At 36.2% G+C, this 72,089-nt stretch overlaps 4 protein-coding genes and 1 pseudogene across 4 annotated transcripts in view; 2 read left to right on the forward strand and 3 right to left on the reverse strand.

The window, feature by feature from the left end:
• Positions 1–9,685: 9,685 nt before the first annotated feature.
• On the reverse strand, positions 9,686–10,636 carry LOC133054241 (olfactory receptor 52A1-like). Its single transcript, XM_061139044.1, has one exon. It carries the CDS (start codon positions 10,634–10,636, stop codon positions 9,686–9,688), a length of 951 nt encoding a protein of 316 aa, XP_060995027.1.
• Positions 10,637–27,869: 17,233 nt separating this feature from the next.
• Positions 27,870–28,863, forward strand: LOC133057614 (olfactory receptor 52M1-like; annotated as a pseudogene).
• Positions 28,864–38,594: 9,731 nt separating this feature from the next.
• On the forward strand, positions 38,595–39,581 carry LOC133057670 (olfactory receptor 52K2-like). Its single transcript, XM_061144497.1, has one exon. The coding sequence runs from the start codon at positions 38,595–38,597 to the stop codon at positions 39,579–39,581; it is 987 nt and encodes a 328-aa protein (XP_061000480.1).
• Positions 39,582–50,957: 11,376 nt separating this feature from the next.
• LOC133057720 (olfactory receptor 52E4-like) lies at positions 50,958–51,917 on the reverse strand. Its single transcript, XM_061144631.1, has one exon. The coding sequence runs from the start codon at positions 51,915–51,917 to the stop codon at positions 50,958–50,960; it is 960 nt and encodes a 319-aa protein (XP_061000614.1).
• Positions 51,918–71,991: 20,074 nt separating this feature from the next.
• LOC133054247 (olfactory receptor 52E4-like) overlaps positions 71,992–72,089 on the reverse strand; it is a 939-nt gene continuing 841 nt past the window's right edge. Inside the window, exon 1 of the mRNA XM_061139056.1 lies at positions 71,992–72,089. This exon is cut by the window's right edge and continues 841 nt beyond it. Coding sequence (XP_060995039.1) covers positions 71,992–72,089 — 98 coding nt within the window.

Consider the following 72,089-nt stretch of genomic DNA (forward strand, 5'->3'; position numbering starts at 1 on the left):
CATTTACCTCAAGAGGAATCTTATCTAGTTCCTTCTGTTCCTCAACTATAAACAGAAATAATGTGTGTGAGTGCTAAACGCTTTAGTCGTGTCCAACTCTTTGTAACCTATGGACTGTAGCCGCCAGGCTCCTCTGTCCATGGGATTCTCAAGGCAAGAATACTGGAGTGGGTTGCCATGCCTTCCTCCAGAGGATCTTCCTGATCTAGGGATTGAACATGTATCACTTAGGTCTCCTGCTTTGGCAGGTGGGTTCTTTACCATTAGTGCCTTGGGAAGCCCAAATAGAAATAATGATATCACTTAATTCATTGAATTAGTGGGAAGGCTAAATGAATTTATATATAAAAAATTCAGCACCAAAGGGGGAGAAAATAAACACTCAATCTCCAGGAGCTCATGCTATCAGAACCTATAGAGAACTTCTGTGTGACAGAGACACATTACTGCTTCTTGAGAAAGTATAAAATTAAAATACACAAACAAGGAAACATTATAAAGAAAGAATTGACTAAAATTCTGTGAGATAATACATTTTCTGGAGCTGAATAACCTTCCTCAAGTCAGTCCATAAGATTGGACATTTATGTAAGCAGGTAAAATGATCATGGTTACAGTAGAAAAATTACTTCCCAATGGTGTATAGAACTTGGTGGAGTCAATAAATTTCACCTATTTAAATTGGTGTTTCCACTTTATTGGAGAAATAATCATATCCTCTTTTAAATTATTCCAAGTAGATGGAAAACACATGATTAGGAAAACCAGTTTTCTAAAAAAGTTTAGATTAAAAATGCTTCTAGGACAGCAAAGGCATGCATTCTATGCAATTTTCTCTATGATAATCAAAGCAGACAATGTTCATTCCTGATCTCTAAATGAGAGAGAAAGAAAAAGGAATAGGAAGATACCTTCAATGAAAGTAGTATAAAGTCTAAGAAACAAGAGTCAAAAATTTGAGACTTTAATGCACCCAGATAAAGAGAAGACTGTATATCAGGGGGTAGGATATTAGCTGTAGTTACAATGACAAGACCAGACATCAAAGCTTTTAAAGGCCACAGGATGCCTCTATCTTTCACCATCTCTTCACATCGTATAAGCTTCCCTGCTTAAATTGCAAATATACATGCATGCACACCCACACACAGACAACTTTCCAAACCATAAACTGTATCTTCTTATTTTAATAAAACAAGCAGTGTTAGAGTGATTGTAGGTAAACATTGGTTGAGGAGTATGAAACCTTATTTTGATGTTGTCCTGACACTAAGTAACTGGGATGTGTCAGTTCTGAGTTTTCTTCGCATGTAGTTAAGAGGCTGATACTGGATTACTGTTTCATCTCTTATGTCTCTAAATGACATGAATCTCTTTCATCTCTCCTATCAATGATTAAAAAACAAACAAAAAAACTTGGATCAGAGTGGGGGAAAGGTGGCATGCCAAAAGAAAGTGTGTTACTGAGAGATACAGTATTAAGATCACCTGATTCTCTCTTTTCCACTTCCTTTTAAAATTTGCTAAAATTGAAAACAGTAAACCATGCATAGGTTCCAATTCATGGAGAAGAAACTCACCAAGAAAAACAGATAGCTGGCTAGTGTGTAAATCAGTGGAACAGCTCTTTTCTGACAGGATTTGAGCTTGGAAATGTATTAATAGCTATCCACTCATCCAATGAGAATTGTGGCTAATGAAGAATCACCTGAGAATTTCTGTGTGCTCATCTGAGTGCTCAGAGTTTCTGGAGAGTAGCTAAACTCCAAAAACAGCTGCAGTAATGGTAGTGGAGTTCAATCTAGGCGATGTTCTAGGGGCTACAAGGGTAATGTCAATGCAACAGCACATACAATACGTTAATATCCATGTACCTATACCACAGCATCTTTGGCTACAACTGTTGCACAACTATACCCAATATTAGAATGTGATCAGAATTCTTTGTTGTCATCTAATAAGAACTATTGGGAATACAGATTCACAAAACTTCCAAAATGAGAGACCCTAATGTGGCGATTTAAAAGTTCCAGGTTGCAAGATATGCATCACATTTTACTATTTTATGACTGTAATATGACTGTGTTATAAGACTTGATAAAACCTTGATTTTAATAATGGTATCAGGACATGTGTTACTTATTCTAAAAGTGATAAAAATGATATTGTTCTATGATTTGATGTATTGAATTCTTTTTTAATACTCCTTGGGAACTTGCTTGTGATACTTGATATTAAAGTCTGTCGAGGACTTAGATGAATTATTTGGGCAAAGCAACAGACTGATTGTTCAGGTTATAGAGAGGATATCAGTGATCTTCTAAATGATACAAATGCTTTTCATCAAATACATGATCTGTTATTATTATTTATAAGATTATGACCAAAGGTCACAAGATGTAAGGAGGGATTTTCCTTAGGTTAACCTTATAAATCTAATCTTATAGAGAATTCTATAGATGGAACCACAGCTGCATTGAAAGAAAGGAAAAAAGGGAAGAGAGAGAGAGAGAAAAAAAAAAAAAGGAAGGTAGGGAGGAAGGAAGGAGAAAAGACAAAAGGGGAAAAACACATTCCTGACTGGTAAATTACACAGGGAGTAGACTTTTTCTAAAGAAATTTTATTTATGTGGTAAACAGGGACCTAGGGCTTTTCTTGTTTAGTATCTGTAGTAACTGACCTCCTCCTTCCTTTCCCTGAAAGCTATTCTCATGTGATCTGCAAAAATATATTGGATATTGTGGATTATAGAGTGTCAAAACTACAGTGAATCTGTATTTACCATACTATTCTTCTTACTGTAGAGCATTTACTTTAGAAAACTTTTAACTGTTAAATTATTTTTCTTTTTTGAGATGTAAGTCATTTAAGAGTCTCTGAGAGTTTGACAGCATAGAAATGTCTTTCTCAAGGACCTGGTAGCCATCCCCTTTGAAATGTATTCCTCAAGGAAGGCAGTGCATCTCACACCCAGTCTCTATGGGGAGTAGGAGCCTAACCTTGGTGCAAAACAGCCTCTAGTCATGGAGAGAGCAGAAGATTTACTCTTTGTGATCGATACCCAATTTATAAATGCAGTTCCCTTGCAATGCCCCCAACCCCAAATTTTCAAATTCTCTCACCTTGGATTTCAAGGGTGTTGAGTATTCACTCTTGGTCTGTACTTCCTCTCCCTATTGCTGGCAATAGTATCAGGACAAAATGAACTTCTGTTTGTCTATTCCATCTTCTGGGATTTTTTAAAACAGATATTCAAGAGAATGTTAGGGGGCCGTCTATGCAGGTAAGGACCACTTTGAGCACTACACTCACTGACCATGTGACCCTGCTTGGATACTATCTAGTTGCACATGCCCACCGCTTTATTACTGGCCATGCAGCCTGTGCTGCAGTTAAGAATTGTCTTAATTCAGCTCTAAATTCACTTTTCCTTGTTTGTGAACATGTGCCATGGCTTCCCCCAACCCACTCCTTTTCTTTTTCCTTTTTACCATCTGGTACAATGATAAACTTTGTCAGTTGAGGGCACTAGTGAGGCACTGTGGGAAAAGAGAGTTTTGTTTCCGGATTCAGAATCAGACATGACTGAGTGACTCACACACACACAAATTCAGATATCCTGGCAGATGGAGATTTAGTTCTTAACTCTAATCCTTTGAGTTTCCCTGGTGGCTCAGACGGTAAAGAATTTGCCTGCAATGCAGGAGACCCCGGTTTGATCCCTGGGAAGGGAAGATCCCCTGGAAAAGGGAACAATAACCCACTCTAGTATTCTTGCCTGGAGAATTCCATGGACACAGGAGCCTGGCAGGCTACAGTCCATAAGATTGCAAAGAGTTAGAAATGACTGAGCGACTAACAACATCCCATGAACTCATTTCAAAGACATAGTTTGGTTGCCATCTCTAGTCTCCAACAGGCTCCTGCAGCTCTTGCCAACTGTAACAGGGCCCGGGTTCTAAGCAGCACCTAGCAGCCGGCAGCTTCCTCAGAAACCCATGAGCAGCTTTTCCTGGCACCCTCTAGAAGATGGATATCTGGCAGGCTCCACTGGATCAGCATCACAGGAACATTTCTGTCTTTCAGTGCTCCAAGTCTGTGCCTTCTCTAATGACGTCTGAATTTCAGATCAGAAAGGGGAGGCTCCCCTCTTGGGTACTCTATTTCAGTCCTTCCTAGGAGTAGTGGCAGTCTTACATCTGTTTCTACATCCTTTAGAATTCTCCTCCTTTCTTACTAGCCTGTCTCATTAGTTCAATCCCCAGTTAAAGTGAATGATTATTTAAATTAAACTTTCCCTGTCAAACACTGTGTGGTTTTTCGCTTTCGATCAGGCTCAGAAAGATACATAGACAAAGTTGCACTGTGAGGAGATAGAATTTGGTATGAGTGTGCATCTTTAATGGCTATTTGGAATATTTACAAAATGGTGTTAAATTATATTAGTAGTTGAATTCAAGTTACTACCACTTGATATTTGCAATGAATTAAATCCTTCAAATTTGCAAATTTGTCCTGTTTAAGTATCACCTCACTCTGTATTTATTCAAGTGACTGTGGTTAGAACAGCATGATATTCTCTTTCCAAATTGATTTCTAGAGTATTTAAGTTTTTATAATGAAATGGTCAGTATACATTTTTGCTTATTGTCTGTATTGTTAACTCATATTTATTATGTTATTGCATTCCTTGATCAAAAATTGAAAAATACCAAAAAACATGAACCACTTTTAGAATTAGGCTGCTTTTCCAGATTTAAATACACATTTGCCTGGAAACTCACGGATAATTTTCATCATCAGTTCAGTTCAGTCACTTAGTTGTGTCTGATCCTGGCCTGCAGCATGCCAGGCTTCCCTGTCCATTACCAGCTCCTGGAGCCTGCTCAAACTCATATCCATTGAGTCGGTAATGCCATCCAACCATCTCATCCTCTGTCGTCCCCTTATCCTCCTGCCTTCAATTTTTCCCAGCATCAGGGTCTTTTCCAATGAGTCAGTTCTTTGCATTAGGTGGCCAAAGTATTGGAGTTTCAGCTTCAGCATCAGTCCTTCCATTGAATATTCAGGACTGATTTCCTTTAGGATGGACTGGTTGGATCTCCTTGTAGTCCAAGGTACTCTCAAGAATCTTCTCCAACACCGCAGTTCAAAAGCATCAATTCTTCTGCACTCAGCTTTCTTTATAGTCCAACTCTCACATCCATACATGATTTCTGGAAAAACCATAGCTTTGACTAGATGGACCTTTGTCGGCAAACTAATGTCTCTGCTTTTTAATATACTGTCTAGGTTGGTCATAGCTCTTCTTCCAAGGAGCAGGCATCTTTTAATTTCATGGCTGTAGTCACCATCTGCAGTGCTTTTGGAGCCCAAAAAGATGAAGTCTGTCACTGTTTCCACTGTTTCCCCATCTATTTGCCATGAAGTGGTGGGACCGGATACCATGATCTTAGTTTTCTGAAAGTTGAGTTTTAAGCAGACTTTTAAGCAAAAAATTTGATTTTTGTCATATGTAGCACAAAGTATTGCAACATTGAAAAGATTTATAAAACCCAGTAATAGCTTCCTTAAGCTGATTTGGGATAGATAGTTATACTGAAGGATTTGGTTATCATTAAAATGGATATAAGGCTATACATTTGGTATTTCTTCATTAATTGTTTGCTATGTAACTGAATAATCTTTGATAAACATCAGTTAAAGACAAAGACTAAGAATTATGTCATGGGAAATGATGGAGTAAGGAACTCAAAGAATCAAGGTACTCTACTATGAACTTTCAAAAACTGACAGAATAAACATTTTTAGAATGTCAGGATCTAATCCAAATATGACAACCACCAGGGACCTGCTTAATGAAGAGGGGGGGGGGGGAAGCAGCTGAATTTTGGAAGAAAGTTTTATGGCATTTTTGGTCATTCACCTACCATCTTCTGTTTCACAGTTCAGCAGTAGCTGTGGGAATGGGGCCCGAATTTCTGGTGCACCTTGCAAGTGCCAGGAGATAATATGAATGCTTCTAAAAACACTGTAAGTGTGCATTTTGACATATATGTTGGTTCACTAAAAAACCAGCACAGAGCATCACTTTTGTTCCCAACCACTTAGACTAGAGCAGCTTTGTGGGAGGAAGGGGGGCTTGTCAAAAAGATTTAAAGACAAACCCTGCCTTATGTCCACCTAGAGTAAAGGACAGGAGTTAAGACAAACAGCAGACAGTTCTAACACCCCACAAGGATATGAAGAAAAATGTTTCTTGGGGTTATATAGGCAGGCTCACAAGGACCACTGTATCATGGAATGTGTTAAGTAACACAGGTTCAGGACTGGATACTCATTCTGTGTGGCAGGACTTAGACTATCAAAGCTGAATAAAGACATAACAAGAATAAAATTTCAGATCAATATCCTTAATGAATTTAGATGCAAAATTTTCAGCAAAATACTAGCTAACTGAATCCAGTAGCATTATAAAAGATACACCATGACCAAGTGGGATATATTTCAGGAATGCAAGTGTGGCTCAACAACAACAAAAGTATGAAACACCACATTAATGGAACAAAAGAAGCAAGCAAACAAAGAAAAACCACACAAAAAACAAAAACACATGGCCATCTTAGCTTGTGCAGAAAAACATTTAACAAAGTCTAACATCCTCTCGTGATAAAAGTGCTCAGCAAGCTAGAAGTAGAGGGAAAATTGTATGGCTAATTTTATGCACAATGGTAAAACACTGAAAATGTTTCCCCTAAGATAAGGATACGTGAAAAGGTACTCACCATCACTAATCATTAGTGAAATGCAAATCAAAACCATAATTATCATTATCTCACATCTGTTAGAAGAGCTATTATCAAAAAGTCTAAAGATTACAAGTGTTGGTGAGGATGTGGAGAAAAGGGAACCCTTGTTTACTGTTGGTGAGACTGTAAGTTGGTATTGCCATTATTAAATACAGTATGGTGGCATTTAAAAAAAATTAAAAATAGAGCTACCATATAATTCAGCAGTCCTTCTTCTGGGTACATATCCCAAGGAAATAATATCTATATCTCATGGAGCTATCTGCACTCCCATGTTTATTGCGTCATTATTCATAGTAACCAGGATCTGGAAGTAACCTAAGTGTCTATTGAAAGATAAGTGTGTATATAAAAATATGATACATAACTATGTATTGTGCCTTAAAAAAAGAAGGAAATCCTGCCATTTATTGCAACATAAATGAAGCTGGAGTACTTTACTCTAAGTGAAATAAGCCAGATACAGAAAGACAAATATTATATGATCTCATTTATATATTGAATGTTTAAAAAAAAATCAAACCCATAGACTCATAGTAACAGAGAGAAGAATGATGGTTACCAGAGGCTGTACCATAGGGGGAAAAGGGAGCTTTTGATCAAAGGATATAAATTTTCAATTGTAAGATGAGTACATTCGAGAAACCTAATGCACGTGGTTTGAGAAACCACAACATGGTAAACGATAGTTAATATTAATGTGTTGTACACTTGATTCCTAGTAAGGTAGATCTTCAGTGTTCTCCCCTCACAAAAAGTAACTGTATGAGAAGATGGATATGATACTTTTCTTGTGGTAATATTTTCAGTGTGTGTATGTATGTGTATGATTTTTAAATTGCATGTGTTGTGTATTTAACATCTATTCTATATATACACTTTTTTTCAAAAATAATTAAGGAAAATTCTAAGCATTCAGTTGTTTTACAGATGTAAAATTTCATATCTTTACAAATACTCAGGTTTTGTATGTTTTGCTTTACAATTTTTGTAATTTATATCTTTCAAGAATTGGGCTTATTCTGTTTACATAGTCAAATTCATTGGTATTCATTTATTCTCAATATTTCATTATTAATATTTTAATGTATATAGCATGTAGAAATAAGACTTTGTTCTTTCCTTGTGTTAGTGATTTATATTCTCTCTCTGGCTTTTTTTCCTGTAATTTGCTTCATGTTTTATTAATGCATTTTCTATCATAATCATTTCCATCTTTCAACTTATTTATGTTTAATTTGTTCTTGTTTTTCTCACTTTTCAATAACTATATAATGCACATTCGTTTCAGAATATACAAAATAGACCTTAAACTGGGCCATAATTCAAGTCTTAACACATTTCACATGTTTAATATTGTAAAGAGCATATTCTCTGAATACAACATATTTAATTAAGACTTAATTAAGAATATTATTCAAGGTTTCAAATATTTGGAAATCATGCAGCTCATATCTTCACATGCTAACAAGATTATGCTCAAAATTCTTCAAGCTAGATTTCAGCAGTGAACCAAGAACTTCTGGATGTACAAACTGGACTTAGAAAAGGCAGAGGAACCAGATATCAAATTGCCAGCATCCATCGTTTCATACAAAAATCAAGGCAATTCAAAAAAAAAAGAGAGAAAAATCTACTTCTGCTTCACTGACTACATTAAAGATTTTGTGTGGTTGATAACAAACTGGGGAAAATTCTTAAAGAGATGGGAATATCAGATCACCTTACCTGTCTCCCGAGAAACTTGTATACAGAACAAGAGGCAACAGAACCTTGTATGGAACAACAGGCTGGTTCAAAATGGGGAAAGGAGTATGTCAAGGCTGTATATTGTCACTGTATATTAGATATTGTACATCATGAGAAATGGCAGGCTGGATGACTCACAAAACAAAATCAAGATTGCCAGGAGAACTATCAGTAACCTCAGACATGCAGATGATACCACTTAAATGGCAGGAAGGGAAGAGGAACTAAAGAGACTCTTGAAGGTGAAAAAGGAGAGTGAAAAAACTGGTTTAAAACTCAACATGCCAAAAACTAAAATCATGGTATCCAGTCCCGTCACTTCATGGCAAATAGATGGGGAAAAAGTGGAAATAGTGGCAGACTGTATTTTCTTGGACTCCAAAATCACTGTGCATGGTCACAAAATTGAAAGATGCTTGCTCCTTGGAAGAAAAGCTATGACTAACCTAGACAGCTATTAAAAAGTAGAGATATCACTTTGCTGACAAAGGTCCAAGTAGTCCAAGCTATTGTTTTTCTAGTATTCATGTACAAATGTGAGAGTTGGCCCATAAAGAAGACTGAGAACTAAAGAATTGATGCCTTCCAGCTGTGGTGCTGGAGAAGACTCTTGAGAGTCCCATGAACAGCAGAGAGGTCAAACCAGTCAATCTTAAAGGAAATCAGCTCTGAATATTCATTGGAGGACTGGTGCCAAAGCTGAAGCTCCAGTACTTTGGCCACCTGGTGCGAAGAGCTGACTCATTGGAAAAGACCCTGATGCTGGGAAAGATTAAAGGCAGGAGAAGGGGATGACAGAGGATGAAATGGCTGGATGGTATTCCAGTACCAAAAGTTTGAAAGCTCAAATCAAAAATGATCTCTTATGAAGATCTAAAATAACTACAAATTAAAAACAAGGAAAGGGACAGGAAAGATTATATTAGAAGTGAAATATACTAGAGATAGATAATATCAGTGTTAACCTGAACACTTTTCATGTCAACTTAGCTGCCGTCTTGGAAATAAATGCTTTGACAATAGAGCATGATGATGTAAAACCCCAACAGTTAGCAAGCAGAGTCTGAACTCCTTCCCTTTATAGGAAATAAAAATATTCTCTGCATGTTCAGAGACATTTGATAGATCACTGCTGGGATACATGATTCAGAAGAAAAATCTGTGCCACACGCTTACGAATTACCTTATTTTTTACCCCATAGACAATAGGGTTCAGTGCAGGTGGTACAAGAAGGTAGATGGTAGACAGAAGAATATGAGTAGAAGGGACAATGCGTCCAAAACGATGGCTGAAGAAGGAGAAAAAGGCAAGAATATAAAACTCAAGGAAAACAAAAATGTGAGCTGTGCAAGTGTTGAATGCTTTGAGCCGTGCCTCCTTTTGATGTAGACGAAAAACAGCCTGGAAAATAAGGATATAGGAAATGAGGATGAAAATCATATCAAATCCCAGAATTGTAAAACCTACAAAAAGACCACATGTTTTATTGACATGGATGTCTTCTGCAGCCAGCTTGACTACAGCCATGTGCTCACAGTAAGAGTGAGCAATTATAGTGGAGTGGAAAAGGTGCAATCTTTTGATTAGAATGGGTAAGAGACCCACCAACACTGTAGCTCGAATTGCCACTATCACCATCATGCGACCCAGAATTGAAGGTGTGAGGATGGATGTGTGCCTCAGAGGATCACAGATAGCAATATAGCGGTCAAACGCCATGGCCAACAGAATGCCAGACTCCATGCACTGCAAGGCATGAATGAAAAACAGCTGGGCTAAGCAGGTGTCAAAAGCCATGGAGTAAGACCTGAACCAGAAGATAGCCAACATCTTGGGAGCAATGGCTGCACAGAGTCCTATGTCAGTGGCTGCCAACACTGCCAGGAAGATGTACATGGGCTGGTGTAGGCTACGTTCCATAGGGATGAGGATCAGTAAAATGATGTTTCCCAAAAGAGCCACCAGGCACACAGCAAAAAAAGGAAACCCAATCCAAAACTGCATATATTGTAGTCCGGGAATTCCAATCAAGATTACAGTTCTGGGGTTCAAATATGACATGTTAATGGATGCCATAGAGGTTGGTATTGTCTTCTCACCACTGATTATGATACGTGCAGAAGAAAACTTAGATAGGAAGTCAAAATTGTTCAGGCTTCACTTTCATTCAACCTTTATCATTCAACCATACTGAGCATTTGTTCAGTGCTTTGGGTAGCAGTTTGGACAGAACTTTTTGAGGTTCTATAATACACGCCAAATGACAGAAGCAAGCAGTCATACAACAGCTTTATCAGAACTGGAAAATGCAATTTTCAGTATTCTTGATACAGCTCTTAGGTCTTGTGGAAATGAAAATTATGAAATGGAGAGCACCAATCTTTGGCATCTTCCTTGAGTTCTCATCTAGTTTGCCTGAAATGTCAGCATTCAGAGTTCCTTCTTTATCTTCTTCCAAATGCCACCCTATTTTCATAGCAGTTGGTTATTCTTCTGGGTGGCTTGGAGTCCCAGAAGAAATCTTGTTTCTGTTGTCCTGTGAGTGTTAGTACTTAATCCTATGGGAACCTTCAGTATTAGCCACACTGCTTCTGGTCCCAGTGAGTGAGTTGTTTATTCCTAGAGTTGGTTCTCAAATGGAATTTGTCAGAATAGATTTCACCTTTCTTAAATTATCTCATTCAATAAATATCAAACAAACTACTGTTTTTTGGGACACTATATGTGACCTGGTATGCAAATTTGAAGAGAGTGGTCTTCTCTCAGACACAGACAGGTAAAGTTGGTTCTCTAAGTAAATTAAGGCTCCTTTATGTTTAGGATTGATCTGTTGAGCAGAATAGGGAAGAATAGAAGTATGGAATAGACAGCCTGTTTTTTGTTGTTGTTATTATGTTACATAATATTATTTTTTATTATACGTTATATATACATGCAGGATCTGGCTAGTTTAGACACACTCTGAAGTTAGATTAGCAAAATAATGGTTCAGGATCAGTGGATCCCTAGATTTCTTGAGCTCTAAAATCACATATCCTACTTTACATATTAGACTTCCTGGAGTGCTGCAGCCCATGGGGTTGCAAAGAGTTGGACAGGACTGAGTTACTGAAAAACAACAATATATTAATGACTATAAGGGACAAAAATAGTAGGAGATCCTTGATTATGATTCTTTATAGAGCTGGCTGCTGCTAAATGTAACAACATTTATCTTATGAGACCATTGTTTAGAACTTGTATCTCATGACTGATACTTGAAGGAGAGGAAAGGGGATTTGATTTACCTACTGCTTCCCACTTACAGTTTGTAGAAGGATCACCTCCAATTACACTTTCTGATTAATGATGTTGATAGTTATTACCTTGGGAATGGGGTTTGAAGGATGGCATAATTTGAACCTCTATAAGGTTGTGCTTGAATGAATTTATTCAGTCCACCAGGGATTGATCATGTCAGATCAGTTGGAACAAGACACATATGAGGGGCAGTGGTTCTGGAGGATGCTAAAGAAGCACAAAATATAGTTTTATTTTCTAGGTTTTAAGAAAATTCTGAACTTTTAATATATTTGTGGGTTATTTTAGTCTCCAAACTTAAGTTCTCTGAGTGTCTTAAATTGAGACACTTGACTGCCAAGTATTGGCAGTTTTGTCTTTAAATTTGTATATGAAAAGATACAGAGAAATTAAGCAAGCATTTACCTTTACAGGTAAATGTACCTTTACAGGTACCTTTGAGCTTCCCTGGTGGCTCAGACAGTAGCCTGCCTGCAATGCAGGAGACCAAGGTTCGATCCTTGGGTGGGGAAGATCCCCTGGAGAAGGTGAAAGTATTCTCATTCATAAATTCTCAAGTGTTATTTTATATGGAAAAACTAGTTATTCAGTCTATTCAATAAACTTTCCTCATGCAACAAATATTGAAGAACTTTCTTATTATAAGTTAGGCATTAACTATAGTTGCTAGAAAGATAAACATGAACAAAAGAAACTTCAACAACATTATACCAGAATTTTGTAAAGTTGAGCTTTTAAATTTATGTGATTGCTGAGGTAAGATCTTTGGCCCAAAGAAATATTAAAAGTTATGGTACAAATATAATCTTACATACATTTATTTATATTATTTTAAATGTACTGAACACACAAAAAAATGCTTATACCATTTTTAAGTTGTATATGGACATATAGCATATGGACACACATTTCCTGTGTTGTATATGGACATATAGCATATGGACACACATTTCCTGTGTGTGCTTATGTACTCATAAATTACATCGGTGTGACATAATCCTATGGGAACCTTCAGAATTAGCCACACTGCTTCTGGTCCCAGTGAGTCAGTTGTTTATTCCTAGAGTTGGTTTTCAAATGGAATTTGTCAGAATAGATTTCACCTTTCTTAAACTATCTCATTCAATAAACATCAAAGAAGAAGACTGTGATCACATATCTCCTCATGTGATTATTTTCCACTACATAGAAGGACAGTTTCATTTGTCAACATTATGAAACTTTGGCTCTGTCATTATGAGTCCAGGAAGTGCTGTAAGATTGCTGAGTTTAGATATCCTCTTCAAAACTTTGATCTTCTTGTATATGTGGACATCAATACACTCATATAACACTGTGACTTCTTTAGAAGAATGCATGTTAAGAATCTTTAACAACTCTTGAAGTCTTGAGAAAATTAAAATGCATAACATCGCCACTGGTCCAATTATGAGTTTGCTACAGTTGGTCAGGGAGGTAAACCTAGTTCTGACCCCACAGCCAAGGTTTTAAATAATTCAGACTTGTTGCATGATAAGATTCATATAATGTCTGTAAAGATTTGCCTTGGTACTTTTATGCTTTATGAGATACCTGGGACAAAAAATATTATTTATATTATTATTTCCATTTTTTTGAAGTTGATTAGAAGAGTTAGCTGAGTCAGTCTTTTTTATGTTAGATTTTTTATTATTTTATTAATCTGTGCTCTGTATTGGCTTATTTCGTATTTCCCCCCCAAAAAATGATTTTCTTGAAGAATTATTTTTACCTGTACTCTCCATATATTTTGCTCTAATTTTGTTTTCTGTGTTATCAGAAGTTTTTATAGAATCTACATAGCTGAGAGCTGAGTTTATAGGGCAGTGCTATGGTACATTTTCAATACTTTTCTACTGAATAAGACTCTGTCACTTATTACTGTAGTCAGTGACTGACTACAGAGTAAGTAATATACTAGAATATACTTTGTCATCCAAGACCTCATTCTTGGTCAGTAGTCTGTAGAGCAGAGTCATGAGGGATGCATAGAATTCCCTTATGAAAATCAATTCAAGCCTTCTCCTTTACCTGTGAACAAAAATTCTCGTTAAGGCTCACTTAGATTCCTTGGTCAATATATAACCTGTCTCCAGTAGGAATGGGAACAAAAGAATCACTCCCATGCCTACCCCCAGCAAATAAGTTTGAAACTTCTGGCCCACAATCTCTTAAGGGAAAACTCTGAAAATAAACCCATGTCTCCACTGGCCATGGGTTTTAGGACTATAATCTCAAAGTCTTCTTGGAAAGGGTTGGAATCCTGCTCCAGAAAGGAGGAAGTAGAAGAGAAGCAGACACAAGAGAAACACTCCTGCTTCTGTATGCACTTCCAGGATTCTTAGAGGTTTTAAAGTATTTTTCTGTTTCATAACATTTTTAAAACATCAACATTAACACACTTCTTGGATTTCCTACTTCTTGCTATTTCACACTTCAATAGCATGTTTCTGTAAATGGTATTTCTTTATTGTGGGTGCTCCATGCCAACTAAATAAATTTGTTAAATTTGTCTTTTCATAAATTTGTGTTTTCAGGTTTTTCATTTATTATTGTAAAATAGACATAGCATAAAATTTACTATGTTAACCATTTTTGAATGTACACTTCAGTGGCACTAAGTGTATAACAATTATTATTCAATCATCATCATCATCTGTCTCCAGAGTTTTGTTTTTTTTTCCCCATCATCCTAAGCTAAAATTCTATATCTATGGTCCTCACCCTTCATCCCCTGGCTGCCACCATTGTATTTATTGTCCCTATGAATTTGACTAATCTAAGTTCTTCATAATATGTAGAATCATAAAATATTTGTCCATTGGTGGTTGGCTTATTTCACTTAACATATTTTAATATGTGTCAGAATTCCTTCCTTTTTAAGGTTAAATAATATTCCATTGTATGTATATATCGCATTTTATTTATCCATTCATTTATGGACTGGATCCTGGGTTACTCCCACATTTTGACTTCTGTTATAAATATACGTGCACATATATCTGTTCTTTACCTTACTTTCAATTCCTTTGGGTCCAAACCCAGAAGTTGAGTTGTTTGATCATATGGCAATTATGTATTTAATTTTCAGTGTATTGCCATACTGTTTCTATAATAATTAGACAGTTTTATTTTCCCATTAGTAATCCACCAGCCTTCCAAATTCTCTAGTTCTTACATTGTTCTTTTTCTGCCCTTTTCAATTTTTTTCCTTTTCTTCTTCCTTCCTTCTTTCCTTTTATAGCCAGTTTAGCAGGTGTGAAGAGATATCTGATTATAATATTTATTTCTATTTCCCAAATGATTAAAGATCTTAAACATTTTTGTGTGGTTATTAGTAACTTGTATGTCCTACTTTAAGACCTTTACTATATCCAGCCTTCCAATCAATGAACATGGGTTATCTTCTGATTTATTGATGTCTCCTTTAATTTCTCTCAGCCAAGATTTACAGAGTTCAGTGTATAGATTTTTCACTTCCTTGGTTAAATTTATCGCTAAGTGCTTTATTCTTTTTGCTCTTATCTCCAAACTGTTTTCACCATGTACTTTACTGCACTAATTTGGATATTTTTTTCACTGTAAATCACCTTGTTTCCTTAGTTTCCTTTTCAGAACATTGTTAATGTATAGAAATGTATCTGATTTTTTATCCTGTATCTTTACTGAATTGTTTTTTTTCTCTTTTGTGAGATTTTCAGAGTTTTCAACATAATAAGATCGGGTCATCTGACGAAAGTGATATTTTCACTTCCTTTCAGATTTCAGTTCCTTTTTATTTCTTTTTCAAGTCTAACTTATGTAAAAAGGACTTCCAGTACCATGTTGAAAGGAAAAAGGTTGTCTTTTGTGGCCATGCCATGTGGCTTGTGAGATCTTAATTTCCTCACCAGGGATTGAACCCTTGTCCTTGGCAGGCAGTTAAAGTGCAGAGTCTTAAATGCTGGACTACCAGGGAATTCCTCTTTTTTTCTTTTTCTTTTCCTCTGTCTTTATCCTGATTTTAGAGGACAAGCTTTCATTTTTTTCACCTTTGAGCATGATATTATCTGAGTTTTCCCCAGGTATGGCCTTTATTACTTCCCTACCTGCAGCTTCCTATTTCTAGTTTGTTGAGTGTTTTATCATAAAAAAGTGTTGAATTGTAAAAAAAAAAAAAAAAAATTCTGCATCAGTTAATATAATCAGGTGTGTATTTAGTTCCTATATTCTGTTAATGTGCTCTGTGGCTTTGACTTTCATACGTTGACCCATCCTTGCACTCCAGGAATAAATGTCACTGGGTCATGGTGTATAATCCTTTTACATGCTAACGAGTTTGGTTTGTTAGGGTTTTGTTGAGGATTTTTGTGTTGATATTTATAGCACATATTGCTCTATAGTTCTCTTATTATAGTGTCTATTATGGTTTTCATATTGAAATAAAGCTGCTCTCAAGAAATGAGTTAGGATGTATTCCTTCATCTTCAGTTTTTAAAAATTTTGAGGAAGACTGCTGTTAATTCTTGTTAAATATTTAGTAAAATTCATCAGTGAAGCCATCTTGTCCTAGGCATTTTTGGTTGGGAGGTTTTTGATCACAGATTGAATTTTCTTACTAGCTATAGGTCAATTTATGTAGTCTATTTACTCATGATTCAAGTCCTCTGATTTTGAATTTATAAAATTATTTCTATTTAATATAGATTACCGATTCTTTTCTTTTTTATTTCTGTAAAATTGCATGTTATATTCCCTCTTTCATTTCTGATTTTAGTTATTATAATTATCTCTGTTTTTATTCCTTTATCAGTATAGCTGTGTTCGTCAGTTTTGTTCATTTTCTCAAAAAACATGGTTTTTTGGTTTCCATTGATATTTATTTTTTTTTCCTACTCTGTCTCTTTTTTCCCATATCTCCTCTAAATTTATTATTTCTACCTTCTAATAACTTCAGGTTTAGTCTGTTCTTCTTTTTCTCAATTCATTTTAGAAACTCAATTGTGTCTGACTCTTTGCAATCCCATAGACTGCAGCATTCCAGGCTTCCCTGTCCATCACCTTCTCTTGGAGCTTGATCAAACTCATGTCCATCTTTTTCTAGTTTGTTATAATAAAAACTTCAGTTCTTTTAATAAGAGTTTATAGATGTACATTTTTCTCTTAGCATTGTTTTTGCTGCATCCTATATATTTGCACTGTTGTGTCTTCATTTTATTTTCTCAATATTTTCTAGTTCTTATTTTATCCCTTAACTCACTGATTGTTTGAGTATGATGTTTCACTTTCATATATCTGTGGAGTTTCTAGTTTTTCTTTTGTTATTGATTTCCAGCTTTATTTTGATTGAAAATTTTGTTTCATATGATTTCAGTCTTTTTACATTTAGTAAGAATTATTTTGTGTATGATCTGTACTAGAAAATGTTCCATGTGCACTTGAGGGAGATGTATATTCTGCTATTGTTGATTGAAATGGTCTGAATATGTCTCTTAGGTCCAATTAATCCATAGTGTTGTACAAATCCTCTTTTTCCTTAGTGATATTATGTCTGGTTGTTTAAATCATCTTTGAAACTGGGATATTGAAGTTTCTTATGATTATTGTAGAGCTGTTGTTCTTTTCTCTCTTCAATTCAGTAAATTTTTGTTTTATTTTTGTAGGAGCTCTGATATGTGGTGCATATATGTTTATAATTGTTTTATCTTTTTGGTGAAATGAGCTCTTTTCACTAGATAATCAATGTCTCCTATAAAACTTTTTGACAAAGTATTTTGTCTGATATTAATATACTGTCTACTTTCTTTTGTTTAAATTTGAGTGGAAAATATTTTCTTCTTCTTCTTCTTCTTTTTTTTTTTTGCCATGCCACATGGTATGTGGGATCTTATTTTCCTGACCAGAGATTGAACCCACACACCTGAATTGGAAGTATAGTCTTAACCACTGGATTGGCAGGGAAATCTCTCTTCTTCCCATTTTTTTTCTTTCATTCTATATATGGTATATGTGACAGAATGTGGAGCATATTTTTATATGTGTATTTGCCATCAATATATCTTCTATGTAGAGTCTCTTAAGATCTTTGTACATTTTTGAGTTGTTTGTGTTTTCATAGTTAATAAATTATTAGATTTTTTGTATATTTTAATAGCATTCTTTTATGTAAGATTTTTGAAAATGTTTTCTTCCAATCTGTGGTTTGTGTTTTTCATTCTTGACAGTGTCTTTCATAGACCAGAAATTTTTAATTTTAGTGAAGTCCAATTCATCAGTGATGTCTTTCATGGACATGTTTGATATCATATCTAAAAGTCATCAACGTACCAATGTCCCCTAGATTTTTTCTTTTATTCTTCAGAAATTTTATAATTTTGCATTTTATATTTAGGCCTCTAATTCATTTTGAGCTAGATTTTTGTATGTGTGTGTGAAAATTGTAATGTCTATGTTTAGATCTGCGTGAAAGAGTTGAGCTGTCCCACTTTTGTAAATATATTAAATATACTCTTACAGAATTTGAAAAAATACCATTTGTGCTCCGTTTTATTTTACTTTTCAAAGATCAGTTGACTGTATTTACGGGAGTTTATTTCTGACCTTGCTCTTTTGTTTCATTAGTCTACTTGCTGTGTGTTCGCTACTTCCACACTTTTTTTCATTGTTGTAGCTTTGTAGTGAGTCTTGAAGTTGAGTGGTGTTGGTCCTCCAGTTTTGTTTTTCTCCTTAATTATTGTGTTGCTTTTACTAGGTCTTTTCCCTCTGCACATAAACTGTAAAATTAGTTTTTTCTATATCCACAAAATAACTTTCTGGGACATTGATTGGGATTATATTGCATCTATACATCAAGTTAGAAAAACTGACAACTTGACAATATTGAAACTTACTACTTATAGACTTGGAAAATCTTCCCACTAATGTACTTTGTTTCATATATATATATATATTATACTTTCCCCTCATACAGAACTCATATAAGATTTATACCTAGGTGTTTTATTTAAGTACTATTATAAATGGTAATGTATTTTAATTTAAATTACAATTTTTTTATTGCTATATGTCGGAATGAGATAGACTTTTGTTTATTAACCTTGTACCATGAAACCTTGCTATAATTGCTTAATTACAGAAATTTTTGTCAATTCTTTAGGATTTTTCTACATAGACCATTGCAGTATCTATGATCAAAGATAATTTTGTATCTTCTTTCCCAGACTCTATTCCTTTTCTTTCCTTTCATTATTGCATTAGCTAAGACTTTCAATATTAAGTTGAAAAACAGTAGAGAGAGGGAACATCTTTGCCTTGTTCCTGATCCTAGTGAATATGTTTTGAATTTCACACTGCAAATTGTGCTATTAGCTATAGTTTTTTCTTTTTTATTTTTTTAGATATTCTTCATCAAATTGAAATTGAGTTAGTTTTCCTCTGTTTCTGGTTTTCTGAGAATTCTGTATCACGAATGAATTTTGGGTATTGTAAAATGCTTTGTCTGCATATATTCTTGATTTGATCACGTGATACTTTTCTTTTTCCTATTTCTTTGTCTTGGAATAATTTGTATTGGTTATGGTCTATAATTCTTTTTATACATTGCTGGATTTGACTTGCTAATATTTTCTTTAGAATGTTTTTATATCTGTATATAACAGATGTTGATCTGTAGTTTCTTTTTTTTTTTTTTTTTTAATAAGGTGTTTGGATTTGGTATTAAGGGAGTGCTGACCACACAGAATGAGCTAGGAAGTGTTCCTGTCTCCTTAATTTTGTGGACTAGTTTGAAGACAGGTAGTAACTTTTCTTTAAATGTTTGGTAGAATTCAATTGTGAAGTCATTTGACCCTGCACTAATGTTTGTTGAGAATTTGTAAATATTGATTCAATTTCAGTACTGATAATTGGTCTGTTCACATTTTCTATTTCAGAAATTATACATTTCTAGGAATTTGTCCATTTCTTCTAGGTTGTCCTTTTTATTAGCCTACAGTTCTTAGTAGTGATATCTTATGATACTTTGTATTTCTGCTGTACTGTTTGTTAATTTTCCTTCTTTATTTCTGATTTATGCATTTGGGCCCTCTTTCATTTTTTCTTGGTAAGTCTGGCTATAGAGTTATCAATTTTGTTTATCAAAACCAGCTCATAGTTTCACAGATTCTTTCTTTCCTTTACTTCCATTTATTTCTCCTCTGATCTTTATGATTTCTTTCTTTCTACTAACATTTTTTGGAGTTTTTGTTTTTTTTTAATGTGTGTTTTTTGTTTGGTTTTGGCTTTTGCTGTTCTTCATTTTCTAGTTTCTTTAGCTGTAGGGTTAGGTTGCTTATTTGAAAATTTTCTAGTTTCCTGAGGTAAGCTTGTATCACTGCAAACTTCCCTCTTAAAACTGCTTTTCCTGTGTCCCATAGTTTTTGATTCATTTTTGTTTTTGATTCATTTTTGTGTTTGTGATTTTTTTCTTCCCCAGGCATTTTTAAATTTTTCTTTCATTTTTTTTCTTCAGTGATCCATTTGTTGTTTAGACGTTGAAACTGGAAACGTATAAGCTAGAGCTGGAGCTAGTTGTGATGTGGGACATTCTTTCTGCTCAGTGACCGTTACCACCCTATCAGGGTTGGAGGTTAATCCCCAGTTGTTTACACCCAAGCTGTTCCTATTCCCTTTTATTGTGTGTTTTTCCCTCTCTTTGCACTCAGATACTTAGCCCAGAAATGGAGGAGTGGTGAAGCTATCGGGGCCCATGCTGTCTCTTGACTCATGTTGGCTATACACAGAGATCCAAACTGTACTCGCTATGCACACGTGCATGTATGCTAAGTCTCTTCAGTTGTGTCCGACTCTGTGCAACCCTATGGACTGTAGACCACCAGGTTCGTCTGCCCATGGGATTCTCCAGGCAAGAATATTGGAGTGTGTTGCCATGCCCTCCTCCAGGGGATGTTCCCAACCCAGGGATTGAACCCATATTTCCTGAATCTCCTGCATTGCAGGCAGATTCTTTATTGCTGAGCCACTGGGGAAGACAATGCTTTCTGTGCAGTTTCCCATAATTGTTTTCCTCACTTTGATCAGCCTCAGCCTCAGGTGCAAGACCCTTTGTCCCTCACAGCCAGTTACTGCCCCCAGCTTCTACCACAACTTCCCCCACCTGGTTGTGGGCCATAGTTAACCACATCCAGTGCAGCTCTGTGACATGGAGTGATTAGGGCCAGAGTGTTCACTCAACTTGATCTGGAGCACATGCCAAGGTGGTCTTGAGAAACATGGCAACCCATAGAGCAGACTTCCCTCCATCTTCCCTTCCAGGCAAGCTAAGTGCACACACGCTCTTCACACATGCTTCCTACACACTCCCATTAGTGCCAGTCATTCTCCAACCACCCAAGAGGGCTCTTCTCCCTTTCACAGGACCCCAGGACTGGGCCACCCAATCTGTGACATTTACTGCCTAACTCCCATGGTGGGTGTCTTATCCATATATTCTCCCTATTCCTCCGTGTTCTTTCCCAGAAACACAGGTCCCAGCCCCATCACTTTTCTTCCCTTCCTATATGATTATATGACTCTTTTATACAGCCTTGATTGTGAAGGAGTCTAGTCAGTTTCCAGTTTGTTTACAGTGAGATTTGTTCTACATAAAGATGTATTTTTGATGTGTTTGTTGAAGGAAGTGAACTCTATCTTCTCTTACTCTACCATCTTGATCCATATCTAAATTCTGTTATTTAAGTTCATTCTTTCACTCTATGGGTTTTGACTGGGGAGTTTAAACCATTAACATTTAACTGTTCATAAGAAGGACATATTCTTGCCATTTTGTTGTGTTTGTATGTATTTATACTCTTTTTTGTTCCTTGTTTTCTCCCTCACAGTCTTCCTTTGTGTTCAGTTGATATTTGTAGTGACACCTTTTGATTCCTTATTATGTCATGTACATTTTATAAACATTTTCTTTATGGTTTGTTATTTCTATATATAAAAGGGGATATACATACCATTATATATGTAAAAGGATTACATATAGCCTTCTAAAGTTATAGCAGGATATTCATAATTAATAATAATATATCTTCAGTTCAGTTAAGTGGCTCAGTCATGTTTGACTCTTTGCAACTCCATGGACTGCAGCATGCCAGGCTTCCTTGTCTATCACCAACTCCCAATGTTTACTCAAACTTAGGTCCATCAAGTCGTTGATGCCATCCAACCATCTCATCCTCTGTTGTCCCCTTCTCCTCCTGCCCTCAATCTTTCCAAGAATCAGGGTCTTTTCAAAATGAGTCAGCTTTTCACATCAGGTGGCCCAAGTATTGGAGTTTCAGCTTCAACATCAGTACGTCCAATGAACACCCAGGACTGATCTTTAGGATGGACTGGTTGGATCTCCTTGCATTCCAAGGGACTCTCAAGAGTTTTCTTCAACACCACAGTTCAAAAGCATCAATTCTTTGGTGCTCAGCTTTCTTCACAGTCCAGCTCTCATATCCATACATGACCACTGGAAAAACCATAGCTTTGACTAGATGGACCTTTGTAGGCAAAGTAATGTCTCTGCTTTTTCATATGCTGTCTAGGTTGGTCATAGCTTTCCTTCCAGGGAGTAAGCGTCTTTTAATTTCATGGCTGCAGTCACCATCCGCAGTGATTTTGGAGCCCAGAAAAATAAAGTCAGCCACTGTTTCCACTGTTATTTTGGAGCCTACCAAAATAAAGTCTGTCACTGTTTGTATTGTTTTGCCATCTATTTGCCATGAAGTGATGGGAACAGATGCCATGATCTTAAGTTTTCTGAATGTTGAGTTTTAAACCAACTTTTTCACTCTTCTCTTTCACTTTCATCAAGAGGTGCTTTAGTTCTTTACTTTCTGCCATAAGGGTGGTGTCATCTCCATATCTGAGGTTATTGGTATTTCTCCCAGCAATCTTGATTTCAGCTTGTCCTTCATCCAGCCCAGCATTTCTCATAATGTGATCTATATATCTTCAAAGACATATAAAAGCTCTACTTTGTTAGAGCTTAGCAACCACAAATTACATCTTATATACTATGTAACCAGTAACATGTATTTATAATGTTTTTGTTTTTTGCTTTTAAATCCTTTAAAATAAAAAAAAATTGAAAAAGAACAACAACAAAAAGCAAAATTAAAAGAAGAGAAGAAATCCTGAAGATTTCAACAGAAATAAATGAAAAAGAAATGAAAGAAACAAGAGTAAAGATTAATAAAACTAAAAGCTGGCTCTTTGAGAAGATAAACAAAATTTACAAACTTTGGCCAGACTCTTCAAGAAAAAGAGAAAGAAGAGTCAAATCAACAAATTTAGAAATGAAAATGAAGAGGTTCAAACAGACAATGCAGAAATACAAATGAGCATAAGAGACCATTATGAACAACCATATGATAATAAAATGGGTAACCTGGAAGAAATGAAGAGAATATTAGAAAAGTTCAACCTTCCATGACTGAACCAGGGAGAAATAAAAATCATGAACAACCCAATTACAAGCACTGAAATTAAAGCTGTGATCAAAAATCTCCCAAAAAGCAAAAGCCTGGGACCAGATGGCTTCACAGGAGAATTCTTTCAAACATTTAGAGAAGAGCTAATGCCTATCCTTCTAAAATTATTTCATAGAATTGCAGAGGAAGGAACACTTCCACACTGTTTCACTGAGGCCACCATCACACTGATACCAAAACCAGATAAGACAACACAGAAAAAGAAAACTACAGGCCAGTATCATGGATGAACATAGATGCAAAATCCTCAACAAAATTTAAGCAAATATAATTCAGCAACACGTCAAAAAGCTCATATACCATAATCAAGTTGGGTTTATTCCAGAGATGCAAGGGTTCTTCAATATATGCAAATCAGTATGATATACCATATTAACAACTGAAAGATAAAAGCCATATGGCAATCTTAATAGATGCAGAAAAAGCCCTTGACAAAATTTAGCACCCATTTATGGTTAAAACTCTTCAAAGCATGGGCATAGAAGGAACCTACCTCAACATTGTAAAGGCCATATATGATAAGCCTACAGCAAACATTATTCTGAATGGTGAGAAACTGAAAGCAATCCCCGTAAGATCAGGAACAAGACAATGGGGTCCACTTTCACCACTATCATTCAACATAGTTCTGAAAGTCCTAGCTACAGCAATCAGAGAAGAAAAGAATAATTAAATAAAAGGAATCCAGGTTGAAAAAGAAGTAAAGCTCTCACTGTTTGCAGATGACATTATACTGTACATGGAAATCCCTAAAGATACTATCAGAAAATTACTAGAGCTAATCAGTGAATTTAGCAAAGTTGCAAGACACAAAATCAATACACAGAAATCACTTGCATTTCTATATACTTACAATGAAAAATCAGAAAGAGAATTAAGGAATCAATTCCATTCACCATTGCAACAAAAAGAATTAAGTATCTAGGAGTAAACTTATCTAAGGTGACAAAAGAACTGTACACAAAATTGTAAGACACTGATGAAAGTCTTCAAAGACGACATAAACAGATGAAGAAACTACACACAAAATGAAAGTGGGAGAAAGACCTAAACAGACATTTCTCCAAAGAAGATATACAGATGCCTAACAAATATATGAAAAGATTCTCAGCATCACTCCTTATTAGAGAAATGCAAATCAAAACTACAATGAGATACCACCTCACACAGGTCAGAATGGCCATTATCAAAAAGTTGACAAGTGATAAATGCTGCAGATGGTGTGGAGAAATGGGAACATTCTTGCACTGTTGGTGGGAATGTAAATTCATACAGCCACTATGGAAGACGGTATGGAGATTCCTTAAAAAACTAGGAATAAAACCACCATATGACCCAGCAACCCCACTCCTAGGCATATACCCTGAGGAAACCAGGGTTGAAAAAGACACTTGTATCCCATTGTTCATTGCAGCCCTATTTACAATAGCAAGAACTTGGAAGCAACCTAGATGTCCATTGATGGATGAATGGATAAAGAAGTTGTGGCGCATATACATGATGGTATATTACTCAGCCATAAACAGGAACACATTTGAGTCAGTTCTGATAAGGTGGATGAACCTAGAATCTAATATACAGAGTGAAGTGAGTCAGAAAGAGAAATATAAATACCGTATTCTAACGCACATATGTGGAACCTAGAAAAATGGTTCTGAAGAATTTACAGAGCAGCAGTGGAGAAACAGACATAGAGAATAGACTAATGGGCATGGGGAGAGGGGAGGAGTGGGTGAGATGTATGGAATGAGTAACAGGAATCTTACATTAACATATGTAAAATAGATAGCCAATGGGAATGTGCTGTAGGTATGGCTCAGGAAACTCAAACAGGGGTTCTGTATCAACCCAGAGGGGTGGGAAGGGGAGGAAGTTGGGAGGGAGGTTCAAAAGGGAGGGGATATATGTATACCTATGGCTCATTCATGTTGAGGTTTGAGAGAAAACAAACTTTTGTAAAGCAATTATCCTTCAATAAAAAAATAAAAAGAAAAAAAAGGAATAATAAAATTTGAATTACAAACTAGAATTGTGATGATACTGGTTTTTATATTTGTATATGTATTTATCCCTATTGAGGGGATTTTCGGTGTTCAGATGGTAAGGGATCTGCCTGCAGTTCAGGAGATCCAGGTTGAATCCCTGGGTCAGGAAGATCCCCTGTAGAAGGGAATGGCTACCCACAGCAGTATTCTTGCCTAGAAAATCATATGGACAGAGGAGCCTGGAAGACTACAGCTCATAGGGTTACAAAGAGTTGGACACTTGTGTTTACTGAAGAACTTTATATTTTTATATAGGTTTCAGTTTGTTTCTAGCTTCCTTTAATTTGAACATGAAGGACTCCCTTTAGCGTTTTTTATACAGACTGTCTAGTGATCATGAACTACCTCAGCTTCTGTTTATCTAAAAATATCTTAAGTTTTTCCTCATTTTTAGAAGGTGGGTTTGTAAGATATTTAATTTTCTATTTTTTTTTTTTCAACTTTAAATATATCCCTTCACACTCTTCTGGCCTGCAAGGTTTATGTTTCAAGTTGACTTTGGAACAAAGTTGATGTATTTAATGAATATAGAACGTGTTCTGTGTCTTTTCAGTTTCTTCAGGGCTGGTCCTGTTAAATGGTTGATAAATTATATGAAAATACTGAGGGATGGCTATATCTGTAGTTGTAATCCTAAGGGAGTTCACAGGTTAATTGCTGTCCCTGAAATTAAGAAGTTGCAATCTTCATCAACAATACAAACACTCCCCCTTCTTCCAGTGATTCCTTAAGGAACCGTTTTTTGTCAGAGGTCATTCCTGCTTATCTGCTGAGATTACCATAATTAAGCTGCTACATATAGGAGGTGCATGCCTAGATTGCTTCTTGACCTTGAGGATGATATAGTGAAAGAGACAGTCTGGTCTCAGTGATCAAGGAAACTTTGAAGAACACTGAATGCCCTTAAACAACATCTTATTATTTTCTAAATGACCAAGATTCAAGGGAGAAGATATAATTCTTTGAAACAAAAGGAAGCCACATTTTTCAATCTCCATGGATGAAATGAATAAAAAAAATAGCTTCTCTAGGGAGCAAAGATCTTCTTTTAAGGATATTATAGAAGTGAGTGTTAGCTCTTATTTTGTCCATATTTCATATTGCATGAATCTGTTGAAGGAACAACAATATGGATATCTCATGATCTTTGGACTCTACTACAGGTTGGCATTTTTAGGGAAATGATATCATAGAGATAGTATTGTGTGTATAAAAAAAGTGTTTTTCAAGCAAGTGTGTCTATCTGTGAGTGTATATATTTTCCAGTTCTGTTCTTGCACTGCTTTGTATTGTATCTATACCACAACATATGCTATTGAGTGTTAGCCACTGTTCTAGAGATTGGGTTGTAAAATGTCCTGTTTGTTATGTGATTGTTTAATCATAGAATCTCGTCTCACTTGAACGTCTTTTGTAGTCTTTGATTCTACCTACACTATATTTTAATTCATTACGTCATGATTATCCTTCCTAATAGAACTTTGTTTTTGCCCCTTTACTTTGTTTGTGTTTATGTGCATGTGTATGGAGATAGATTGATCAAATAATACATAGATATGAATTATTTGTCTGTACCTATATATTGAGTTCCCATAGGATGAAGTCATATATTATTCACATGTAGTCATCTACTCAAGAAGACTTTTCTTGACTTACTACACTTAATTTTATTCCTTGCTATCATTTCTACATAACTTATCCTTCCCTCCCCTCTGGTTTAATTTTTTGTCTTATAAGTTACTTGCATAAAGCTAAAGAGTAATTTACACATTTAAAGCTAAATAATGAAAAAAGTCATATTTGCATTATCAATCATTTTTCACTGTAATAAAGCCCAGAAATATGAAAAAAATATAAAACTTCAGAATATTTTATTTGTAAGATTAGTCACACAGAGTGGCAAAGGAAAGGGTGAAGTCATAGATTGACTTACTGATTCTAAAAGTTATGCCAAAGAATTCAGTATCATATGGAAAGAGACAGAGTCCATTCATTCTATTCCTGTATTAAGCCTCCTTTAAATAATTTCCTGAAATTTCCATATGGCCTCTGCCTGGTCACTTTCACTTATGAAAAATTCAGTGACATGGGAGGAATACTGAATGAGAGATCAATGGGGAAGCACTAAACTGCACAAAACTGAAATATTTGTTCAATTAAGTACAAGTGTGACTACAGATGAAAGCTTTTACTGGAAACAAAGGGACAAAGTGATACATAGGTCCTTGAAATAATATGAAATGATATAAGTATTATCTTTGTGTACTTCAGAAAACACAATAATTTGGCATGTTCTAACTCATTTTATTAATCTGAATCTCAGGAATTTAAATAAGCCTGAGTATGAATTTGAACTGTTTTTAACAATAGTCATCAAGGATCTTCCTGAAATATTAATAAATCTCTGTGTTTTCAGCATCTGGTTGTGGTCATCTTGGCATGGCAACTTTATCTTCAGAACTGATAAAAATCAAAGAAAAAACCATCATGCCTCCTCTCAACACTTCTCATCCCTCTCCTGTCACCTTCTCGCTGATGGGCATCCCAGGACGGGAGCACCTGCATGTCTGGATTGGGATTCCCTTCTGCTCTATGTATGTGGTGGCGGTGGTGGGGAATGTGACCATTCTAGCTGTGGTGAGGGCAGAGCGAAGCCTCCACGAGCCTATGTTCCTCTTTTTGTGCATGCTCTCAGTCACTGACCTGGTCCTCTCCACGTCTACACTGCCTCGCATGCTCTGTCTCTTCTGGCTTGGAGCCCATGACATTGCCTTTGATGCCTGCCTGACCCAAATGTTCTTCATTCATAGTTTTACTGCTTTGGAATCAGGGGTTTTTTTTGTCCATGGACATTGACCGTTATGTGGCCATTTGTTACCCACTGCACCACACCACCATTCTCACCCACACTCGCATCACTATAATGGGTATTATTGTGGTGATTCGGGGAGTTGCTTTCTTTTCTCCGCACCCCATTCTGCTCAAACAGCTGCCTTACTGCAGAACACGAATCATTGCCCACATCTACTGTGAGTTTATAGCCATTGTGAAGCTGGCGTGTTTGGACACAGGGACCACTAAGTGTTATAGCCTCAGTATGGCTACTATCATTGGCTCATGTGATGCGATTCTCATTGCTATATCCTATGTCTTCATCCTCTGCTCTGTATTCCGCCTACCATCCCGAGAAGCTAGCTTTAAGGCTTTAGGCACATGTGGGTCTCATGTCTGTGTTATTCTTGTCTTCTACTCCACAGCTGGTTTTTCCATTTTCACTCACCATTTTGGGAAAAATATACCTGCACATATCCACATTTTTATTGCAAATATATATCTTTTGGTGCCCCCTTTTCTCAACCCCATTGTGTATGGAGTAAGGACCAAGAAAATACGAGAACATGTTCTTAGGACACTAGTAGTCAAAGCTGTCTGATTGTTGTTGGATCAATAAAAGAAATGGTTCAAGAATAAATCAAAGTACAAGAGATTATGTAAGAATTGCTCCTACTCCAACAAGCTGAAATACATTTGCCACAGTGAAAGATCTTTTATTTACTAGATGTCTATAAATTCTAAAATTTCTAACTCAACAGGTCATTTTAGCTTTTTCATGATTAAAATTGGAGAAGAGATTGATGTCTTCCTGTGTCTTTTGGAGGATAATTACAGAGACTTAATAATAAATAATGGGTAAAAAGATAAGTAAACTAGTTAGGCTGCCAGGGTTCAAGTCCAATATCATGTGCCTGGCTAATTTTACTGCTATTTAATTCTTCACCTCAGTTTCCTGATATTTAAAAATGAAAAATAACAGAACCTACTTCATATAGATTCTATGATGATCAAATGAGACATGTAAAGAAGATCAGTGCAGTGGCACAGAGAAAACATTCTATATGTTGTTTTTATCCTTCCCCAGTGAGTGATTATAATTTCTTATATTCTCTACTTTTTGTTTGTTTAAAATGTTTTAGGAAATACCCAATATATCTTATTTAATATGTCTGCAAATGTATAATATTTGTATTTTTTATATTTATATAATGAATATGTTTGATTCTGTTCCCTGTTAGCCAAATTTTTGCTAAATATCTCGAGAAAAAATATATATTTTTTAAATTTTCTGTGATGTATGTTGCTTAATATTATATCATATGTTGAAGGCCTTACTAAGTTCCTGAAGAATAATATAATGTTATTGGAGTGCAATAGAATAGTTATGAGAACATAGCAGTTGCTTTTCATTTTTTTGATACAATCATTTAGTCATTCATTCATTCATTTGTAAAATGTGTTCAGTAAATGCCTTTTTAATTGGATTAGATTTATATGGACTAATTTTTGCAACACTGAGACTTATTCTTCCATCATTAATAAGTAATGCTCTTTTTTCTCTTTTCCTTGAAGAAATTTGCATGAAGAATCCATAATTAAGAATACATAATTAAGTTGTTTAGAATCTTTTGATACCAAATGTATTTGGCAAACATTGTAAACTACCTCACTCATCTGTGAATACAAGGTTTCTATAGTTTTCTCTGCTCAGGGCATCCTTTCTCTTGTTTTATCATATGAATTAAGGAGATAGGATCAAATTAGGGTGCTATCAACTAAATTATAATGACAACAGGCTCTATTTTGTTTTATAGCACTTACATATTCTCATGTATGCTATTTTTTCTCAAATACCTTTTCTGTGACATATCATTGTTATAACCTTCCCACTCCTATTTATAGAACAGCTCATTGTACAACTGAAAGAAGCCTTCTTATGTTTCTCTTTGTTAATGTTTACTTTTATGTTAATACTAAGGAAAAGTACATAAAGATTGACCTATCTTTCTATCAATATCAATGCTCATGTTTTTAGAGTTAGTATGGGGTGTAACTAAAGGACAATTCACTGGTAGCTTGTGTGTTAAAATTTATGGAAAATAAAATTTATCATTTTAACTATTTTAAAGTGTAGAGTTCAATGGCATTAGTACAGTCTGTTGAGTAAAAAATGATGTACAACTTGAGAGTTGTGAGTTAAGCTTTATTTGGGGCAAAATGAGGACTGCAGCCCTGGGAGGCAGTACCTCAGATAGCTCTGGGAGACTGCTCCAAAAAAGCAGTGGGGGAAAGTCAGTATATAAGGTTTTGGTGAAGGGAGTGTTCAATACTGTTAGGCACTTGTTGTACAGAAGTCTTTCTGCTAGTCACAAGGATCTGATCTCACCATGAAAGGGTTTAGTGCTTTTCTAGACATGAGGAGATGCAAGGATTTAGATAATAAAATCTGTTTCTAAAAACATCCAAGTATCTAAAGACCTGTCCCACCAGATTCCCTGGAGAAAGAGTCCCTCACTCCCCCTGAACTCGGAGGGTGCTGAAGGTCAACAGTCAAGCAGCACAAGGTTCAGTCTCTATAGAGGTGGGTGGCAAACGCCCTTGTTGTTATCGTTGTTCAGTTCTTGGCCAGTGCTCTTGGCAAGTGCCAGTCTGTAGTTGATAATTCATATTGCTGTGCATTCAGCACCACCATCCTTCTCCAGAGCTTTTTACCTTTCCCCAGTTCAAACTCCACATACGGGAAAACACTAGCTCCCCATTCCCTCTTCCTCACATTCTCTGACTATTATCATTCTACTACTGTCTCTATGAATTTGGCTACTCTATGTATGTCATGCAAGGAACCATTCAATATTTGTCCTTTTGTGACTGACTGTTTCACTCAGCATACTGTCTTCTAAAGGAATATGTGTCACCTAAAATTTGAAAGTTACATTTTATTTGGCAGGGATGTTAGGACTTGAGCCTGGTAGACAGTATCTCAGGTGACTCTGAGAGAGCTAACTCTGAGGAGGCAGGGGAGGATTCAGGCTATATATAAGTTTGTATCATGGGGCAAGTAATCTAAATATTAAAAGATTATTATTAATTAAGAGAAAACCTCTGGTGGCTTAGATGATAAAGATTTTGTCTGCAATGCAGGAGACCTGGGTTTAATTCTTGGGTTGGGAAAATCCCCTGGAGGAGGAAATGGCAACCCAGTGTGTTTGCCTGGGAAATCCCTGTAGTCCATAGGGTTGGAAAGAGTTGGACATTACTGAGCGAGTAACACACACAAGAGAAAACCAAATTTCTCATATGAAGAGATTTAGTGATCTTCTACGTATAGGAGGATGCAAGTGCATGGGCTTGCTGAAATAATTTCTTCACATGCATCTAGCTTATCTGGGGACAATTCTGCTCTCTTTATTGTTCACATACTAACTTGTTTACCAGAAGAGATGGCAAATGTGGTGGATGGCCACCTTTCACATTCCTCCAGATCCTCAGGGGAGAAAGTAGCTGATGACTTCCAAATAAGTGGCTTTATTTCACCTAGGTTCAGAAATTTGCATTTGGAAAAGACTTGTTACTGCAACAAGGAGGGATGTGAAAGGCAGGCATTTACCACATTTGCCATATTTTCTGGTAAACAAGGAATTAGTATGTGAACAATAAAGAAAGTAAGATTGGCCCCAGATAATTAGATGCCTATGAGAGAAACTGTTTCAGCAAACCCATACACTTGCGTCTTCCCATACAAAGAAGATCACTAAATCTCTTCATGTGATAAATTTGGCTTTCTCTTTTGTGTCTTAGTTGCTCAGTCATGCCCAACTCTTCCAACCTAATGGACTATAGGGATTTCACAGGTGAAAATACTGGAGTGGGTTGCCATTTCCTCCTCCAGGGGAGCTCAGATCATGAACTCCTTATTGCAAAATTCAGACTTAAATTGAACAAAGTAGGCAAAACCTCTAGACCATTTAGGTATGACCTAAATAAAATCCCTTATGATTATACAGTGGAAGTGACAAATAGATTCAAGGGATTACATCTGATAGAGTTCCTAAAGAACTATGGATGGAGGTTCATAACATTGTATAGGAGGCGGTGATCAAACCCATCCTCAAGAAGAAGAAATGCAAAAAGTCAAAACGGTTGTCAAAGGAGGCCTTACAAATAGCTGAGAAAAAAAGAAAAGTGAAAGGCAAACAAGAAAAGGAAAGATATATCCAACTGAATGCAGAGTGCAAATAATAGCAAGGAGAGATAAGAAAGCCTTCTTAAGTGATCAGTGCAAAAAAATAGAGGAAAAAAATAGAATGGGAAAGACGAGAGATCCCTTCAAGAAAATTAGAGATACCAAGGGAACATTTCATGCAAAGATGGGCACAGTGAAGGACAGAAATGGCATGGACCTAATAGAAGCAGAAGATACTAAGATAAGGTGGCAAGAATACACAGAAGAACTATATGAAAAAGATCTTAATGACCCAGATAACCACAATGGTTTGATCACTCTCCTAGAACCAGACATCCTGGAATGTAAAGTCAAGTGGGCCATAGGAAGCAACACTATGAACACAGCTAGTGGAGGTGATGGAATTCCAGTTGAGCTATTTCAAATCCTAAAAGATGATGCTGTGATAGTGCTGTACTCAATATGCCAGCAAATTTGGAAAACTCAGCAGTGGCCACAGGACTGGAAAATGTCAGTTTTCATTCCAATTGCAAAGAAAGGCAATGCCAAAGAATGTTCAATCTACCACACAATTGCACTAGCAAAGTAATGCTCAAAATTCTCCAAGCTAGGTTTCAACAGTATGTGAATTGAGAACTTACAGATGTTCAAGTTGGATTTAGAAAAAGCAGAGCAACCAGATATCAGATTGCTGACATTCATTCAATCATGGAAAAATCAAGAGAATTCCAGAAAAACATCTACTGCTACACTGACTACACTAAAGCCTTTGTCTGTATGGATCACAACAAACTATGGAAAATTCTTCAAGAGATGGGAAAACAAGACCACCTTACCTGCCTCCTGAGAAATCTGTATGCAGGTCAAGAAGCAATAGTTAGAACCAGACATAGAACAACGGACTGGTTCAGAATTGGGAAAGGAGAACATCGAGGCTGTTTATTGTCACTTTGCTTATTTAACTTGCATGCAGAGTACATCATGTGAAATTCTGGGCTGGATGAACCACAGACTGGAATCAAGATTGCAGGGGAAATATCAATAATCTCAGATATGCAGATGACACCACCCTTATGGCAGAAAACCAAGAGGAACTAAAGAGCCTCCTGATGAAAGTGAAAGAAGAGAGTGAAAAAGCTGGCTTAAAACTCAACATTCAAAAAAATGAAGATCATTGTATCCGATCCCATCACTTCATGGCAAATAGATGGGGAAACAATGGAAACAGTGAGAGACTTTATTTTCTTGGGCTCCAAAATCACTGCAGATGGTGACAGCAGCCATGAAATTAAAAGACATTTGCTCCTTGGAAGAAAAGCTATGACCAACCTAGACAGCATATTAAAAAACAGAGACATTTCTTTGCTGACAAAGGTCCATCTAGTCAAAGCTATGGTTTTTCCAGTAGTCAAGTATGGATGTGAGAGTTGGACCATAAAGCTGAGCACCAAAGAACTGATTCTTTTGAACTGTGGCTTTGGAGAAGACTCTTGAGAGTCCCATGGACTGTGAAGCGATCAAACCGGTCACTCCTAAAGGGAGTCAGTCCTGAGTATTCATTGGAAGAACTGATGCTGAAGCTGAAGCTCCAATACTTTGGCCACCTGATGCCAAGAACTGACTCATTGGAAAAGACACTGATGCTGGGAAAGATTGAAGGCAGGAAGAGAAGGAGATGACAGAGGATAAGATGGTTGGATGGCATCACTGACTTGATGGACATAAGTTTGAGCAAGCTCTGGCAGTTGGTGATGGACAGGGAAGCCTGGCGTGCTGCAGTCCATGGGGTCACAAAGAATTGGACACGATTGAGTGACTGAATTAATGAACTGACTGTTTACTGGTAGAGCATAGAGCAAAAATCTTTTCATTTCACTGCCTTTGAGGTTCACCTATATTCTGTCATATGTTTGAATTTTCTTCCTTTTTAATATTATAATGCTGTTATGAACATGTGTGTACAAATGTCTGTTCTAATCTTTGTTTTCACTTCTTTGCAATATATGCCAAAAAGTGGAATTATGAAATCAATGGTATTTACGGTAATTCTATTGCAATGATGCTTCACACAGCAGCTGCATTTTTTTGCATCCCTTCTTGGGCTTCCGAGGTGACACTAGTAGTAAAGATCCCTCCTTCCAGTGCAGGAGGCATAAGAGATGCAGGTTTAATCCTGGGATCTAGAAGAATCCTTGGAGGAAGGCATGGCAATCCAGTCCATTATTGTTGCCTGGATAATCCCATGGACAGAGACGCCTGTAGGAGACTATAGTGGCTATAGTCCAACAGAGTATTGCAGAGTTGGACACAACTGAAGCAATTTAGCAGCACAAAATAGTTAATATAGCTGATCATCTTTTCATGTGCTTGTCGGCCATTTGAAAATATTCTTTAGACAAATGTCTGTGCAAGTCCTTTGCCTATTCTTTAATATAGTTATTTTTTGTTGAATTTTAAGAGTTCTTTCTATATTTTGGAAATTAATTGCTTATCAGATATATGGTTTACAGATAGTTTCTCTAATTTTCTGGTTGCCTAGTAACTCTGGTGATAGTGTCCTTTGATGCAGAAAAGTTTTCAATTTTGGTGAAGATCAGTTTCTCTAGTTTTACTTTTGTTACTTTTGTTTTAGTGTCATATCCAAAAATTATTGTCAAATACAGAGATATAGAGTCTCCCAGTGGAAGCTAAGACCATGGAAGTCTCTAACAGAATCTGGAATAATAGAGTAGATGCAGCTGAGGAAATTGAGAAATAGGAAGAAGTATTTTGGCTTTTCCCTCCTTTCCTGAATATCTTCCTGCCCATCAACTCTTTGAACAAACTTAGAGTAAATATAAATTATCTGTGATCCTGGGAAACATAGCTGGTAAAGTTCACCTCTTGCAGGGAGGAAGCCAATTCTAACTCCATGTTCAAGACTGTTTCTTGGACTTGCTTTTCCTTGCTTTAAACATGCTCAATAGCTTGGCTCAGAGGACCCTGCCCCTATGCCTGACTGTAAACTAAAGTGCCTTAGTTCAGCTCATAGAGAGCTAATCTGTCCCTGTCCACCTGTGAGTATAAGAGATGAGCACACCCCTTCCAAAGGCTGGCCATTCCCTTGGAGATATTTTGCAAGACTAAAGACCATTGCCCTTTACTTCCCAGCAGCCTCTGCCTCTCCATTCTGTCTTTTGACTTTATTTCCATGTTGCTTTCTCTCTGACTCTACAAAAGAACCTGGCATCCAGACCCTGATGAGATGGTTATTTTGAGGCGCTAGCCTGCCATCTTTTCAGTCAGCTGTCTCCTCCTTGTCTCAGCACCTTGTCTCTCGGATTCATTAGCCTGTCCTACAGAGAGCAGAGCTAGCTTGGACTCAGTAACACACTGCTCCTGATATTTACAGAACAGAAGAGAAGGATGCAGAGGAACATCTGTAGGAAAGCATATTAAATCTTTGCATAACATTCCAACCAAAACTGAAATAGGGATGCTCCTGTACATGAAAATAATGCGTGTCTTTTACTTGATCAAATAGATGAGTCTAGGGGGATGCAGGAATATGAACATGGCTAGGTGATGCTGTGGAGTTTTAATTGTTTCTCAGAGGTAAATCTGATTCAGGTGAATTACTTAGGAATATCTGGAGTCATGTGGAGATATTACAGTGATCACCCTGATTAATTCATAAAATTATTCCTCCATGATATCTTCTAGCTCTCATCATATAGGCTGTAATTAGTTCACTGCACTTGCGTGTGCTTTAGGTACAATAAATTATCTTATTAGTCCTATAGTAGAGGCCATATTCTATTGATTTTTAAGCTCAGAGCTCAGGTAACAATTCAGTTCAGTTCAGTCACTCAGTTGTATCTGACTCTTTGCGAACCCATGAAACAAGGAGACCACAAAACTGAGTCCCTCCAAGAGACCAAATTGTGCTTGGAGACACTTGGAGAGATTAGTGAAACTGCCTACAACCAGACAGCATTCTCAGGAGAGGCTCTTTATAGGATATTCCTGTAGGCCTCTGGTCCCCCAGGATAGGAAGCTTAATGGCACCTGCTGTAAATATAATAAATATGCTGGGACTCAGTCTGAGAAGTGAGATCATCTGGTTAGAGGTAAGATAATCAGGTTATAGGCAGGAGAGTTGTGACTGAGGTGGAAAAGACAAGTTCAGTGCTTCTACCAGAAGGGAATGCTGGAACCTAGGTTAAAGGTTCTAGGTTAATTCCTAAGTCCTGAGAACTTAGCCAGTGTGGTTGTCTGAAAGATGGCTCAATTTCTTATTAACAAAAGTAATGTAGAAGGAAATTAAATTAAATATTTAACCTGTGATAATTTTTGTTAACCTAGTCCTAGTATTTAATCCTGAACTATATTGGTCAAAACCTCATTGTTTTAATGAAACTTTCTTTTATTCAGACTACGTAGATGCCTCATATTATGTAAGCTCATGATACACTGATACTGGAACCAAAATAATGATTTACCAATTTAAAATGTAGTTTTTGTTAGAATCTCTTTCCAAAATAATCATTCAAGCTTTCAAGATGCATGCTTTCTGGTCAGCTAATATCTGGGAGCCAATAGTTGTTTTTACAAATTTTACTTGGTATATGTGGAATCTAAAAGAAGGATACAAATGAACTTACCTACAAAATAAAAATAGAGTTACATATATATATTAAAAAAAAAAAAAAAACCTTATAGTTACCAGGGAATCGGGGAATGAGAGGGATAAATTGGGAGATTGGGATTGATGTATACCCACTACTGTATATAAAATAAGGAACTAAGAAGGACCCACTGTATAGCACAGAGAACTCTACTCCATACTCTGTAATAGCCTATATGGGAAAAGAATCTAAAAAGGAGTGGGTATATGTATGTATGTATGTGTGTGTGTGTGTGTGTGTGTGTGTGTGTGTGTATGCTGCTGCTGCTGCTGCTGCGTCACTTCAGTCGTGTCCGACTCTGTGCAACCCCATAGACGGCAGCCCACCAGGCTCCCTGTCCCTGGGATTCTCCAGGCAAGAACACTGGAGTGGGTTGCCATTTCCTTCTCCAATGCATGAAAGTGAAAAGTGAAAGTGAAGTCACTCAGTCATGTCCGACTCTTAGTGACCCCATGGACTGCAGCCTACCAGGCTCCTCTGTCTGTGGGATTTTCCAGGCAAGAGTACTGGAGTGGGGTGCCATTTCTTTCTCCAGTGTGTGTGTGTGTATGTATGTGTGTATATATATGTCTATGTATATGTCTATGTATATAAAATTCCCTTTGCTATACAGCAGAAACTAACACAACACTGTAAATCAACTGTACTCCAATATATTTTTTTAATTAAATGTTAAAGAAGTAATGATTTTACTTGGAAAGCAAAAAATCAACATCATGTGTATTGTATGACTGAAGAATATATTATGCATCTTCTGGAAGAATTTGACTTGGTCATTTACAGTAGAGCACAAATATCTAGTAACCTGAACACCCATGTTTTCTAGACATAGTCATTTTCTCTATTGGCTTATCTTTGTAAAATAATTTTTTCTAACCATTCAGTTTGGATGATTTTATGAAATCATGAAATTTATCAATTCAGTGACTTGCTTTTCAATATAAGATCATTTTTATTCACACCACTTCATTGCCCCCAGTTGTCCTTTAGTATTTCTCAAGTCTCCTTTTCCTTTTATCTACAAGCCCTATCACTGGGAATGTGGTAAGAAAAGTTAAATATACAAATGTCTGATCTCATCCATGACGGCTGTACTTTTACTTTTTTGACTGTTTAAAATGGTAGAAAGTTACATCTTCATTTTTACTGATATATCAGTTATTAACACTGTAGTGCTATACTATGATTAAAATGTATCTAGCTAACTGGACACTTCTGAAAAAAAAGTCAAGGGAGATAGAAAAAAGGAAAGAGAATACCTTTGTACAATTTTTTTGTCTGCCCAAAAGCACGGTTCCATGCATTTGATGAATTGAAATATTGTATTACTGAAGAAATCCTTCAATAGCCAGTTGTATGTTACTGGATGCCAGTGTCTTTTCCAACACATAACAATGAAAAAAAAATGGGTCTTCATGTTATTGTAATCTTTGTGATTTTTAATTTGGATAGGATCATGGCATACTCATTTTTTGGATAATGCTAGACCACAACAGGAGCAACCTTCAACTTACCACCTTCCTGCTACTTGGCATTCCAGGATTGGAGGATGCCCACCAGTGGATCTCAATCCCCTTCTGTCTGGTCTACCTGCTGTCACTGATGGGAAATGTTGCTCTTTTATTAATTATCAAGACAGATCGCAAACTGCACGAACCTATGTACCTCTTTCTATGCATGCTCTCAGTTGCTGATTTGATGCTTACTTCTTGTACACTTCCTAAGATACTCAGTCTCTTCTGGTTCAATGACAGAGAGATCTACTTTGAAGCCTGCCTTACTCAAATGTATTTTATCCATTCTCTATCTACTATGGAATCTGGATTTATCTTGGCCATGGCTTTTGATCGATTTGTAGCTATCTGCCACCCCCTAAGACATTCCACTATCTTAACACCTGCAGTGATTGTAGGCTTGGGTTTGCTTATTGTCTTCAGAGGAGCTGTACTTCTCAGTCCACATCCCTTTCTACTGAGATGGCTTTCCTACTGCAAAACTAATGTCATCCCCCATACTTACTGTGAGTTTATGGCCCTGATAAAGCTGGTTTGCTCTGAAACCAGGATTCGTAGAGCCTACAGCCTAATTGTGGCATTCCTGACAGGAGGATTGGATTTCATACTGATCATCTGTTCTTATGTCCTTATTCTTCTCACAGTCTTCAATCTCCCATCCAAAGCTGCCCGCCTCAAGACCTTAAGTACCTGTGTCTCCCATGTATGGGTCATCTTGGTGTTTTATACACCAGCTTTTTTCTCTTTTCTCACTCATAGGTTTGGTCACCACATTGCTCCACCTGTCCACATTTTTATAGCCAATATATACCTTCTTATTCCACCCATGATGAATCCTATTATTTATGGTGTTAAAACCAAAAGAATCAGGGAAGGATTTCTTAAATTTTTAACAATCAAATGTGTTCAACTTTGCAAAGTTTGTGAGTCCCCAGATCATCAACAGAGATAAGGGTTTTATTAAACAGGAAATGTTGAAAATGAATCAGCATTACCTTGAAGTAGAAAAACCTCAGCTAAATCTTGGATTCATACAAGCTAGAAAGCTTGGTAAGTATATTGATTTCAGTGAGATTAGCAAATATCAAAGTTACATAGAAAGTAAAAAACTAGAGCAAAGTGTCTAATTTTTATTATTTTTGTTTCCAATCCAGTATTTGGTATAGTTTTTGGGACTTGTTAAGCCATGCCAGTTTATATCAAAATAATTTTAATTTTAATCAGGTCCAATATACGTTCTTTTCTTGTATGTATCAGGGTTTTGGTGTCATATCTAAGAAATTTATTGGCTAACTTTGGGTTGTAAAGATTTTCTTCTAAAATTTTTTCCAAAACCTTATGTTGTCTGAGGTGTGAGATTTAGAGTGAGGTTTATCTGTGCTAGAGGAATAAACCTCAGTCTAAATTCCCCTTTATGTAACAAAAGTTTTCTGATGTCTACTCTATCCTCCTTAATCAAATATGGTTACATTTAAAAGAATACATAATACCCAAGTAGTAATATAAATGTAAAACTAGCAACATATATACTTGTGTATGACAACACTAGGTGATATAATAATTAGCCCTTTTACCTAAGCATAGAATAACTGTAAATATGAAAGTTTTAAATATCAGTGAATCTTGGTGTATTTCACTGATTACTCAGACACCATGAGAAATATTGTTGCTGTTGGTGGTGTAATTTTCAAAAGTATTTAATGACTTCTGATAATAGTCTTAACAAATAGTATACACCATTTCTCTTTAATAGTTATATCTCTATAATGTCAAGTACATATTTGCTTGTTAAAACCATACAAAAGTAATTTCTGATTATTAGTAAAGCAAAGTTAAAAAAAACTACATTCATAACAGCAAATACAAGCAAGGTGAAATTCTGTATTCAGAATATTTCATAGGCTTTTGTTTTTTTAACTACACAATATCCAGTTGCATATCTGAAATTTCTCTCATATACAGGACATTCTGTGGAGGGTGGGAGGTTGGGAGAAATTATTCTGTGTATTGGAGGTTTCTTTCCGGTTTGTAGTCACTAAATCCAGTAATGTTTCTTAAATACTTTGATGACAATAACAAAACACAGAGAGAAATTTCCAAGATATTCCCTAAAGATCAGCATCACCTCCGTTAGGTATCAATCACTGATAGAATTGTAGTGCTAGTTATAGTATTTGAGTCATAGTAAGCATATCACAAATATTGGCTACTCTTGTTGCTTGTATAGTTATTGAAAATAGAGTGGGTAATGTTTAATAGGAGAATCCCCAATGACAAACATTTTTGCTATTTATTATTAGGCCTGAAATAAAACATATTTTTTTTTCAATAATAGGGAGAAAATCTACATTCTCTAACCTGTTCTACTCAAGTAGTAAGTTTAAGATACAGTGGAAAACTCAACTGATGACATTCCAAATTTGAACCTGAGTAATTCAGTACCAAACCAAAAAATAAACCCGTAGAATTAGCTGAAGTAGTTGAAATGCTATATTCTCTCGGCCACCATACATTTAACTTCTGTATGTCTCTGTACTTGTTTTAACACTGCAGTGGATAGCTTCTGGGCATGAAAAAAGCAGTACTAGAAGTAGTTCTGACCTTTGTGCCCAAGTCTCAGTGGTTTTTGATTGTACTCAGAATGATACAGTTAAGAAATTTAACTCTCATCTATACAAATAGGTGGATATGATGTGTAAGATCCCTTTTAGTCTAAGTCTCGTATCAAAAATTTACACAACGTATCTTCTAAGCACACACTACTACCTATTGTAAAGACAAACTCTTGTTTTGATTTCACTTTCTCCCTTTATGGACAATGAAATCCAAGATGCAATTAAAGGGTAACTGTCATATGTAAATGATAATGTTGCTGTTGTCATTATAAGCTATATTTCATGTTGAAAATAAAGTGGCTTTATGACATAACCATCATCAGTCCAGTTCAGTTCAGTTTCTCAGTCATGTCTGACTCTTTGCAACCCAATGGACTGCTGCATGACAGTCTTCCCTGTCCATCACCAACTCCCAGAGCTTGCTCAAACTCATGCCCATCGAGTCAGTGATGCCATCCAACCATCTCATTCTCTGTTGTCCCCTTCTCCTCCTGTCTTCAAAAGTATCCTTTTTTGGCACTTAGCTTTCTTTATGGGCCAACCCTCATATCCACACATGACTACCAGAAAAACCATAGCTTTGACTATATGGACTTTTTTCAGCCAAGTAACATCTCTTCTTTTTAATAGGCTGTCTAGGTTTGTCATAGCTTTTCTTCCAAGAAAAAATAGGTGCATATATATATATATATAAGTACTTAGAATAGAAATATTCACAATAACAAGACTTTGGATATATGATAATTGTATATCTCTACACTTATGTATATCTTTTAAAATTGCTCTCATAAATGATTTTTAGTTTTCTCTATGTAAGTCTTATCTTTATATGTATTTTGTATAATATGTCTTGATGAATACTTTATACTTAAGCTATTTTAAATGACATGAGACTGCAATAACCCTTTGAGTGAAATTAACAACTGTCATCTAGATGAAAATAATATTGGCATAAAAATAGGTAGTTGAAGGACAAATTCCAAAATATTTATGCATGAGTCAAAACATGATGAATTTCGTGCAACCAGAATCTTAACTTTTTAACAAATCTGTACATAGATTTTACTATTGACATAGAGAACAACATTGTCATCACATATTCAGGAATTTCATTACATTTTTTGCTTAGTCCCACTCTTCTTCAGTCACCTTCAGTGACAAAAAACAGAATAATCAATTGCAAGTCAAAATACAAATTTCAGGAAGAAGATGGCAGAGTAGGTGGATGTCGAGTACCTCTCTCTCCACGGGTACATCAGGAATACACCTTCAGACACAGACGTGCATGCTGAACACCAGCTGAGAGTGGACAGGAGTACCTGACCAGTGGAAAATAGTATATAGAACCATGCAAAACTTGGTAGGACAAAGGAACTAGGGGGAGAAACAAGAATGTTAGTAGGATTGGACCTGCCCTCAGTGGGTGGGGGAACTGAAGCAGGGGTCTGATCCTCACATCAGGACAATTGTCTGAGTCAGAGGAGAAACATTTAAGATAGAAACAGCTCACGTGTGGCAGCTTAAATGGAATGAGAATCAGACAGTCCTTGCTGCAGCCATACATAGTCCCTCAGACAGGGATAGGGACAGGGATGCAGGTCCCCAGAAAGCACAGTGGCTGGGAACTGGAGTTTAGGGATTGTGGAGCAATCCCCAGGGCGAGGGCTACTATTGACTGCAGAGAGATGGATTGAAGGGATGTGAGGGAGGAGATTATGGTGGGAAATGCCTGTTGAAGAAAGCTGGGCAGCCATGGGAGCAAGGCAATAATGCTGAGTCACACAGAGCGGGTGGAGCCATCACTATGGCCTCTGTCTCCACACACCAGCATCAGCAGCTGAACAATAGAGAGTCTGGTCCATCAAACACATGATGCACCAAGCTACAGAACAGGACCCCACCCAGGGGCCCCTTTAAGTGCCTGACGTGCTGGACAACAGAGAAGGACTCCAGGCAGGGGAGCCCTCTAAGTGCCTGAACGGGCGGAACTACGGAGAACACTGGCCAGAGAGGCCTTGTACTCACCAGCTACAGGAGGCTCGCAGAAAGACTCTGATAGGGCCATAACTCCTGCGGCGGAGGCAGCCCATGTCCCTGCACATTTGGCGCTGCCAGAGTCCCCGCAAGCCAAGCAGCTGCACACCTTCATGCTCAACTCTCACTGGGGCAGAACTGCCACAGGCAATAAAAGTCTTAAGTATATCCATGCAGGGAGGGGTTTTCCAGACAAGAATGCTGGAGTGTATTGGCCAGTACTGGTTGCCATACCCTTCTAGAACACTGTATTTCCTGCTGCCCTAGCCATCAACTCCCCTGAGTATCTGGTGCCTCCAGAACCCCTGCAACCCAAGCAGCTGCACCACGTCCATCCCTGGCTCTCACAGGGGCAGACCCAAGTCCTCCAGGGCAGCCTCATGAGCAAAACCCCAGTGGACAACCCACATGCAGAAGTGGAAATAAACCACAATTGAAACCCAGAGGCAATGTGGCTGAGGAAGAAGGCCCAATATCTTCCCACTAGCTGTGCAAGCTGCAGGTTAAATTCACATGATAAACTAGGCAGACTGTGTCTATGGAATGTATGAAAGGACATTGAGAGCTCCCACAAAAGAAAGCACACTAATTCTGATAGCTGTAGACATTGGAGGCAAGAACACACTGGAGCAGGACCCAGTTAGAATCTGAGCTGCCCCCAGAGCAGAGATGAGCACAGTGTTGGAGGGCATCCTAGGGAGGTGAGATGGACTGTACTCCCAGTGGTGACAGCAGTGACTCAAGAAAAGCATTTATTATTCTTATGTTTTGACTTGTTCTATAGTGTCTTTTGGATTTTTTTCTTTTTTTCTTTCTTCCCCACCCCGCCCCCCACCGTTGTAGTTGTTAATTTTATTGGCACTATGAAATCTAATTAAGTTTTTGGATTTTTTTTTTCTCAGTCACACTTTTTATTGTTGCTATAAACCTCTGCTCTTCATTGGGCTTTTGCAGTTCTGTGGAATTTTCCTTTATTTTTTTCTTTTCTATTTTTTTAATTTTAATATTTAAAACCTATTATTATTTTTTCTAAATTTATTCCTGTTTGCTTTTCCTACTGTTCTTTTCCCCTTGCAGTTAATCTTCAATGTATATAAATCTTCTTTACCTACCTCTATTTAACTTTTGCATATCTATTCTTTCTTTCTTTTCTTTCTTTCCTTTCCTCTCAATATATCTGTTAGTTTTATTTTCATTGCTTTATTTCCAATTGGCACCTTACTTTAGTTTTGTTTTCTAGTTTGTGCTTTAGTTACTTTTGTTCTGGTAGATATAATTTTTGGTTTCCTTTGTACTCTGGGTCAATCTATTGTGCTTTATTTTTGTTGGACTGTATGGATATGTATATGTGTATATTCAGTCACATTTTTTATTGTTGTTATAAACCTCTGCCTCTACTTGGACTTTTGCAGTTCTGTGTAGTTTTCTTTTTTTTTTTCTTTTACCTTTCTTCTTCCTTTTTTTTTTTTTCTTTTCTCCTTTTATGGTTTTAATTTTTTACTTTTTAAAACAAACTTATTATATTTTTTCTACATTTTTTTCCTTTGTTTACCATTCCTACACTTCTTTTCCCTTTGCAGATAATCTCTAATGTATATAAATCTTCTTCATCTACCTCTGTTTAACTTTGCATATCTATTATTTCTTCTTTTCTTTCCTCTCAACGTATTTGTTAGTTTTGTTTTCATATTCATTGCCTTTTCCCCCACTTGACAACTTGCTTTAGTTTTGTTTTCCAATTTATGCTTTAGTTAGTTTTGTTCTTAACTGATAAATATAATTTTTTATTTCCTTTGTTTGCTGGATCAGTACTTTGTTTTTGTTGGACTGTTCTGATTTCACTGATGGGTGTAAATGTATATGTGTATGTTCCATTATTTTAATTATTATTTGTCTGATTTTGTAACTGCCATTTGTCTGTGATTCATCTTTGGCTTCTCATTTTTGGATACTTGTTTTATCTCAATGCCATAACAAACCACTTGTGGAATCTTAATAACTGACCAGAGATCAAGCCCGGGGCCTTTGGAGTAGGAGCACTGACTCTAAGACCCTTGACTATCAGAGAACTAACCCTAGGGGATATCAAATAGTGAGAACTCACACAAAGGAAGCTACGTGAATACAAGACCAGACATCACCCAACCACCAGTAGCACCCAGTGCAGGATGCCTCATCTAAACAATGAACAAAACAAAAATACTAACCCAATCATCAGCAAACAGGATTACCACCTCACTCAGCCTTGCCCATCAGAGGAAAAACAAAAGCAAGTTGGGGGGTGGGGGGGGGGGAGAAACAACTCAGCACAAATCTTATCACATATGGAGTTTACACAAACAACTGGATCAACCTTAGGAGGGCAGAAACCAAAAGGAAGAACGAAGTCAACCTTAAAGCCTGGGCAAAGTTGTCCTCAAACACAATAAGATAAAAAAAAATAATAATAATAAAAAGGCCAAGAAATGCTACACAAATGAAGGAACAAACTAGAAATACAGAAGTCCAAATAAATGAAGAGAAAATAGACAAACTACCTGAAAATGAATTCAGAATAATGATAGTAAAGATGATCCAAAACCTTTAAAACAGAATGGAGGAAATGCAAGAATCAATTAACAAAGACCTAGAAGAATTAAAGAATAAGCATACAAAGACAAACAACACAATTACTGAAATTAAAAATACTCTAGAAGGATTCAATAGCAGAATATCTGAAGCAGAAAAGCAAATCCATAAGCTGGAAGATAAAATGGTGAAAATAACTTCTGAAGAGCAGAATAAAGTAAAAAGAATGAACAGAACTGAGAACAGTCTCAGAGACATCTGGGACAATATCAGACACACCAGCATTCGAATTATAGGGGTCCCAGAAGAAGAAGAGAAAAAGAAAGGGTATGAGAAAAATTTTGAAGAGATTATAGTTGAAATTTTTCCCAGCATGGGAAAGGAAATAGTCAAGTCTGAGAGGCACAAAGAGCCCCAAGGATAAACCCAAGGAGAAACACGCCAAGACACATACTAATCAAGCTAACAAAGACTAAACACAAAGAAAGTATATTAAAAGCAGCAAGGGAGAAGCAACAAGTAACATACAAGGGCAACCCCATACACTGAACAGCTGATCTTTCAGCAGAAACTCTACAGGCCAGAAGAGAATTGCAGGATATATTTAAAGTACTGAAAGGGAAAAATCTACAACCAAGATTACTGTATCTGGCAAAGATTTCATTCAAAATTGATGAAGAAATAAAAAGCTTTTCAGACAATCAAAAGTTAAGAGAATTCATTACCACAAAACCAGCTTTACAACAAATGTTAAAAGTACTCATATAATCAAGAAATACAGGAGAAGAAAAAAGATGTACAAAAGCAACCCCAAATAATTGAGAAAATGGCTATAGGAACATATATATCAATAATTACTTTAAATGTAAATGGACTAAATGCTCCAACCAAAAACACAGACTGGCTGAATGGATACAAAAACAAGATCCGTATATATGCTATCTATATATGCTGAACCCACTTCAGACCTAAAGACGCATGTAGACTGAAAGTGAAAGGATGGAAAAATATATTCCATGCAAATGGGAAGCAAAAGAAAGCTGGACTAGCAATCGGCATTCAGAGAAAATAGACCTTAAAATAAAGAATATTACAAGAGATAAGGAAGGACGTTACATAATGATCAAGGGATCAATCCAAGAGGAAGACATAACAATTGTAAATATCTATGCACCCAATATAGGAATATCTCGATACATAAGATAAATACTAACAGATATAAAAGGAGACACTTGCAGTAACACAATAATAGTAGGAGACTTTAACACCCCACTCATACCAATGGACAGATCATAAAAACAGAAAATTAATAAGGAAACACAAGTCTTAATTGATGCATTAGATGAAATGAATCTCATTGATATGTTCAGGACATTCCATCCAAATACAGAAGAATACTCCTCTTCTCAAATGCATGTGGAACATTCTCCAGGGTAGGGGGGTCACAAATCAAACCTCAGTAAATTAGAGAAAATTGAAATCATATCAAGCATCTGCTTTGACCACAATGCTATGAGACTAGATATCAATTACAAGAAAAAAGCTATAAGAAATGCAAACACATGGAGATTAAATACCACGTTTCTAAATAACCAACAAGTTACTGAAGAAATCAAGAGGGAAATCAAAACATTTCTGGAAACAAATGACAATGAAAACAGGACAACTCAAAAACTGTGGTATGCAGGAAAAGCAGTTATAAAGAGGGAAGTTTATAGCAATACAATCCTACCTCAAGAAATAAGGAAAACATCAAATAGACAACCTAACTTTACATCTAAAAAACTGGAAAAAGAACAACAACAAAAATAGTAGAATAAAAGAAATCATAAAGAGCCGAGCAGCAATAAATGAAAAAGAAATGAAAGAAACAACGTTAAATGGGATTAAAAGTAAAAACTGGTTCTTTGAGAAGATAAACCATTGAAAAGCCTTCAGCCAGACTCATCAAGAAAGAGAGAGAAAACAATCAAATCAACAAAATTAGAAATGAAAAAGGAGAGGTTACAACAGACAATGCAGAAATACAAAGGATTATAAGAGACTATTATGAACAACCATATGGCAATAAAATGGATAACATGGAAGAAATGGACAAATTCTTACAAAAATTCAACCTTCCAAGACTGAACCAGGAAGAAATAGAAATCATGAACAACCCAATTACAAGCACTGAAATTGAAACTGTGATCAAAAATCTCCCAAAAAACAAAAGCCCAGGACCAAATGGCTTCACAGGAGAATTCTATCAAGCATTTAGAGAAGAGCGAATGCCTATCCTTCTAAAACTCTTTCAAAGAATTGCAGAGGAAGGAACACTTCCAAACTCATTCTCCAAGGCCACCATCACCCTGATTCAAAAACCAGATGAGACAACACACAAAAAGAAAACTACAGGCCAATATCACTGAAGAACACAGATGCAAAGATCCTCAACAAAATTTTAGCAAGCAGAATTCAGCAACACATCAAAAAACTCATACACCATAATCGAGTTGGGTTTATTCCAGGGATGCAAGAATTCTTTAATATATGCAAATCAATCAATGTGATACATCATATTAAAAAATTGAAAGATGAAAACCATATGGTAATCTCAATAGATGCAGAAAAACCCTTGACAAAATTCAGTACCCATTTATAATTAAAACTCTTCAAAAAATGGGCATAAAAGGAACCTACCTCTACATAGTAGAAGCCAATTATGATAAGCCTACAGCAAACATTATTCTCAATGGTGAAAAACTGAAAGCATTCCACCTAAGATCAGGAAAAAGACAAGGGTGTCCACTTTCACCACTATTATTCAGCATAGTTTTGGAAGTCCTAGCTACAGCAATCAGAGAAGAAAAAGAAATACAAGGAATCCAGATCCGAAAGAAGTAAGACTGTCATTGTTTGAAGATGACTGTACATAGAAAACCTGAAAGATAGTATCAGAAAATTACTAGAGCTGATCAGTGAATTTAGCAAAGTTGCAGGATACAAAATCAATACAAAGAAATCACTTACATTTCTGTATACTAAGAATGAAACATCAGAAACAAAATTAAGGAATCAATTCCATTCACCATTGCAACAAAAAGAATTAAATATCCAGGAATAAACTTACCTTAGGAAACAAAAGAACCATACACAGAAAATTATAAGACACTAATGAGAGAAATCAAAGATGACATAAACAGATGGAGAGATATTCTATGTTCCTGGGTAGGAAGAATCAGTATTGTGAAAATGACTATACTACCAAATACAATCTACAGATTTTCAATGTGATCCCTATTAACTTAACAATGGCATTTTTCACAGAACTAGAACAAAAAAATTCAAAATCCATATGGAAACACAAAGACCCCAAATAGCTAAAGCAGACTTGAGAAAGAAGAATGGAACTGGAGGAATCAACCTTCCTGACTTTAGGTTATACTACAAAGCTACAGTCATCAAGACAGTATGGTACTGGCACAAAAATAGAAATATAGACCAATAGAACAAGATAGAAAGCCCAGATATAAACCCATGCACTGATGCATACCTTATTTTCACAAAGGAGACAAGAATATGCAATGGGGCAAAGACAGCCTCTTCAATAAATGGTGCTGGGAAAACTGGACAGCTACATGTGAAAGAATGAAATTAGAACACTTCCTAACACCATACACAAAGATAAACTCAAAATGGATTAAAGACCTAAAAGAGAGACCAGAAACTATAGAGCTCTTAGAGGAAAACATAAGCAGAACACTCGATGACACAAAATAATGCAAGATCCTCTCTGACCCACCACCTATAGTAATGGAAATAAAAACAAAAGTAAACAAGTGGGACCTGATTAAACTTAAAGGCTTTTGCACTGCAAGGAAACTATAAGCAAGTTGAATAGACAACCCTTGGAATGGGGAAAAATGATAGTAAATGAAACAACTTACAAAGGATTAATTTCCAAAATATATAAGCAGCACATACAACTCAATACCAGGAAAACAAACAACCCAATCAAAGAGTGGGGAAAAGACCTGATCAGACATTTCTCCAAAGAAGACATACAGATGCCTAGTAAACACATGAAAGATGCTCAACATTGCTCATTATCAGAGAAATGCAAATCAAAACTACAATGAGATATCACCTCACACCAGTCACAATGGCCATCATCAAAAAGTCTATAAACAATAAATGCTGGAGAGGGTATGGAGAAAAGGAAATGCTCTTGCACTGTTGGTGGGAATATAAATTAATACAGCCACTATGGAAGACAGTATGGATATTCCTTAAAAAACTAGGGATAAAACCACAACATGACCCAGCAATCCCACTCCTAGGCATATACCCCAAGGAAACCAAAATTGAAAAAAAACATATGTACCCCATTGCTCATTGCAGCACTATTTACAACAGCTAGAGCATGAAAGCAACCTAGATGCCCATCCACAGATGAATGGATAAACAAGTTGTGGTGCAAATATACAATGGAATGTTACTCAGCCATAAAAAGAGTGTATTTGAGTCAGTCCTAATGAGGTGGATAAACCTAGAGCCTATTATACAGAGTGAAGTAAGTCAGAAAGAGAAAGATAAATATCATATTTTAATGCATATATATACAGAATCTAGAAAAATGGTTCTGAAGAATTTATTTATAGGGCAGCAATGGAGAAACAGACATAGAGAATAGAATTATGGACATGGGGAGAGGGGAGGAGAGGGTGAGATGTATGATAAAAGTAACATGGAAACTTACATTATCATATGTAAAATAGATAGCCAACGGGAATTTGCTGTATGGCTCAGGAAACTCAAACAGGGGCTCTGTATCAACCCAGAAGGGTGGGATGGCGGGGGAGATGGGAGGCCAGTTCAAAAGGGAATGGATATATGTATACCTATGGCTGATTCATGTTGAGGTATGACAGAAAACAACAAAATTCTGTAAAACAATTATCCTTCAATAAAAAATAAATTAAAAAATATGTAAATTATGAAATGGAACCACTGAGTTATACACTTAAAAGACTCTAATAAAAGCCAAAGTAATTCCTTACTAACCTTTTCATAATTTCAGTTGGTACTCTGAGAGAAGTATGAGATAAAAGTTAGCCAGCTAGAAGTTTTCAACTTTCTAATATATTAGGGCCCTCTTTCTTGACAAATATTCTCACAACTCTGTTCCAAATTTGCTTCGTCCTGACCCCATAAATGACTGGATTTAAACAAGGAGGAACAACCACATACAAATTGGCCAGGAGGATATGAATGTAGCGAGGGACATTCCTACCGAATCGGTGCGTCATAAAGGAGAAAAATGCTGGTGTGTAAAAGGCTAAGATGACACAGACATGTGAACCACATGTGCTGAGTGCTTTGAGTCTGGCATCTCTAGAAGGAAGGTGGAAAACAGTGTGTAGAATCTGAACATAGGAGAGGGCAATGAGGAGCAAGTCAAAGATCAGGGTAGCAATGGTAAATAAGCCATAGATGATGTTGACTCTTATGTTAGCACAGGCTAGACGAGCAATTCCCATATGCTCACAATAGGTATGAGGAATAATGTAGTGTCCACAGAAGGGAAGTCTTTTGAGAAGAGGACAAAAGGGGATGGCAAGGAGGACTGGCCTCCCAACTACAACAGAGGCCATGATGGCTACCATTTTGTTGGTGAGGATAGTGGTATACCTCAGTGGATAACAGATGGCGACAAAGCGGTCAATTGCCATGGCCAGGAGTACACCAGATTCCGTGCCAGTGTAGGTGTGGATAAAGAACATTTGGATGAGGCAGGCTTCAAAGCTTACCTTCCTATGGTTGAACCAGAAGATGGCCAGCATTTTGGGTATGGTAGAAGTGGACAGACCTAGGTCAATAAAGGAGAGAAGAGCCAGGAAGTAGAACATGGGTTGATGAAGGCTCTGGTCCGTCTTGATAACAAACAGGATTGTGACATTTCCTACAAGGGCTATCAGATAAACAACAAAGAAGGGGAAAGAAATCCATATATGGAAATCTTCCAGACCAGGTATACCCAGCAGAAGGAAGGCAGAAGGATGTGAGGTGGTGTCATTAAGAAAGGACATTCTGCTGAAAATTCTTGGAGGATGCTCTGCTGTCTTCTTCAGTATTTCTGGGGAGATATGAGGGGATATATGGTAGTTGTATGTCAAAACCACGATACAATAACAATAGAGCTCTTAAAAACATAATTGAAATGTATTTTAGTACAATTCTCTCATAGATATTCAGTTCAGTTCAGTTGCTCAGTCATGTTCGACTCTTTACAACCCCATGGACTGCAGCACGCCAAGCTCCCCTGTTTATCACCAACTCCTGGAGTCTACTCAGACTCATGTCCATTGAGTCGGTGATGCCATCCAACCATCTCATCCTCTGTCGTCCCCTTCTCCTCCTGCCTTCAATCTTTACCAGCATCAGGGTCTTTTCCAAGGAGTCAGTTCTTCACATCAGATAGCCAAAGTTTTGGAGTTTCAGCTTCAACATCAGTTCTTCCAATGAATACTCAGGATTTATATCCTTTAAGATGGATGGTTGGGTCTCCTTGCAGTCCTAGGGACTCTCAAGAGTCTTCTCCAACACCACAGTTTAAGAACATCAATTCTTTGGCACTCAGCTTTCTTTATAGTCCAACTCTCACATCCATACATGACTACTGGAAATATCATAGCCTTGACTAGATGGACCTTTGTTAGCAAAGTAATGTCTCTGCTTTTTAATATGCTGTCTAGGTTAATCATAACTTTTCTTCCAAGGAGCAAGTGTCTTTTAATTATTATCTATTATTGCCAGTATCATTTAGTGTTCCATGGATATCTTGGAAGTTAGAAACAGACTTTTCTGATGTTAGAGTAGTATTGTGATACATGATTATATTGTAGCTCATTATGTGTGAAAATTTCTTCTGTATACGCTAGTATCAATGCCATGGTTAATGCATTGAATATTAATATTTTTCTACTTTTATAGAGAAAAGTTGTTATTCATTACAAAAATAATTTAAAAACATGATCATTGTAAAGGAGATAGAAAATTGATTGATTAAATTCAGCACCCATGTATATTAATTAAAAATAATAAAAAGCACTCAGCCAACTAGGCAAAAAATAAAATTTGCTCAATTAGGTGAAAGGAATCTATGAGAAACCTCCAGCTAATATCATACTCAATGGTAATACAGTTAAAGGTTTGTCCCTAGGATTTGGTGTAAGACAAGAATATAAAATAGCCTTGATTATATTTAGTATTTTACTCTAGATACTAGTGAGGTACATATGTCAAGAAAAAAGAAGTAAGATGATGTCAGTAAAATATGAGATAAGAAGTAAAGAAGTAAGATGATGGAATGAAAGATGTCAACTTTCCTATTCACAAATGACATGAACATTTACAGAAAAAATCAAAGTGTTAGAGCCAGTCATTTATCTCAGTAACTTCTCTAGTATAACATGCAACACTTTTTTATATGTTCTCTTAGGAAACAATTGGAAATTAAAATTTTAAAATAAAATTCCATAGAAATTCATAATAGCACTTACAAAGCCATTGAAAACATAGAGTACTTAGTAGTAGGCACTTATAAAAATACAACAGAAATGTTCCCCATTCAGTAGATTGTCTTTTTCTTTTGTCATTGTTTTCCTTTCCTTTGTAAAACTTTTTAGTTTACTGAGGTCCACTTTGTTTATTTTTGCTTTCATTTCTTTTACCTTAGGAGACAGATCCAAAAAATTGTAGCTATGATTTATGTCTGAGTGTTCTGCCTATATTCTCTGCTAGTGGTTTTATTGTTTTAGGTATTGCATGTTGATCTTTAATTTTGCATTTACTTTTTTATATGATGTGAGAAGATGTTCTAGCCTCATTATTTTTCATGTAGCTGTCCAGTTAGAGAAATGCAGATCAAAACCATAATGAAATATCACATTATACTGTGATAGAATAGCTATCAAAAAGTACACAAATAGCAAATGTTGACTACCATGCCTAGAAAAGGGAACTCAGGTGCACTGTTGAGGTGCTTGCAAATTGGTGCAGCCACTGTGGATGACAGCACGAAAATGCACCAAAAAGTAAAAATAGAACTACCATGTGAACAGTAACTTCCCTCTGTGTATATATTAAAAAAAAAATCAAAACACTAATTTGAAAAGATACATGCACGTCAATGTTCATAGCAGTGTTACATGCAATAGCCATGAAATAGAAGCAACCCAAGTGCCCATTAACAAATGAATGTATAAATAAGATGTGGTAATAATGCACAATGGAATGATACTCAGCCATAAAAAGAAAGAAATCCTGCCAATTGCAGCCAGGTGCATACATCTAGAGTATTTTATGCTTAGTGAAATAAGTCATTGAAAGACAAATACTCATGTTTTTAGTTATGTGTTGCATCTGAAAAAAATCCAAGCAAATTTATATAATAAAACCAGAATAGACTTATTGATGCAGAAAGCAAGCTGTTGGTTACCAGTGGGGAGAGGGAAGGATAGATAGGGTGTGCAATTAAGTAATATTTACTATTATGTATAAAATAGGTAAACAACAAGGGTACATTGTATAGAACATGGAAATAAACACATTATTTTGTAATAACTTTAAATGTTATATAATCTAAAAATATTATATCACTCTTGTATAATCTAAAAATATTATATAACAGTTAAAAGTAATATAGTATTGTAAATCAATTATAATTTAAGTTCTAAAAAATTCCTGATATTTAGGAAACTTAAAAAATTTAAAGTATAAACATATGATTGATTAAAAAGACCAAACTATGGTAAGATCTCAATTCTTCCTATATTGGCAAATCAATTTAAAACATTTTTGAATTTAAGCTTATTCTAAAATGATTATAAGAACACTCTAAGTGCTTTGGTTAAACAATAGCAAAACCAATATTCTTATAGAATTTCAAACATATAAAACTGTACTCAAGTCTTGGCCATTTACACAGTGATAGACACATAGGTCAATAAAGCATTATAAAAAGAACAGAAGTAATTACATTTTACATACTCATACATACATTTTACTTACTGACAAACTGTGTTTACACAAAGACTTGCTTTTTGGCAATGTTATACATTGATAACCCCAAAGTGGAAAATCATAACTACTCATTACCAGGAAAATAGACAAATCAGATCTAAAGTGTTTACATAATGAAATTCTGTTAAGCAAGAGAGAGGATTGACTGCTCAGGTATCCAACAGCATAGACAAATCTAAAATCATCCTAGTTAGCAATTACTACTAGCTACTAAAGAGTATTAATTAAATAATTTCATTTCTGTGAAGTGCTAGAGCATACAAAAAAAAAGAAAAATAGGTGTTGACAATAGTTCTTTGAGGGCTGCACAGGGATTAAGAGCAATCAGGGACAGACTGGGAATGAAAAGAATACATGAACTGTGTTAAGTCTAAATATTGTTTTATATGGGATTTAGTTTTTATTAGTTACAATCTCTTTCTTATTCATACTCAGTTTTTATCCACATGGTCACTATAATTACTTGCAACAAGACCATTGGTGAATGGAATTATTCTAAATAATGACGAATTTGATGAGAAGTAAACAGTTCTTGCAGCATGCTAGTATTTTATTCTAGGATGTGTTCTTCAAATACCTCTGAGATTTCCTAAATTTAGTATTTATCTTTGAAGTGGTATAGAATTTTATGCCTTACTATGATTTCTCAACAGAGAAGGCAATGGCACCCCACTCTTGCCTGGAAAATCCCATGGAGGGAGGAGCCTGGTAGGCTGCAATCCATGGGGTTACGAAGAGGCGGACACTGCTGAGCGACTTCACTTTCAGTTTTCACTTTCATGCATTGGAGAAGGAAATGGCAACCCACTCCAGTGATCTTGCCTGGAGAATCCCAGGGACGGGGGAGCCTGGTGGGCTGCCGTCTATGGGGTCGCACAGAGTCGGACACGGCTGAAATGATTTAGCAGCAGCAGCAGCATGATTTCTCAAACATATTCCTCAACACATTCAACCAAATTTAAAAGTAACTGTTATTGAATTCAAAACTATTTCAGGACAACAGAGACCTAATGAATTGGAAAGAACCAGTTAAGATAGCCTTCAGGATATATTATATATTTTTCTCCAACTTGTGCATGTAAAATAACTATTTTTCTCCATTATTTGACTAACTCTTTATGCTAACAAAGGGTCAAGTAAATAAATTATTTGCACTCAAATTTCAAAACAAATTTATCAAGTAGATGCTATTATCATACCAGATTTACATGCAAACTAAAGGTTAAGAGAGTGTAAGGGATTTGTCTCAGATAACTTATAAATATAGTAAGTTCAATTAGATTTGAATATCTGTCTTTCTCTTACAGGTATCTTTTGAGCAATAGTGCTTTTACTAAAATAAATGTAGAAGTAGGGGTAATTAAAAGTTAAAAAGGATAAAAAATCTATTCAAAATTGTGCAATTATTTAAATCCTATAGAGTCATGAAAATTATGGAAATCATTTTACATTTAGTAAAATATTCTTGATTTTTGCATTTCCCCTGAATTATTCTCTGTAGTATTCATCACTGGAAAAAAAAAGTTACATGTACAGTCTTAAAGAATAAGAAGTAAGACATTGAGAGTTTAGATCATTAATCACCTGATCTAGAATTGGTGGGGTCTCTAGCTGGTTTCAGACCCATGAATATGTGAGACTGGAAGAAGGAAAAAAAATCATGAGGATTTTGCAGCTAATATTTGGATCTTGGCAGCTATAGTAATCAAAATATTCTGACTTTTCTGGGAGTACACAAAGTAAAGTCAACTGAATTTCAGGAGACTGCTTTTAGCTGGAAAAAAAGTCTTGCAATTAAAATGAAGAAAATATAACTTGACATCCTCTACAACTATATCTCAACTTCATTCCCTCATGTGCTGATGACACTATCTGATAAGTATATTCCAGTTAGAAGCTCAAAGTCATTGCATGTGTGTAAAAGGAAATTTCCATATTTTAATCAATAAGCATCATAAATGTGGGAAAGTAGAGACTTTTGTGACCCCATGGTGAAAGTATCTATCTCAAGATTCAGAGGGAAGAGTGAATCCTCTCCATTGTTTCCATTGTTCTGCCACCATCAGGGAACAGAAACCTGTTTCAATATTTTCATTATAGTAACTCTAATTCAGGTTTATAAATATGTGGCATATATAGGACTAACAACTCCCTATATCCAATATTTATATCATACACTGATAATATTATATAAATATTTTTAAGCCTAGATAAGTTCATTGCCAAAACTTATTAACAAAGTACTCCTGACACCAACTATCCATTGATAGAGGATAGTTAGAGAGGTTGGACTGTAAAGAAAGCTGAGGACCCAAGAACTGATGCTTTTGAACTGTGGTGTTGGAAAAGACTTGACAGCCCCTTGGAATGTAAGGCTATCCAACCAGTCCATCCTAAAGGAAATCAGTCCTGAATATTCATTGGAAGGGCTGATGCTCAAGCTGAAACTCCAATACTTTGGCCACCTGATGTGAAGAACTGACTCATTGGAAAAGACCCTGATGCTGGAAAAGATTGAAGGTGGGAGGAGAAGGGGACGACAGAGGATGAGATGGTTGGATGGCATCACTGACTCGATAGACATGAGTTTGAGTAAGCTCCGGGGTTTGGTGATGGACAGGGAAGCCTGGCATCCTGCGGTCCATGGGGTCGCAAAGAGTCAGACACGACTGAGCGACTGAACTGAACTGAGAGTGGAACCAGTCATCCCCATGCCCACCTATTCTTAAAAGTTGTAAAGGTATGGATTAATTTGAAGGCCTCCTGATTTATATGGTTTTAGATCTTGAAAAACAGATTGATCTTCTTACTAGACTGTTCTTGCCAACTGATGTCCACTTGGTGTTGGATTGATCTGTGGAAATGCTCATTCAGGTCACATCTGCCTATTGTGGGTAGTTAAGATTCAGTTGGTTTGGTGTTCAGGCACACTCCCTTTCGACCCACTCAAACATAGCTTTGTCTTCAAACTCTCACTTCCTAGTGATCTTAGAAAATCATTCCCTAAGCCTCATGTTTCTATCTGTAGAGGCTGAGATCATCATAGTATCAACTTCATATGGCTCTAGCACTAATGAAATAAAACATTGCATCTGTGATGTCTAAAACATGCCTTGACACTGGATTTTTCATAACATTAGCTATTCCAAATTATTATTATACTCTGGTAAAACTCTTGATGCTAATATTGTATTTTCTAATAAAACACAATAGCTTACAAATAGTATAAATGTGGTCCCTTCTGAGGAACTATATTAACTGAATCCCACCACTGGTTGAAATTGAAAGATAATTCCCTAATCTAATTAGTTTAGGAGCTGTGTTTTAAGGCATCTTCATAATATTACAAATATACATCACACTTAGGGAACAAAGGGTAAAACTTTTAGGGCTCCACCATTGACAATCATTTACAAAAAAATCTTCTTCCTGGGATAAATTTACAAATACTGGATTTTCATCCTGGAACGTGGAATATGTACATTAGATTCAACTCAGTCAGAACAAAATGAGAGTCTGTAACTCAGTTTCTCATTTTGAACTGTGAGAAACACTGTCATCTTTATAGATTCTTGTTCAAGACTACATTAATAAACAGAGAGCAAGTATTAACATCTCTGTTTTTTAGCGCAGAGTACTAAGGTCATCCCTAAAGCCTTACAACTAATAAAATACAGCAACTATTTCAAAGAGGTCACTCTACTGATGGTCACTTTGATATCCACGGTTCTGAATTCTGATCACTTACCCAGACTCATATCTGCAGTGAAAGTACACAATACAATATCTGAGTGGCTCCTCTTCTTTGTAGCAGTAGCTGAAATAAAGAGGGCTGCGTATTTCATCTAGGATATATCTGCAAGTGGTACTACCTGATGTGACCTCCAGAAACTCTCCTCAATGTCCACAGTGCTGAGCTGCCCCATTGGTCTGAGTCATTTTAGAGGAGAACCCCTCACAAGTATTAAAGTTGGACTGTCTTCCCATGGACAACATTCTGCCTTTTCTTGTGTGTCAGGCTGTCCTTCCTGCCCAGGATTTCTCAAGATGAACATTTTATGTATAGTCGGTTTCTCTCCTGAGAAGGAAATCCCAGGACAATTTCTCAGGGTAGGAGAGCATCTGTGACCTTAAGTCAAGCTTTTTGAAGTGACTAGCTTCACACCTACATCTAGGGAGCCAGGAATCCCTTTCATATTTTATCTTAGTCACACCCCTTTTATGTAGTTTATATTCTGTTTATTCATTTTCTCAAATTGTGTTACACATGATCTCTCCATATTTTTTTTACTGAGGCATAGGTGACGCACAATATTATATCAGTTTTAGATGTGCAAGATTTGTAATTCAATAGTTTATATTATACTGCATACAAAGTTATAAAATATTGCTTATATTCCCTTTGTTATAAATTACATCCATGTAATTTATTTATTTAATTTATAACTGATAGTTTATTTTGCTCAATCCCCTTCACCATTAGCTTCTCCTTCCCACTGAACTCCTCTCTGATAACCACTACTTGTTGTTTGTTTTTGTTTTATTTCTTTGATTCTGTTTTATTTGTGACTCTGCTTCTGTTTTGTTTGCTTCATTTTATAGATTCCACATATAAGTAAAGACAAATAATATTTGTCTTTCTCTTGGCTTATTTCACTAAGTATAATACTTTCAGGACCATCCATATTGGGGCAAATGAGATTTCATTGTTTTCATGCCTGACAAATATTCCATTGTCTGTATATAGATGTGTTGTGTAAACATCTTTATCCATTTTCTCGTACACTCAGGTGACTCTGGTTGCTTTAGTATCTTGGTTACTATATAATCTTACTGTGAACTTTGGGGTACATATATCATTTTGAATTTGTGTTTTTGTTTTCTTTGGATTAAATACCCAGGATTGGAATTGCTAGATGGTATGATAGTTCTATTTATAATTTCTGGAGGAAAACCCCATTCAGTTTTATATGGAGCAAGCTCCAATTTGCATTCACACTAACAGTGCACTAGGATTTGCCTCTCTCTGCTTTCTTACAAACAATTGCTATTTCTTGTCTTTCTGAACATAGCCATTCTGTGTGAAGTAATTTCTCACTGTGTTTTTTATTTGCATTTCCTGATTAGTGATATCGAGCACCTTTTCATGTTTTTGTTTCCCATCTCTAGCTCTTCTTTGGGAAAAAAAATCTATTCAAGTTCTCTGTGCATTAAAATCAGATTGTTTCTTTGATACTTAGTTGTGTTTTTACATATTTGGATATTAAAAATTTATTGAACATATTATCTGCAACAATCTTCTTCCATTTAGTAGATTGCATTTTCATTTTCTTGATGATTTCCTTCAATGTACAAAAATGTGGATATTTGATTAGATCATTTGTTTATGTTTTATTTTGCTTCCCTTACCTGACTAGCCAAAAAAAGTATTTCAACGATCACTGTCAAAGAGGATAATTACCTATATTTTCTTCTCAGAGTTTTATGGTTTCTTTAGTCATTTTGAGGCTTGCCTTATTTCTTGCAGATATTGAACCATGCTTATATCTCTAGAATAAGCCCCACTTGATCATGGTGTATGATCCCTTATATATTGTTGAGTTTGATTTGCTTATATTTTGGTCAATATATTTATACTTATCAGAGAAATTGGTTTGTAATTTTCTTTTCTTTTTTTTTTTTACTGTATTTCTCAAGTTTTGGTAGAATAATGGCTTCATAGAATGACTTTGAGAGGGTTCTAGCATTTTCAGTTTTTTGAAATATTTTGAGAATGATAAGTGGATGGCTCAGTGGTTAAAGCATCTGCCTGCAGTGTGGGAGACCTGGGTTTGATCCCTGGGCCGGGAAGATCCCTTGGAGAAGGAAATGGCAACCCACTCCAGTATTCTTGCCTGGAGAATCCCATGGACAGAGGAGCCTGGTGGGCTACAGTCCATGGGGTCACAAAGAGTCGGACACGACTGAGCGACTTCACTTCACTTCACTTCACTTCATACATTTAGTAACTGAAGGCACATTGTACAATATCAGTTTTACCATTTGTAGTTAAAGGATTGTAACAGTGCCTAACTTATTACAAAGCTTATGAGAATGAGATGAGATAATATGTGCAAATTTCTGAGCATTCCTCCAGATGTAAAATAAGGGGCCCTACATTTTCTCCAGCTATTAATATTAATGACAGCCACCAAATACATAATGCTATCTTTAGTAAGTTTTGGTAGACTGTATCTACCATGATAAAGTTAGTTCATGCCAAAAGTTTTCATGCTAAAGGACAAATAGAGCTATATGATACATTAGAGGGATTTGGTAGAAAGATGTTTTATATATATATATAACATAATGATTTTTTTCTTTCTGATACATATAATTACAATAATAAAGTGAAGTCAAAATAGGGAAAAATCAATTTCAAATATATATAATCTTCTTTAGTAAACTAGGAAAATAACATTAGATATCTGTGATGGTTTCTATAAGTGTAGCCTTTTGTATCAGAGTTAAAAACTTTTGTATTACTAAATGTAATTTTCAGTAGAGATGTATTTGCCTTTTTGAATTTTTGTAGAGCATATCTGTAGTGTTTATTTATGTAATAAAAATATAAAAACATTTTACATTAATTTTTGCAAAAAATATAAATTCATAAGTTTGTTATTATCTTTGAAGCTTATAAAAGGCCATTTTAAGTTCATTGGACAATAGATTGTTAAAAGCCTACATATATATGCATATATATATGTATATGTATGTCTTTATAAAAGTCAGCTCTTAAAAAGATTTTTTTACTAATCAACTTAATGAAGTCATGCCAATCATTCACTAAAATATTGTTCTATACTATGAATTTCTGTATAGCATGTTATTTAAAAGGTTAATGATGTGAATCCTCATGAGTGCTCTAGGTTCTTGAGAGAAAGTATGGTATTTATTTTTTCTAATACTGTTTTCCAAGGCATCTAAGATAAACTCAGGTATATAGTAGACATTTAATAAATACTGAATATCAAATTGTTAGTCACACACAGGCAGAAACAAATATACATATGTTGTATCTGTATTTTGCTTACAATATATAATATCCCCTTACTTCTTTTATGTGTAGGAATTTTTATAAATATGTATGTGTGCTTGCACATGTATATATACATACATGTGATTCTGTGTTTATACATGTATGTATATTAAGGAATATATATATATTTGAATATATGGCTATTTTATGCATAGACACACCAAAAAATGTATGTATGTGTATATGTTTATGCATATGTATATGTAAAGAGAGAGAGTGTTGCAATTATGTAGATTATTTTTCCTTCATGTATTGTTTTCACGAATATTTAATTAGACTTTACCTCATTGAATTTACCTCCTGACTATAATTATTTTCTAGGGGTACTTTTCAATGATAGCAATGCTAGAGATGTAAAGAGAGACAGAGAGAGGGGACCATGCATCCATACATGTTAAGATTGACAGTATTACATGAATCCAGTTTTCTACTTTATTTCTGTGTTTCCCTCTCAGCTAAGTTCCCTATATAACTACATCCTTAATTTTAACTGAACTAGTGTTGTCAGAGGCATACAACTTGAGTAAATAAACTGTCTCTTTACCTTTAAAATTAATTTTCACTGGAGTATAGCTGCTTTACAGTTTTGTTGCTTTCTGCTGTGCAGCAAAGTGAATCACCCATATGTGTACATATATCCACTCTTTATTGGATTTTTTTTTCCCATCTAGATCACCACAGATTGAGTACGGTTTCCTGTAGTATATAGTTGGTTCTCATTAGTTATCTGTTTTATACATAGTAGAACATATATGTCAATCCCAATTTCCCCATTTGCTCCCCCCACAGTAATCATAAATTTGTTCTCTACCTCTCTGACTCTATTTCTGCTTTCCTGTTTCTTCAGAAAGTTACTTCAGTCTCACTCAAATCAAATTCTGTTATCAACTCACATCATGTGATACAGAAAATGTGAACTCTCTCAAGCATCACTTAATATTTCCCAGATGGTAAAGAAGTATCTGTTGTAAAGTTTGAGCCCCTGGGACTGCTCCCAAGTGAGGGTATAAAACCTGCAATCAGACTTCTATATGGGAAACGATTCATCTCCAAATTCCTGGCTTTGATTCAACATAACACAATTAATCTGAAAGATAGTCAATTCATCCGTGTTTGCTCAAATCTAACAACTGAGAGAGGCAATGACTAGGGGCCTATAGTACAGCGGTCTACTGGTACCAACTTTACAAACTGAAGTGTGTGCAGGTATATCCTCTGAACTTAAAATAATTTATTAAAAATACACTGACCACAACTTTAACAGTGAACATCAACCAAGATGTTGGAATAGACAGTTAATAACTTATTAATTGATTTGCTCTAAGTCATATTAATCTATTCATCAAACCTCATTTATAAAACAAGAGTAAATAAGAATATCTGTCCTTATTGTTTCTGAGTACTCTGAAAATCCTTCATGATAAAAACTGTGGAAAACCTTTATTATGAGTTTTTCCTTTATCTTGATTTCCTTTTGTAGTAGAAGAAAGGTGAAAGTTTGGAGTGGAACCAGATTTTACTTTCTCCTCTGGCACATGCTGATTATGTGACTTTGGAGAAATGTTTAGCTCATGTAAAATGTGAGTTTCTTTTTCTTACATAAATTGAGAATGGTAATAACGAGCCCAGTAAGACTGTTTATAATACAAATCAGCAGTTGAGCACTGGTTAATGACTTATTATTTTCTGTGGTACATATTATGGTCCTAAAATACAGAAACTGTTAACTATTTTCAATCATGATGATGGTTTGATTTATTTAGGACTCATTGGTCCTTGTTTCCCAAAATGTATTCTAGTTAGGTATGGTAAGAAGTTTATGTGTCCTAGTTATGGTAGCGATCTAAATTTGATAAAAAGGAAGAATGGTTTAATGGATATCCCATGGGACATATTTATATATCTCTGTGAAAATGTGGACTGAAATGCCTGAGTCACATGTTTCCAAGGATACTAGTAAATCCAAGGAGCATACTCTTTTAGATGTAACTGTCAATGTTTTTATTATTATCTTAGAGCTATCATGCATTTGAGTAACTAATAGATGCTGGTTCTTTATCAAAGTTCATCTGAGAGACAAATTTCAGAAAGTATTATCATTCAGAGTATGGAAAACTTATTATTCCTTCATGCATCCATGTATTACTTTCACACATATCTATTGAGATTTTACTTCATTGAGTTTACCCTGAGACTATAATCATTTTGTCAGTGTAATTTCCAGTGACAGCAATGCTACAGATATTTCCCCTTTACTTTGTTAAGATGTGAAGAAGCTGTATTATCTTTCAGAACTTTTGCCCAGCTAGGCTATAATAGAAAGAGAAAACAGTATCAGGTAGAATGCTCTGGCAGTTCTGAGCTAAGAAGATAGTCTCTATTCCTAGTAGTCCTTGATGAAATTACTAACTGACTGTGAGGAATGAAATACTTCTAATTTCAGAGGTGGTCCACCAAGGAGGATGCAAAATATGAATAAATTTGCTTAATTGTATTTTTACACTCAGTACTTTGGCCACCTGATGTGAAGAGCTGACTTGTTTGAAAAGACACTGATGCTGGGGAAGATTGAAGGCAAGAGGAGAAGGGGACGTCAGAGGATGAGATGGTTGGATTGCATCACCAACTCAATTGACATGAGTTTGAGTAAACTCCGGGAGGTGGTGATGGACAGGGAAGCCTGGCATGCTGCAGTCCATGGGGTCGCAAAGAGTCGGACACGACTGAACTGACTGAACTGACTGACTGACTGACAATTCCATCAATAGTCTGTATAGTTTGGCAATCATTATCTTAACTGTTGGGACTGATGTGACATTTGTCTTTTTGTCTTATATACAGATACTCCATACTGTCTTCAGTCTCCCTTCTAAAGATGCCAGATTGAAGACCCTCAGCAATTGCAGGTCCCATGTTTGTGTCATGCTCACCTTCTATGTTACTGCTCTTTTCTCCTTCCTCACCCACCGCTTTAGTAACACATACCACATCTCAGTCACATCCTACTAACCAACATATGCTTATTGGTCCCTCCTATGCTGAACCCTATCATTTTTGGCATAAGGACTAAACAGATTCAAATTTGTGTTCTATAATTATTCATGATTAAAATCAGCTGACAATTGTAAGACTTTTTGTACTTATCCCCATCCTTCTATAATTCTTTGATATAAATTTCTTGGATTCTACCATCAGCAAGACTTGCAATTAGATTCTCAATTTTTCCACTTAATGTCTCTGTAAATGGATGTCATACACAATTTATCCAACCTGAACATCTATAAAATAGACATAATTGCTTTGTGTATTTAGGTGCCCATATGCTGGGTGTATATATATATATATGCAGTTGTTATATCTTCTTGTATTGATCCCTTGATCATTATTTTTGTCTCTTACTATAGTCTGTTTTAAGGCCTATTTTTTCTGATATAAGTATCACTACCTTGACTTTCTTTTGATTTCCACTTGCATGTCATATTTTTTTCTATCCCTATCACTTTCAATCTTTGTGTATCTTTAGATTTGAAGTGAATATCTTATAGGGAGCTATATACAGGTCTTATTTTTGTATCCTTTCAGCCACTCTATGGCTTTTGACATATATCTTACATGATCTCTTAATTTTGAATGAATTTTGACATTCCTGCATTTTTATTCCCCTCACCCAAAAATTACTTTTTGTTTCATCATATTTTACAATTTACTTTTGGGTTGTAGGACTGAGTCAGTAGTCATCTGGCTGCAGAACCCTAGAGTGTCCTGGGTCTTGCATTGGCTTGATGGTGGGCAGAACCAGGTTCTGGGGTGGGCTATTGAAGGATCAAGTATCAGCCCTGGATCTAGTACCTGGATTTGGTGAGTGTGGCTGAATCCTGGGGAGCTGACTGAGGAGACTGAGGTGTCTCAGAGCTGATTTTGGCCTACTAGTAGGTGAGGCCAGGACTCGCATCCCAGGGGTAATGCTAGATCACTGGCAGGCAGGGCTGTATCCCAACATTTCCCAGTGCTAATGTCAGCTGGTTGTTGGGTAGGGTAGATTCCAGGGCTGCTGGCTGAGGGGAGCAAGGTGTCCTAGAGCTGGTGTTGGCCTGCTAGTGGCAGAGCCAGAGCTCTGGGGGGGAGGAAAGTCCAAATCTGGGGTTGTTCCAAGCCAGAGCCTAGCCTTTTGGTGTATTGGCTGGGTTCTGAGAAGGAAAGCTGTGAGGCTACACTTTTCCTGGGGCTGGTGTCTGCTTATTAATAGGCAAGGTCAGGGCCCAAGAAATTTGGGGACTGGTGCTCATACACTAGTGGGTGATACCAGATCTTGGTGCTGGTGCCAGTTATCTGGTAGGTAGAGCTGAGACTAGGGGATCCTAGAGTTAGTGTGAATTTAGTAATGGGCAGAACTAGATCTCGAGGTCTCTGTTGAAGGTCTCCAACACTCTTGGTGCTGTGTTGAGCCTGCTGGTGGGCAGGGCTGCGTCCAGGGATTCCTGGGGCTTGTACCTGTCTACTACTTGACAGACCTGAGTTCCTCTGACTGCAGGGCCCAGGGGCCCCAGGACTGGTGCCAGCCCACAAGTAGCTGGGGCCAAGATCTAGTGTGGCTAACTGGTGAGAGAAAGTGTGTCCCAGGGTCTGGGGCTACAGGATGCAAAAACAGTCTTTTCATTAATGGTGTGGGAACATTGGGCATCCACAGTGTTAAAAAAAAAAAAAAACTAGACATAGATTTTACCTCCTTCAGAAAAATGACCTCAATATGCATCACAGACCTAAATATAAAATGGAAAACCATAAAACTCCTGTAATGTAGGAAAAAACCTAGATGACCTTGGGTATGACAGTGACTTTTTAGAAATAACACTTAGATATGATTCATAAAAGAAATAATTGATGAGCAGGACTTAATTACAGTTGAAACTTTATAATTTGAAAGACATCATTAGGAGAATAAGAAGAAAAGGCATAGACTAGAAAAAAATATTTGCAAAAGACACATCTGAGAAAGGATTGTTAGCTAAAATATACAAGGAATTCTTAACACTTAACACCAATAGACAACTTGATTAAAAAAAAAAAATGCGCCAAAGGCCTTAAGAGACACTTCACCAAAGAATAGACTTACAGACATGGGGAGAGGGAGGAGAGGGTGAGATTTATGGAGAAAGTAACATGGAAACTTACATTACCATATGTAAAATAGACAGCAAACAAGATTTGCTGTATGGTCAGGAAACAGGCACTCTATCAACCTAGAAGGGTGAAATGGGGAGGGAGACGGGAGGGAGGTTCAAAAGAGAGGGGAATATGTATACCTATGGCTCAGACATCCTGGAATGTGAAGTCAAGTGGGCCTTAGAAAGCATCACTATGAACAAAGCTAGTGGAGGTGATGGAATTCCAGTTGAGCTATTTCAAATCCTGAAAGATGACATTATGAAAGTGCTGCACTCAATATGGAGCAAATTTGGAAAACTCAGCAGTGGCCACAGGACTGAAAAAGGTCAGTTTTCATTCCAATACCAAAGAAAGGCAATGCCAAAGAATGCTCAAACTACCCCACAATTGCACTCATCTCACATGCTAGTAAAGTAATGCTCAAAATTCTTCAAGCCAGGCTTCAGCAATATGTGAACCGTCAACTTCCAGATGTTCAAGCTGGTTTTAGAAAAGGCAGAGGAACCAGAGATCAAATTGCCAACATCTGCTGGATCATCGAAAAAGCAAGAGAGTTCCAGAAAAACATATATTTCTGTTTTATTGACTATGCCAAAGCCTTTACCTGTGTGGATCACAATAAACTGTGGAAAATACTGAAGGAGATGGGAATACCAGACCACCTGACCGGCCTCTTGAGAAACCTATATGCAGATCATGAAGCAACAGTTAGAACTGAACATGGAACAACAGACTGGTTCCAAATAAGAAAAGGAATATGTCAAGGCTGTATATTGTCACCCTGCTTATTTAACTTATATGCAGAGTACATCATGAGAAATACGGGCCTGGAAGAAGCACAAGCTGGAATCAAGATTGCCAGGAGAAATAGAAATAACCTCAGATATGCAGATGACACCACCTTTATGGCAGAAAGTGAAGAGGAACTGAAAAGCCTCTTGATGAAAGTGAAAGAGGAGAGTGAAAAAGTTGGCTTAAAGCTCAACATTCAGAAAACTAAGATCATGGCATCCAGTCCCATCACTTCATGGGAAATAGGGGAAAAGTGGAAACAGCGTCAATCTTTCTTTTTTTGGGCTCCAAAATCACTACAGGTGGTGACTGCAGCCATGAAATTAAAAGACGCTTACTCCTTGAAAGGAAAGTTATGACCAACCTAGATAGCATATTACAAAGCAGAGACATTACTTTGCCAACAAAGGTCCATCTGGTCAAGGCTATGGTTTTTCCAGTGGTCATGTATGGATATGAGAGTTGAACTGTGAAGAAAGCTGACCACCAAAGAACTGATGCTTTTTGACTGTGGTGTTGGAGAAGACTCTTGCGAGTTCCTTGGACTGCAAGGAGATCCAACCAGTCCATCCTAAAGGAGATCAGTCCTGGGTGTTCTTTGGTAGGACTGATGCTGAAGCTGAAACTCCAATACTTTGGCCACCTGATGCGAAGAGTTGACTCATTGGAAAAGACCCTGATGCTGGGAGGGACTGGGGGCAGAAGGAGAAGGGGACGACAGAGGATGAGATGGCTAGATGGCATCATTGACTCATGGACATGGGATTGAGTAAACTCCGGGAGTTGGTGATGGACAGGGAGGCCTGGTGTGCTGCAATTCATGGGGTCACAAAGAGTCGGACACGACTGAGCGACTGAACTAACTGAACTGATGGCTGATTTGTGTTGAGAGTAGACAGAAAACAACCAAATTCTGTAAATCAATTATTCTTCAACAAGAAAATAATTAAGAAAAATGAAAAATAAAAAATGATATAGAGATGACAAATAAGTATATACAAAGATAGTCCACAGCATATATCATCAGCACAATGCAAATTAAAACAATAATGAGAGACTGAACATCTATTAAGAAAGCCAAAGTCTGGACACTGACAACACTGAATTCTGGCAAAGATGAGGAGCAAAAGGAACTCTTATTCACTGCTGGTAGGAAAGCAGCCACTTTGGAAGACAGTTTGATGGTTTCTTACAAAACTAAACATACTGTTACCACACATTCCAGCAGTCATGCTCTATGATATTTAGCCAATAAAGTTGAAAACTTAACATTTACAGAAAAACCTGCATGTAGGTGTGTATAGCAGATTTACTCAAAATTGCCAAAATTTGGAAACAACCAAGATACCCTATAGTAAGTGAATGGAAAAACAAACTTTGGCACAAAAGACAGTGGAATATTATTCAGTATGAAAAATAAATGAACTGTCAAATCATGAAAAGCCTTGGAGGAAACTTAGATGCATATTGCTAAATGAAATAAGCCTATTTATAAAGGCTATATACTTTGTGATTCCAGATAAATGATATTCTGGAAAAGGTAAAACCATGGAGACAGTAGTGCTTCCCAGGTGGCACTAGTGGTAAAGAACCTGCCTGCCAATGCAGGAGACGTAAGAGAAGCAGGTTCAATCCCTGGGTCAGGAAAATCTCCCAGAAGAGGGCAAGGCAAGCCATTCCAGTATTCTTGCCTGGAGAGTCCCATGGACAGAGGAGCCTGGTGGGTTATAGTCCATAGGGTCACAAAGAGTTGACATGACTGAGTGACTTGGCATGCACACTTGCATGGAGACAATAATCATATCTGTGGTTGTTGGAGTTTGAGGTGGAGGACAAGGGTCAATAGGATAGAGGATTTTTAAGGCAATAAAAATGTTCTGTATGATACTATAATGGTGAATATGTGTCATTATATATATTTATCCAAACTGAGTGAATGCACAACACCAAGAATGAATACTAAGATCAACTAAGGATATTAGGTATTATGACGTGTCAACGTAGGTTCATCTATTGTAACAAATGTACAACTCTAACTCATTGGAAAAGACCCTGATGCTGGGAGGGATTGGGGGCAGGAGAAGAAAGGGATGACGGAGGATGAGATGGCTGGATGGCATCACTGACTCGATGAGCATGAGTTTGAGTAAACTCTGGGAGTTTGTGATGGACAGGGAGGCCTGGCGTGCTGCGATTCATGAGGTCGCAAAGAGTCAGACACGACTGAGCGACTGAACTAAGCTGAATTGAATGGGAGTTGAATGGGGAAAGTTAAGTGTAGGGGATATATATGGAAAATTTTTATACCTTTCACTTAATTTTACTGTGAACCTAAAACTGCTTTATAAAAATAAAAGGTTTTAAAAACAGTAACTAGGACTGAAAATTTAGAGTTAATTAATTGTCATTTGTTTTTCCAAAGTATCTGTGATGTTTATGTTATTAAAAGCAGTAGAGTACCTGTTTCTTCACCTCCTCTCATTATGGTCAGTCTTTTTTTTTCTTAGTTTTCCAATGTCGTAGAATGGTATTGTATCTTGTGAGATTTTAATTTACATTTCCTAATTACTTAATGACAATGAAAGTGATTAATGCGTTTGTTTTAATCTTTTGGTGAAAAATTCATTAAAACATTTGGCCCACTTCTATTGAAAGGTTTGATTTCCTTTATGTATATTATATGCAAATCTATTATTAGATATTTAATTTGCAGCATCTTCTTGCAGTCTCAACTTGTGTTTTTGTTCTTTTAACAGTGCTTTAGAAGAGCAGAAACTTTAAAGTTTTATAAAATCAGTTTGTTTTAAAATCATATTTAGATTTTGATCTTTACCATAATTTCTCTTAGAAGTTTAATGCTTTCACAATTTTACACTCTATCTGGATATTGATCTTTAATATTTTTCTAAAACCTTTATAATTTAGGATTACTTCATTTTTTAATGTAGAATATAAGGTACGGATGGAGGTGCATTCATGTGTACATCATTACAAAATTATTTCAAATCTATAATTCTACATTGAACTAACTTACACCTTAGCATTTTGTTAAAAATCAATTAACCATGTCTATATGTGGCTCTGTTTTGGGGCTTCTTCTATATTGATCAATATATTGATCAATCATATTTTATGCCACTAGCATACTAACTTTATTGATGTATATTCTTCAACTTTGTTACATTATTTTTCAAAGTTATTTTGATTATTTTCACTTCTACACTTCCATATAAGTTTTAGTATCAGACTTTCAATCAGTACCCCAAAAAATGCCCCTAGAAATTCAATTGGAATATGATTAAATCTGTATATCAACTTGGGGAGAATAGAAATATTCACTGTATCAAGACATGGGTACATGACAATTGCTTGTACCTCCATTTCTGTCTTTGTTAATCTTTTGTAGCAGTGATTATATATTTTCTCTATGTAGGTCATATATATGTATTTTTTTTCTAAAATATGTCTCTTTTTTCCACTGTTTAAAATAATATTTAATTTCATTTCTAATGGGATGTCATTTATGTAAGAAATCCAAATGTTTATATTATGATCTTGTATCCTCTAAACTCACTAAACTTATGCTTTATTAGTACTAATGGTCTTGTACATTACATAAGATTTTTCTGCCTGGACAAACCATGCCATAAGAAATAGGGTTTTATTTTCTCTTTCTAACATCAAAGTTTTGTTTTTGTTTTTTTCAATTACATTTGTTTGCTTTAATGCATTGACTACAAAAACCAGTAGAGAGAAAATACTCGTTTTTCATCATTAAGGATAATTTGTCTTCAATAAATTTTATTACAACTGTTACTTGGCTCCACAATCTTCTCTCATCTTTAGTGAAAAAAATTCAGTATAATCTCTTGAAAGTCAAAGTGAAAATTATATAAAGGAAACTTTTAAAATGAGGTTAAAGTAATAAAGGCTGAAGTAATGCCTTGGTGGCCTTTATATAATCTCAATTTAGGGACCCCGAGAAGCGTTCAAAATACAGGTTAGCCTGGAAGAACTTACCAAATTCTGAATATGTTGGGTCACTCTTTCTTGAAAAATATTCTCACAACCTGGCCCCGAATTTGCTTTGTCCTAACCCCATAAATGACTGGATTTAAACAAGGAGGAACAACCACAT

The sequence above is a fragment of the Dama dama genome, chromosome 1, assembly GCF_033118175.1.
Source record: "Dama dama isolate Ldn47 chromosome 1, ASM3311817v1, whole genome shotgun sequence".
Taxonomy (NCBI): Eukaryota; Metazoa; Chordata; class Mammalia; order Artiodactyla; family Cervidae; genus Dama; species Dama dama.

Excerpts from the sequence above, each read along its gene's own strand:
- LOC133057670 (XM_061144497.1), top strand. The coding sequence starts at position 38,595 with ATGCTAGACCACAACAGGAGCAACCTTCAACTTACCACCTTCCTGCTA.
- LOC133057720 (XM_061144631.1), bottom strand. The coding sequence starts at position 51,917 with ATGTCCTTTCTTAATGACACCACCTCACATCCTTCTGCCTTCCTTCTG.
- LOC133054241 (XM_061139044.1), bottom strand. The coding sequence starts at position 10,636 with ATGGCATCCATTAACATGTCATATTTGAACCCCAGAACTGTAATCTTG.